We start from the raw sequence: 69,851 nt of genomic DNA on the forward strand, positions 1-69,851 counted from the left end.
TGTTTATGGCGTCAGTAATTTCCCTAGGCTCTAGTCATGAGTTGCCAAGGCTATGGAAGCCTTTTGAATTTGCCATTTTCGATCTTATTCAGACAGGGTCATAGTCAAAGTGTAAGTTCTCTCCTCCCTTCAGAGAAAGGTACCTCCTTATTTGATGGCCCATTCTTTTTCTTTCTACCGGCATCTCACTCGCAGAGATCTTTCATTCAGTTCTTCTTTTTTTTATATATTCATTCAACTGACATTCACTTGGAACCCACCTATACCAATAAATTTTCTGATACTAAAATTTCAGAGATAAACAAACTTTGTAAAATAAAGCAAAATTCAATCTCAAACTTTCGGCTTCCTTATAAGGACGGACGGCTCAAAGCACAACAGGCAGGATTTGTTGAAAATGGTCCAAAGTCCCATCATTGCAGAGATGGCAGCTCTGCTGGGCAGTATATTCATGCTCTCACGACAGCTACCAGTGCCCTCACCAGTCCCACAGACTCTCCTAGAGCTACTCTGCATCTCCAGACAGCCCCAGATGCCTCTAAAATGTCCAAGAGTATCTTTGTGAACAAGTTGAAGTCATCATTCCAGACTTACCTTACTTCTTTTTGTTTTAAAGATTTTGTTTTTCTGAATGACAGTATGAGAGAGAGAGAGAGAGAGAAACAGAAGGAGAGAGTGAGAGAGGTCATCCATCTGCTGGTTCACTCCCCAAGTGGCCACAACAGCACGTGCTGGGCCAATCCAAAGTCAAGAGCCTGGAGCTTCTTTCAGGTTTCCAACGTGTGTGCAGGGGCCCAAGGATTTGGGCCATCTTCCACTCCTTTCCCAGGCCATAGCAGAGAGCTGGATCAGAAATAACTCTTTCAAATAAATAAATAAATCTTAAAAAAAAACTATCCTCCAAATGTGGGCGATGTTTTTTTTGTTGTTGTTGTTGTTGTTGTTTGTATACTCAGGAATTCCAGCTTGTTAGAAATGCTTGAATCTGTCAAAATCTGGGACTCGGATTGGCACCCATATAGGATGCCAGGCAGCAGCTTTACCCACCACACCACAGCCCTGGCCCTAAGTTGTTCCAGCTAACCATATTTTTGATGGTAGCATTTGTATTTTATTTTAGTACTGTTAGGTAAGTATGTGGGTGTTGGTAAATTCATAATGAAGTTGACGCATTGGGAACCAAGATTTTCTGTGTAGGAGAAGGAGAAGACATGCATTATGTAAAATCCCAGTTTTGAACTTGAAATTATACATACAAGGACATGATGGCTTTTATCCCTAATTTTAAGAAAATACCGACAAGGTTTTGTTATGCTTTGGCTTTAGTCTCTTAGAAGACCTTGAAACCAAAATTAACCCAGGGCTCATTTTATGGTTTTCTCATCATATTTTTTCCACTAAAAAGGCCTGGAGATCCTTTTGTAACTGGAAAGAGCTCCACAAGAACCTGGAATAACTTTGCCACATGAGAAAGTAATGAGGCACTCAGAAATGGAGTCAAGCTGAAGCAGTTTAAGGGCAACTGACTTGAAACAATTCCACTGTCACTGTTAGGAAATTTGAGTTTTAATAAAAACAAAGATTTTGACAGATTCAAGCATTTCTAACAAGTTGGAATTCCTGAGTATACAAAAAAAAAATCATCAGCCACATTTGGAGGATATCTTTTTTTAATATTTATTTATTTATTTGAAAGAGTTACAAAGAAGGAGAGGCAGAGACAGAGGGCTGGGGGTGGGGAGAGAGAGAGATTTTCTATCTATTGGTTCACTTCTCAAATGGCTGCAACACCCAAAGCTTAGCCAGGCCAAAGCCAGGAGCCAGGAGCTTCTTCTGGGTCTCCTACTTGGTGCAGGGGTCCAAGATCTTGTGCCATCCTCCACTGCTTTCCCAGGTGCATTAGCAGAGAGCTGGATAGAAAGTGGAGCAGCCGGGAATCGAATGGTTGCCCATATGGGATGCTGTTTCTGCAGCCAGCAGATTTACTCACTGTACCACAGCACTGGCCCCTATGGGCATGTCTTGTAAATCGCTCATCTTCTTTAATTCTAGTAAATAAATAGAAAGAATATATATTCATTTGTTACCTTAGGATGGCGAAAGAGTTAGAAAGACTGCTCTTTTCATAAATAAAGACCACAATTTTTTTTTATGACCTCTAGCCCATTTGCTCACAAGGTGTGTTCAGAGATTCCTCGATGTCCCTAACATCCTATCAGAGGGCTCACAATTCAAAAATATTCTTATGACAACACCAGCATGTTACCTATTTTTTTCATTCTGTTCTGTTCCCCTCATGCTTTTGTGTTGCTCTGTAGAGACTGCAAGGAACATGACATTGCAACAGGTTGAATGCTCAAGCACATATGATAATGTAACTGTCAGCTACTAAGCCAGGTATTAAAGGAAACTGCAAAAATGTGAAAGAACAAACAAAAAGCAAATATATATAAACCATCCATCTCAGTAAATATTTGGAAAACATTGAAAATGAACATGGCATTATTATTTTTTAAGATTTATTTATTTAATTGAAAGAGTTGGAGAGACAGAGAACGAGAGAGAGAGAGAGAGAATCTTCCATCCTCTGATTCATTCCCCAGATGGCGGCGATGGCCAAGGATGAGCCAGGCCGAAGCCAGGAGCCAGGAGATTCCACACCCTTGGGCATCTTTTCTCAGGCCATTAGAAGGGAGCTGATTGAAAGTGTAGAAACCTGAACACAAACTAGTGCTCACCTGGGATGCTGACATCGCAGGTGGCAGGTTAACCTGCTATACCACAACACTACCCAAGATGGCATTTTATTGAAATATACTTGATGTATTATTTATAAAGCTATAAAATTTTAAAAATTCATCAATTTTCTCCTTCTAAGAAATAAATATCTACCTATTTAGACACACATTTTACCTGTATGTACACACACCTGTATAAGCAGTTTTTTGTGTTCTTTATCATTTTTTTTAAATCATGGTAAAATGTATATAACACAAGATTTACCATTTTTCTGTTGTACCATCTTCAATAACTTTTACCTTTGGAAAATGTATAGAAGTGTTGAGACTATTTGATCTAAGTGAAAAATGAGAACATCACATATTGTATGCCTCTTTAGAGATATTTACAAAGTTCATGCTGAATACAATCACATCAAAAACCTGTTGATACATAGTAAATAAACAGCCAAAAGGGCATCACAAATTACATCATGACATTTAATCAGCAAAATCCAGAAGATTCAACCATATTTGATTCTGACATTTCTGTCTACAGTCAAGACAGTGTTTTAAAAGCTTTACACTAGGCCGGTGCCGCAGCTCACTAGGCTAATCCTCTGACTGTGGTGCCGGCACCCCGGGTTCTAGTCCCGGTCGGGGTGCCAGATTCTGTCCCGGTTGCCCCTCTTCCAGGCCAGCTCTCTGCTGTGGCCCAGGAGTGCAGTGGAGGATGGCCCAAGTGCTTGGGCCCTGCAACCGCCTGGGAGATCAGGAGGAAGCACCTGGCTCCTGGCTTCAGATCAGCGCAGAGCGCCGGCTGTAGCGGCCATTTGGGGGGGTGAACCAATAGAAAAGGAAGACTTTTCTGTTTCTCTCTCTCTCACTAACTCTGCCTGTCAAAAAAAAAAAAAAAAAAAAGCAAGCCTTACACTAGTGGAACTCAGTATCAATACACACACACACACACACACACTCCCTATCTCTTGGTATATGTGTTTCTCTCTCTCTCTCATTTTCCCTCTCTTTCTTTCTCTTTCTCCTTCCCTATCCCAAACAATAATCTAATGCTACTTCTCTTCCCATGGCAGAATAATAACTACTTTGAATAAATACAAACAAAAACAAGCTCAAACTTTCCTGTCTGCTTGAAATGCTTTGAGAAGTGGACACTCCCATTCCCCCATGTTTGCTGCCAAAGCAGAAACTTTATCATAAGTCAAAACTGATCTTTGAGTAAATGGCCAGAGACAGTGTAGACTGGCACTTCAAGTTCTATAGAAAACCAAAGTATGGAAAAAATATAAAACCTTATTAAATTGCTGTGATAGTGTAGGATTATTTGTCACTTAGCTCTATCTCTGCTACTTCTTGATGGTCATATAGCAGACTCATGGTGGAGATCAGAGCTAAGTAGAGGGGGATTAATTATCAAAACTCTGGACCCCATGAGAACTGGGGACAACCCCTCTGTCTTTCCTGACATTTGTAGATATATTTGGAAGCTTATTTCTTATAGCATTAATAAGTAAAATAAAATAAATTTTGTTGAAAAACTTAGGGATTTGTATCTGTACCTTAGAGATTTTACCATATTTTTCCAACACCATGTAGAATAAGACTTGTTGGCAATGTAAGACCTAATATGAGAAGAGAATCAATTGATCATTGAGGAAGGTGTACACAAAATATCCTCTTACTTTCCCAAAACATATTTCTCTGAATTCATCCATTTTCCATTGATAAAACACCGAGGCTGGTTAATTTGCAAAAAGAGATTTATTTGGCCACCATTTTGGAGGCTTCACGGCGTGGTATCAGTTTCTGCTCTACTCTGGCAAAGGCCTCACAGTGAGTGGAATCACATGGGAGGAGCACATGTGGGAGCAGGAGAAGAAGATAAGACAGATACAGGAAGCTAGAATGTGAAGGAAAGCCCATGAGAATGCCATCAGTTCGCTCTAAAGACAGGCCCTCAATCACTTAGCAGCCTCCCCTGGGCCCCACCTATTAAAAGACCTCTATTAGTTTGCAGAAGCGCATGTGGGAATATGAGATGTCTATGACAGGAACTTGAAGAGTAGGGGATATGCTATGAGAAAGACACCAGTCTCTTCTGAAGGCAGGCCCTCCATGACCTGACCTCCTCGTGGACTTCACCTAGAAGTCTGGATTAGCTTTGCCTTGCTTTAAGTAAAACATCTGGAAGGAGCTTCTTGGGAAGAAAAAGGATTTTGGCTTACAGTTGGAAGATTCTTTTTTGTTTGTTTGCTTGTTTTATTTTTATTTTTTTGACAGGAAGAGTTAGAGAGAGAGAGAGAGAGACAAAGGCCTTCCTTTCATTGGTTCATCCCCCAAATGGCTGCTACAGCTGGAGCTGCGCTGATCAGAAGCCAGGAGCCAGGTGCTTCTTCCTGGTCTCCCATGCGGGTGCGGGGCCCAAGCACTTGGGCCATCCTCCACTGCACTCCCGGGCCACAGCAGAGAGCTGGACTGGAAGAAGAGCAACTGGAGACAGGATCCTGTGCCCCAACCAGGACTAGAACCCCGGGGTGCTGGCACCACAGGTGGAGGATTAGCCTAGTGAGCCGTGGTGCCGTCCTAGTTGGAAGGTTCTTAATTCAGATCATGCAGTTCCATTCTTCTGGTGTCTGGTAGAGCCTGGCCCCAGTGGAATGGCTTTTTTCTTTTCTTTTCTTGTCTTTTCTTTTTTTTTTTTTGGCAGGTAGAGTTAGACAGTGAGAGAGAAAGACAGAAAGGTCTTCCTTCCATTGGTTCACCCCCCAAGTGGCCGCTATGGCCGGCGCTCTGCGCCAATCTGAAGCCAGGAGTCAGGTGCTTCCTCCTGATCTCCCATGTGGGTGTAGGGGCCCAAGCACTTGGGCCTTCCTCCACTGCCTTCCCGGGCCACAGCAGAGAGCTGGACTGGAAGAGGAGCAACCAGGACTAGAACCCTGCTCCCATATGGGATGAAGATTAACCAAGTGAGCCACAGCGACGGTCCTTGGAATTTTTTTTTTCCCCACTTCCTCACCAGCTCTTGTGATTTTTTTCAATTTTGGATGATGGCCATTCTAACTGTGGTGAGGTGGAACCTCATTGTGGTTTTTGTTTGCATTTCCCTGATATCTAGTGATCCTGAGCATTTTTTCATGTGTCTAATGGTCATTTGTATTCTGCCTTTAAAAAAATGGTTATTCATATTCTTAGCCCATTTCCAAACTGGATTGCTTGTTTTGTTGTTGTTGAGTTTCTTGAGCTCCTTTTATATTCTGGATATTAATTCTTTATCATATGTATAGTTACAATATTTTCTCCCGTTCTGTTGGTTTCCTTTTTTGTTGTTGTTGAGTATTTCCTTTGTTGAGCAGAAGCTTTTTGGCATGATGTAATCTCATTTGTCTACGTTTGCCTTTATTGCCTGTCCTTCTGAGGTCTTATCAAAGAAGTCATTGCCTATTCCAATGTCTTGCAGTGTTTCTCCTATGACTTCCTCTAGTAAAAGAATTCTGGAAGCCCCTAGAACTGGTGCAGATGGTCTGTACAAAATCACTGCTTCATTTATGAAAGCATATTTCCTCTCTCTGGAAATCTTCACCCATTCTGGAGGTTAGGGTTGGAGTCTAAGGCCTGGAACATCCAAATATCTCAGGATTGTGTTTTCTTTATGGTTTTTTGTTGTTTGACTTTTTATTTTTCATTCTTTCTCATTTCCTCCTGTTACTCCTTTTCTTCTCACCATCTTATGCTTTGTCTCTTCACAGCCTTCAGGGGCCAAAGCCTTTTCATATCATCCAAATCTCATCCTTTGCAAAGCAGCACACTGGCACAATCTTGAGACTCAGGATGCTTGGGTGATATACAGATTTCTGACTGGGATAGTGATACAGGAACTGCCATGTTTCGGACACCTTGGTCTAAGGGCTACATCAGTAAGGAAAAGGTACTTGAACTGGAAGAGTCATTCTGGGTCTACTTCTTTGCATTCAGTAGGAAAGTTCAGACCCATGCTCCTAAATTCCACATGGAATGGGAGTCTCTCTCTCTCCTTTGGAGAATTCATGGCCACTTTCCTCTCTTCTGTTCCAGGCTACTACTTTCTATGATCCATCTGCCCTCCTCTACTTTACCTCCTCATGCACTCTCTTCCCCAGAGTGGCTTCTCATTGTGTCTCCTCACCTTTCTAAAGTATTCCAGACCCTGGCTGTCCCTGTGGTCTTCTCTGAGAGACCAAAGTTTCACCTTCTTAAGCAAATCTGGTTATCTTATGTCCAACTTGTTCATCAAAGGTCTATACTACTCCTTTCCTATGTCTAGGGAACCCAACATGTGGATCCGTCCTTCAATCTAGCTCTACAATCTTCTCCCTGAGCACTCATTTGGATTTACTTTGAAATACTTTGCGGCTGGCGCCGCAGCTCAATAGGCTAATCCTCCGCCTGTGGCACCGGCACACTGGGTTCTAGTCCCTGTCAGGGTGCCGGATTCTATCCGGGTTGCTCCTCTTCCAGGCCAGCTCTCTGTTGTGGCCAGGGAGTGCAGTGGACGATGGCCCAAGTCCTTGGGCCCTGCACCCGCATGGGAGACCAGGAGAAGCACCTGGCTCCTGGCTTCGGATCAGCGCCATGCGCCGGCCACAGTGCACTGGCCACAGTGGCCATTGGAGGGTGAACCAACAGTAAAAGGAAGACCTTTCTCTCTGTCTCTCTCTCTCACTGTCCACTCTACCCGTCAAAAAAATTTAAAAAAAAGAAATACTTTGCCACTTGCTCTATCATTATGTTCCACATGCTGTCCCTTTCCTCTCTCTGTTACTCCACATATGTCTTGACCACAGCCCTCTCTCTCATTCATAACACAAGTACCTCTCTCCAATATTCTCTTTTTCTGAAAAATCCCTAAATGTTTTAAGTGATTTCTAACTTACTTCCCATCCAAGACCTTTCCCTTCACAAAAATCTAAAATCACACATCCCTCTCCAACTCATTTCTTTCTTGTTCCTGTTTAATGAGTCCATCTCTTTTTCCTTCCACCTAGACCCTTTGAGATCCAGGCCAAAGCAGCCTGTGAACTGAATTCCACAGATGCCATAATAAGCTCCAAGTTTTATGAGGAGTGGATCTCCTGAGAACCAATCATTATTCATGTGCACCTGCTCCAGAGGATAGTAGTAGAGCACAGAAGTTCTGTACGCTGATAACTCAATACAAAGATATCTGTGATGCTGTAAAGAAATTCCCCTTGGTAATACGCCTTCAATATTTCTTGAGCATACTCAAAGCAGGGAAGGCTGATCTGTAGAGGCAAGGTTAGTTTGCCCTTAGTTTCACTTCCCACTACCGTCTCTAAGCTCAACAATAGGAAAGTATCCCTAGAAATAGAGGGGATTATTCAATAGACTATTTGGTTTGCCAAGGAGTGGGTGAGGTTGCTGTACAACATGTGGGTTTGTAGGTAACCATGCTCTGGAATATGTCATAATGTGGCATTCTACTCAGTCTCTCTTGCCTCAGTGAAACAATCTGGCTGCCCATTAGCCCAAGTCCAGGACCTGGCTATCTGCTGCTGGTGTGTCATATGTCTGGCTTCTACTGGGTAATGCGGGTACAAGGTATGCCAGAGCAGTCAGGTATGCTACAAAGTGACATTCTGCCTAATGCTGATGAAATGTGGTATTTCTGAGTAACCCTGGATGTGGCATCTGCCTAGATGCTAGCCTGTCTTGATGAATGAAGCACAATAGTCTAGGAAAGCAAGACATAATCCTCTTCTGAGATGAAAAAGAACTGGAAGTGTTGGGCACCAAAAAATATGTTGTGCCCAGATCGTTAGATCCCCGCAGAGACCCCCAGAGAGTTGATCACACTGAACTGCAAAAGCAAGGTTTATTCAGGAGTACAAGCCGCAACAGGGACCCCATCCAACCAACTGGCACAGCGGAGGAAGGAGTGAGGCCCCGGTCTTTGTTTGGGAGAGTTTTTAAAGGAAAAAAGGGCTACATCAGCAGGAAAAAGGAGTTACATACAGCATGGAAGCTTCGGGCACAGGAAGTTACAGCGGGGGCTTACAGCAGGGGAGCTTTGGGTATAGAGTTACTTTGTTCAGCAATCTCTACGGTGCTGTGCTTGGTCTACGGAGCTAGCTGTCCCTGGTAAGCTTTGATATCTCTGGAATGCCTGAATGCCTGCTTTTACAAGGACCCGGGTCTGCTATGGGAAACGGAGGCTGCTTTTTTTTTATTGTTTTAAAATGGAGTCACTTTGGTTCTTCAGGAGCAGCCTGGAAATGGCAGCAGATAATCTTCAAATATGGCGTGGCATTGGGGGAAGGGTAGTACTTACCATAAGAGAAAGAGAGAGATCGATCTATTAGATGGCTGAGTGGGTAGAGAGAGAGAGAGAGAGAGAGAGAGAGAGAGACTTGGCGATATTATTTCTCGGATCCTTTTCCAGCAGAAATAAGTCATTGATTTATAGTGCAAAGCCCTAACAATGAAGAACTGATGGAGAGTGAAAGGATACAGGTGCTCAGAAAAATGAGAAATGGAACTGGAGAAGACGATACATTGGCAGCAGGTGAATTGTGGTGATGTCACAATGGGCAAAGGAAGGCCAAAGAATTGACTACATGGCATTTGAAGTGACATCATCGTGTTCCCTCTCCACTGTCAAGGCTCTGCATCTACATTGGTTTGATTTTTGCTGTGCTTTGGTCTGTGGTTTTGAAAGCATTGGTGAGTGATAATTATTTCATTTTTCTTTTCTGTCTGCCTTCCCAGTGGTTCCCACTATTTAACTGTTTAGTCACCCTAGTCTCAATCTTTACGCCAGACTCTTCCCAACTTCCATCTCCTATGTAGAAATATATTTAAAAATGTGGTACATATGTACATAAAATATACCACTTTTACTGTTTTTAAGTATACAGATTAGTTAAGTACATTCACATTGTTGTGCAACCATTACCATCACCCATGCCCAGATTCCCCTTTTTGTTGCAAAACTGAAACTATTCTAATTAGACAACAACTCCCCACCTCCCAACCCTGGCAACATCCATTCTGTTTTCTGTCTGTATAATTTTTTTTTAATTTTTATTTATTTATTTGAGAGGTAGAGTTATAGACAGAGAGATAGAGAAACAGAGAGAAAAGTCTTCCATCCTCTGGTTCACTCCCCAAATGGCCGCAACAGCTAGAGCTGGGCCAATCTGAAGCCAGGATCCTAGAGCTTCTTACAGGTCTCCCACACAGGTTCAGGAGTCCAAGCACCTGGGCCATCCTCCACTGCTTTCCCATTCCATAGCAGAGAGCTAGCTAAGTAGCCAGGCACAAACCGGCACCCATATGGGATTCCAGCGCCACAGACAGAGGCCTTCCCCACTATGACACAGTGCTGGCCCCTGTCTGTGTAAATTTGTTTGCTTACCCTAGGTCCCTCAAATAAGTGAAATGATACAGTATTTATCCTTTTATGATTAGTTTATCCCACTTAGCATAGTATCTTCAAGATACATCATGTTATAGAACATGTTAGAATTTCCTTTCAATATTCCATTGTATGCCTATTTCATGTTGTTTATCCACTTATACATCAATGCACACTAGAATCGCTTCCAATATTTGCTACTATGAATAATGCTGCTATGAATATGGGTGTTCAAATCTCTCTCATATGTATTTGACTATCTTTTGTTATATTCTTGGCAAGTGTATTAGAATATCTTAAGTCCTCATTACAGCTTGTCTCCCATTTGCAATAAATGCCACGAGTCATAGAAGCTCACAATTTCTGCTCAGGAGTCAATCTCACTATATTTCATCAAATAATCATCAGATTTGAGCATAAAAAGCTGTCATAGAATATAAAATAATCTACACACAGAAAAAGAAAAGTAATTAAAAACAATTTATTTTGAGTTAATACTAATATAGGACCCACCATTATTTTGTCGTTTAGTAGTTGCTTATTCTGAACTTTTGGGATGACTAAATGTTTTGTACCTTACATTTTCTTAATGTTGTGAGTCATATCTATTGATTTGCAAATGACAGAACAAGTTATGTGTCTCTAGCTTATCTATCTTGTTTGAATGTATGTCTGTGGGTTCAGCTGAAAATTTGTTTTCCTTATGTTTTTGTATCTGTGTCCATTTAATCATATATACCTATATATACAATTAAGCCTATTGGTAAACAGGTAGCTGCTGTGTTGAAGGGTTCACATAGATGTCCAGTGAATGCCTTTTCTAGAAGCAGACAATTGATCAGAGTGTGTCAATTTCTTAGTAGACGATTTCAGTGCCATGAAGCATTTTCAAATGATGAGACAATGTTCCATAATCACTTATAAATAAGGCATGGAAGCTGGCACTGTCACTATTGCGAGTCCGTTATCTTCTTTTTGACAGTTGCACAGCCTATCTGAAAACCAAAACTAGAGCACAAAAAAACTAGAGCACAAGAGATAACTGTAGGCCAGCACCGCGGCTCAATAGGCTAATCCTCCGCCTTGCGGTGCCGGCACACCGGGTTCTAGTCCCGGTCAGGGCACCGGATTCTGTCCCAGTTGCCTCTCTTCCAGGCCAGCTCTCTGCTGTGGCCAGGGAGTGCAGTGGAGGATGGCCCAGGTGCTTGGGCCCTGCACCCCATGGGAGACCAGGAGAAGCACCTGGCTCCTGGCTCCTGCCATCGGATCATACAGTGCGCCGGCCGCAGTGGCCATTGAAGGGTGAACCAAAGGTAAAGAAAGACCTTTCTCTCTGTCTCTCTCTCTCATTGTCCACTCTGCCTGTCAAAAAAAAAAAAAAAAAAAAACCACAACTGTAAGGGTTGCTGAAGCAACACGTGATGAAAGTCAAGTTTTCTTCAATACAAAAGATCTGGATAAAAATAAGGGGCTCTGTAAAGATCTTTCTCTTTTGGATGCAAGATGTGTAGTAAAAACATATTTCAAGTATTTCCCATTTGATGGATTTTTTTTCCCCATGTTGCTAGTGTTTTGGTTATAATAATTGTTGAACCTTGGCTAACTATGTTTTATCTTTCCCTGGCCCTATGACCTTTCCCTCACTGCATATTATAGTATTTTGTTATCCCTCTGTCCCTCAATTTTATCAAACTTATTCGCAGATAATGACCTTTCCATAGAGAAACTTTGCTGGTTGGTCTAGTTAAGGTGGCATGCTCCAACTCAAATAACTTTTGTTTATTTTGAATACTCAAGTTAATATAAACTACCTTATTAATTTTTATATATGTATTGCCTTTTTTTAGATTTGTTTATTTGAAAGTCAGAGTTACACACAGAGAAAAGGAGAGGCAGAGAGAGAGAGAGTCTTCCATCCACTGGTTCACTCCCCAGCCGGCGGCAACAGCCAGAGCTGTGCTGATCTGAAGCCAGGAGCTTCTTCCAGGTCTTCCTATGCAGGTGCAGCGGCCCAAGGACTTGGGCCATCTTTCACTGCTTTCCCAGGCCATAGCAGAGAGCTGGATCAGAAAAGGAGCAGCTGGGACTCAAACTGGAGCCTATAGGCCATGCTGGCACTGCAGGCAGCAGCTTTACCTGCTACTCCACATCCTCAGCCCCTATGTATTGCCTTTAAGCATAATAACATGAATTAAATTTATTTAATCACATTTGTATTTCAGTGCCTAGATTATATAGTCTATATAGCAGGTGATTAAAAATATGTTTGTTGAATGGACTAATAATGTTTGATTTGCCAGAAGAGATTTCAGTGGCACCCACCTCTATCTAAAAGGCTATATATTTTCAGGTACTGAAATGTTTGTAAGTGCTGATAGCACCAAATGATGTACTTGGATCATTGATACTGTGCAAGAATGGTAGAATGGTCACTCTCAGTTCTGCTTTTCCTACAGGTTATTATTATATTTACAAGTATGATAGGATCCTAAGATACAAATATGACCTCAGGGAGCACTGTGTCAGAGTTCCCTGTGCTGTGAGTGACATGCGTAGTTACTCATAAAATGTTATTTCAGGTTCCTCTTCTGCAGTGTTTTGGTTCTCCTTAGGAACCTCTTAGGGAAGGGTGACTGTGGTATACAGTGATTTTCAAGGAATCCATGACAAGATGCCTTAATTCATTCTAATTCTACTTCTGACAAGGTATTGTAATCAAGAAGTGAGCTTCCTTTTATGTTTGAGTGAGGCACAAGATATGCCTCCAAAAAGATAAATCTGAGCCTTCTGCACAGATATATCTAACCTGTCGATGAAACTGACATAGGTGGGTTCAAAAGAGGCTGAAGATACTAAATCATGTTGGAAAAAATGACCCCATTGTCAATAATCTGGTAATGATTACATATTGAGCAGCTGAATTATCCTAGAAAATAAGAAATATGCCTATTCATGGTAAAGTTGATGGACTCTACTATGAGCCAGGTATTATTCTGTATCCTTTATACCTATCAACTGATATACTCTTTATCACAATCCTGGACAGATGTTATTATTTTCCTTTTAGAGAAGAGGAAACAAAGGCAATATAAACAGCAAATTTTATAGGAGGTTTTGCTTCAAAATCCATGCTTTAAATATCACAGTGTATATTTAATAAGTAACTACTGGAAGCCTACCAGCCTACCACATGACACACATGAAGATGGGTAATGATATATATCAAACACAAGAGTACAATATGTATCTCCACAAAGCTTCATCCGATAGAACACTGGAGAGGCTGCCAGTAACTAAATAAAACAAAAGTATGTGTAAAGTGATAACAAACACTACTAGTAAGGAGTGAATCAGGGAGGAGATGGTAGAGATGGTAGCGGTAGATGGTAGAGGCTTTCTTTCAGAGTTCGTAGACAGAATGGGCCACCCTGAGGAAAGAGTTGTGAAAAGATATCATGGGCCAGCGCTGTGGCATAGCGGGTAAAGCTGCCGCTTGCAGTGCCAGGCTCCCATATGGGCACAGCTCAGGCCCTTGAGGCCATCTGGGGAGTCAAACAGTGGATGGAGACACCCCCCACCGTGCCTCTACCTCCCTGTAACTCTGCCTTTCAAATAAATAAATAAATCTTAAAAAAAAAAAAAGAAAAGATACCAAAATAAGAGTAAGAAATAAGCTATGTGGTATCTAGGGGAGGTGCATAGAAGATAAAGGAACTGCAGATAAATGAATGCCTGAACTGCAGTAAGTGTGGAGGGACAAAGAGAGGGTGAGTGAGTTACAGTCAGGTCATAGATAGGGGTTGTAGATCATTGCACAGGGATTACAACTCATTGCAATTTTGACTAATTGTGCAGCAGGTGTTACTTTCATGTAAATAAGTTCTTAGAAGAAAGTAGAATGGATTTTTGCCAGATGTCAGGTACAGAAGAGAACAAGATGCTGTGTGGGCAGCCACAGGTAGTCGCTCCCTTTGTTTACACTTAAACATATGAATGGAGACAATTAGGCTAGGGAGATTCTGCAGGAAGAACCTAAACCTCTCACAAGAGCTAATATAGATAATCAGTCACACCTGAATCCTGCATTTATCACCTAAGTGTTTTATTGTAACCTTAAAAGCCTTTTTGATATGTAAATCTTTTGTGCTCCTTCTTGTAAACAACTGGTCATGTTTAAATACAACTGGATTTATTCAATAAATGAGCCTTGATCAGGACATGTCTTGGCTCCATTCTTTGCGTCCTTGTCCCCGCATTCCCACTCTCTGTTTCAGGAAACCCAGTTCATTGTGCCGCAGGTCAATGAAGGGTAAAAAGTTTGCTGAGTGGGATAAATAAGCTTTGCTCTACAGCATAGCACCATAGGCTACCAATATTGTACTGTATACTTAAAATGCAATGAGTGGATTTTGAGTTAGGTAATCTTAGAGCATACACAAAAAAATAAACTACTAATAAGAAAGGGGTGGTAACTTTGGAAAGTGGTGGACAGGTGTGATTTTTACCATGGTGACAGTTTCAGAGCTGTCCGTGTCCCCAAACACACAACACTAAAGACATGAAATTTATACATGATTTTACACATTGATATACCTTAAAAAACTGATTTAAAGAAAACAACATGAATTCTTAAGCACAAGTGTCACCCAATCTCACAACCTGTTACTACAAAATGGATCAAATTTTATCTATACCCAAATTACAGTGACCCTGATCTGCTTATTTGCATAAGCAGAACTTATCCTCCTGAAAGTAGGTTTCCTCCATGCTTGTAACACAGCCCTTAGCATCAGTTATCAAGTGGCACCTGCTTTGTTTTTCCTCTCCAGTTCATGTTTCCATTGCCAACTACCTGCTGCCCACAAAGTTGTTTGCAGCGGTCTCACAGCTGCTGGTATAGATGATGTGATGATATCTAACCAGGGTGACTACCACCTGGCGTCTGCCAGATCTTCTGACTGACATCCAGACACCTTCATGAGAACATGCTCTCTGCAGAGGAAAGAGGCATGCTTTTCTCCTCAGTACTTTGCTGCATTGGAACCCAGTTCCAGAGGCTGCTTGGCTTGTGTTGTTTCCTTAGGCTTCTTGTAGATGATCACATAAGCTTCTGAATCTCACCTGTCTTTTGGGATTCAATAAAGAATCTCTTTATTCAGTAAAGAAATTCTTCCTGCTACTTCAGTTGATTGGACAGATAAGCTAAATAAGCCGTGGCTGTAAATGAGATCCTGCAAATTGCAAAGGATTCACATAAATTGACTGAACTTAATATGCTCTTAAAAACCGCAGGGTACAAAAAAAATGTAATGTATATGAGAGGAATTGACATTTTGAGATTTGATTATTGTTAATACCACTTGTCTACACTCTTGAGGAAAAATGTTTTTTCTACTTACTACTTGTTGGATTGTTTATTTAGTAGAAGGTTAAGGTTGTGATTATAAAGAAAAATTGGAAGTATGGCATTGTAAAAGAAAAACAAGAAAGGAAGGAGGGAGAGGGTGGGAGTTAAGGAGTGGTGAGAGGAGGTGTGAGGAGCCAGCACTGCGGTGTAGTGGGTAAAGCTGCCACCTGCAGTGCCAGCATCCCATATGGGTGCCAATTCAAGTCCCAGCTACTCCACTTCCAACCAACTCTCTGCTATGGCCTGGAAAAGCAGTAGAAGTCTTGGGGCCCTGCACCCACGCGGGAGACCCGGATGAAGCTCCTGGCTCCTGGCTTCAGATCCTCACAGCTCCAACCGTTGCAGCCAATTGGAGGAGTGAACCAGCAGATGAAAGACCTCTCTCTCTCTCTTCACCTCTCCTCTCTCTGTGTAACTCCTTCAACAAATAAATATGTCTTTTAAAAAAACTATATATGAAACACATGAAATTTATCCCCTTTATATAAATATTTTTAAAACAGAAAATCTCGATTTCTTTCACTGTTAAAATTATCCTGAAAGCAATACCAGCAGCCTTATTGATTACTAGTAAATATCTATGTCCCAGTAGAGAGATTCTACATTTAAAATGAGAGAAATTCCTTTAAGGGAGTTACGTGGTTCCAATTTTTGCATCAGAAATAAAATCTAAGATATCAACTTCCTTCACATAAGGAGCAGCAGTGATTATTAAAATATGAAATAGTATTTAGTTTCAAATAAAAACATATAGGAAGGTTATAGTGTATCATTGATTTTAATAAATAGAGCTTTTACATAAATACATACACCATTATATTCTGTCAGTAAATAAAACCCATCTCACTCCGACCTCAAATCACCTGATAAAATCTTGCATAATCTTTTAGTATTTATTGCATCCCTTAACACCTTATATTTAATTTCTAATTTACTTTAGCATATTTTCCTTATCAATTCTTTAGAGTTCACATTGACATTTTATTAATTTTGTTCAAAAATACCTTGACACTTATGCCACAGTTTCTATTATATAATTACTTAAATTTTTATTTTGAAAATATACCTTTTAATATTGGTATTCTTTCCTCTCTACTTTTTGACTTATTTTATGGTTCTTTTTCTTGTTTCCTGAGTTAGTTATCTAGAAAATTTATTAATTTATTTTGAAAGTTTGTTCTTTTCTAAAAGAGCACTTGGAGCACTACTTGCTATTTAAATCTAGCATAGCTTCATAACACCATTATAAACAGAAGACATGATATTCAAGTTAATACAGAGTACAAAGATTGTATGGAAGTCATATCATTTGGCATATAGTTATGAAAGTTGCTTCACTTTATCATATCATGTACATGACCATGGAGCCTTCTTTTCTTACATTATGATCATGGTCTTGAGTCATTTTGTGATATTAATATCTGTTTTAAAGGAAAAATGGAATACATGTGTATGTATGCAATATCTATATCTGTAGTGAATGTGGAAAATGAAAAAAATTGCTAAATTTTAAAACTAAAACTAATTATAGTAAAAAAAGAAAATTGAATAACCTAAAAACATAATTCAGTAAAAATTGGAATGACATATGCCAAACATCAATGCTAAAATAACTGTACTAATCAGAAAAATTTGAAATAATTTACAAAATAAAATAAGATAAAAAAGAAAGCAATTATCCCACAAGATGTTGCACTGTTAAATGAGTTATAACAACACCAGTTTTGAATTTGGAAGTTTCAAAGTCTACAAATCTTTACAAGAAACTAAGCAAAGTAAGAATAAATAATCTCTGAAATCAATCAAACAATAAATAACAAAATTTTAATGTAATTCTTTCTAAGTTAAAATGATCCAGAAGATAAATTCAAAAGAAAAAATGTGCAAGAATGTAAGATTTGGAACATTACATGATATGATAATTTCCTCCTTGCTTTACAAAATTTCATAAGGGCGTAACCACATTTTTGGTGAAAAACATTTGCTAATTGTGGTCATCTCTCTTTTAAGAAGAAATTTCCCCTTTTCTGCTTTTCTCTGAAGCTACCCCACAGTCACATTCACAGATCCTCTTTTGTTATCTTGTTTCTGAACTGGAAGCTTCTCTAGAAATATAAGATGCTGATTCACACAACTCAGTTTTTATAAGTAAAAAACTTATTGCAGAGATCTAATCTAAAATAGATTTGAAAAATTATTTTTCACTGAATTGTCTAAATTTAAAGAAATGTCCTATCTACTAAATTTTTATTAAAAATATAAATATTTTATTTCTCTTTGGATTATTTATTTTTTAAACTTTTATTAGTAAATATAAATTTCCAAAATACAGCTTTTATGGATTACAATGGCTTCACCCCCCCCATAACTTCCCTCCCACCCCCCACTATCTCTCCCCTTCCATTCACATCAAGATTCATTTTCAATTCTCTTTATATACAGAAGAACAATTTAATATATATTAAGTAAAGATTTCAACAGTTTGCACCCACACAGAACATAAAGTGTAAAATACTGTTTGAGTACTAGTTATAGCATTAAATCACAATGTACAGCACATTTAAGACAGAGATCCTACATGAGGAGTAAGTGCACAGTGACTCCTGTTGTTGACTTAACAATTTGACACTCTTGTTTATGGCGTCAGTAATCTCCCTATGCTCTTGTCATGAGTTGCCAGGGCTATGGAAGCCTTTTGAATTCGCCGACTTCAATCTTATTCAGACATGGTCATAGTCAAAGTGGAAGTTCTCTCATCCCTTCAGAGAAAGGTACCTCCTTCTTTGATGGCCCATTCTTGTTCTTTCTACTGGGATCTTACTCGCAGAGATCTTTCATTTAGTTGTGTGTTTTTTTTTTTTGTTTTTTTTTTTCCATAGTGTCTTGGCTTTCCATGCCTAAAATACTCTCATGGGCTCTTCAGCCAGATCTGAATGCCTTAAGGGCTGATTCTGAGGCCTGAGTACTGTTTAGGACATCTGCCATTCTATGAGTCTTCTGTGTATAGCGCTTCCCATGTTGGATCGTTCTCTCCCTTTTTTATTCTATCAGTTAGTATTAGCAGACACTAGTCTTGCTTATGTGATCCGTTTACCTATTAGACCTATCAGTGTGATCAATTGTGAACTTAAATTGATCACTTTGACTAGTGAGATGGAATTGGTAATGCCACCTTGATGGGATTGAATTGGAATCCCCTGGCACATTTCTAACTCTACCATTTGGGACAAGTCAGCTTGAGCATGTCCCAAATTATACCTCTCCTCCCTCTCTTATTCCCACTCTTATATTTAACAGGATTCACTTTTCAGTTAAATTTAAACACCTAAGAATAATTGTGTGTTAATTACAGAGTTCAACCAATAGTATTAAGTAGAACAACAAAAAAAAATACTAAAAGGGATAAAGTATTAAGTTGTACATCAACAGTCAGGACAAGGGCCGATCAAGTCACTATTTCTTATAGTGTCCATTTCACTTCAACAGGTTTCCTTTTTGGTGCTTGGTTAGTTGTCACCGATCAGGGAGAACATATGAAATTTGTCCCTCTGGAACTGGCTTATTTCACTCAGCATGATGTGTTCCAGATTCCTCCATTTTGTTGCAAATGACCGGATTTCATTGTTTTTTACTGCTGTATAGTATTCTACAGAGTACATGTTCCATAATTTCTCTTTGGATTATTTAAATGAGAGATCAATGTATCTTAGATATTAATTTTCTTGCTTTGCATATTTACATTAATTTAATATTTAGTCCCATAAGTTGTTAGCTTTATTAAGGTAAAATTGGCAAAAAATTGAGTATAATCAGGAAGTATAGCATGATGTCCTGATATATGTAACACTGTGAAATGATCACAATATTATTTATTGTGAACAATGGTCACCCCCCTCTGCTATAGGACACCATAAACTATCACCTCCATCTCAATAATATTGGTTCTTATTATTTAATCTCCCTCTGTCTGCTCTCTCCCCAACATTTGCAGTCTCTAGTAATCACTATCCAAAAGTCATAAGAAATAAAAAAAGACTTTTTATTCTAGTCTCCACAAATGAAGATCATATAGTATTTGTCTTTCTATGTCTGCTTTATTTCACTTAACATAATGTTCTATGAAAATGGTAATTCCATTTCCTTTGGATATATATCCAAAAGTGGGAAAGCAGGATCACATGGGATGTCTATTTCTTTGTGTGTTTTAGAGGGAACTTCTTTTTTCCCCCCAAAGAAACCTTTTTCTTAAAGAATACAAACTTCATTCATTTCATAAATACAATTTTAATAACATAGTGATTCTTCCTACTGTACCCACCTTCCCACCCACACTTCCAATCCTCTTAATCCTACCTCTTCTATTCCCAGTCTTATTTTTAACTAAGATCTACTTTGAAATAAATTTATACACAGAAAATTAACTATATAAATAGCGCTCAACAAATTTTATGAAAAAAAAAACAACTATTCCTCAACAGTTGAGAAAGCACTGTTTAATGTCATTGCATCTCGAATTAATTTCACTTATTTTCTTAAGCATTGTTTTTTTTGAGAAAATTAACTTTAAAGAAGAAACCAAGAATGATACATCTTTTGTGAGCACTTAGACATAATATAACTTATGAGAAATAAGAAAATCCTTCACTTAACACACTAAAACAAAGTAAATCTTTGAGAACAAGTTTTACTATTAACTCTCATAATACAGCTCTTTGAGGACAGAGGTCTTGCATGGGAAGTTAGTGCACAGTGACTCCTGTTGTTAATTTAACAATTAACATTCATGTATGACATCAGTGATCACCAGAGGCTCTTGAAATGAGCTGCCTAGGCTATAGAAGCCTTTTGAATCCACAAACTCCTTCATTATTTAGATAAGGCCATAAGTAAAGTGGAAGTTCTCTCCTCCCCTCAGAGGAGAACATTCTTCCTTGATGACCACTTCTTTCCACTTAGGTCTCACCCATAGAGGTTCTTCATGTAGGACACTTTTTTGCCACAGTGTCTTTCCATGCCTTAAATGCTCTCATGGGCTTTTCAGCCAGAGGAGTGCTTTAATGGCTGATCCTGAGGTCAGAGTGTTACTTAAAGTGATTATCACTCTATAGTCTGCTGTATGGATTGGTTCCCATGTTGGAGCATTCACTCCTTTTTAATTATATCTATTATTATTACCAAACAATCATACTTATATGATCACTTTGACACTTAATCCTATTCATATGATCACTTTAACACTTAAAATGAGTATATGAGTATAAAATTAATTGAAAATATATCTTAGTAAAAATTATACAGGAATAAGAGGGAGGAAGAAGGGGGATGGGAGTGTGGGTGGGATGAATCACCATGATCCTAAATTTGTAATTATGAAATGTATGAAGTTTGTAACTGTAAAATGGTATAGTTCTTCATGCAATCCTATGGATTTACTTCTAAGGGTATAGTTTAAAAATCTGCCATGAGACCCCAAATCCCCTTAAGCCAGGTGGTAAAAATAGCATTTTAAGTGTTAAAGTACATTTCATGTATTTCTTAATATAGTTTGAAGAAGATAATCATACTTGCTTCTCTCCTCCTCTCCCTCCCTCTATCCATCTGTTTCCTTCTTTCCTTCCTTCCCTCATTCATTCCTTCCTTTTATTTAATTTTTGCAAAGGCCTAATTACAATCTACTCTATAATCACAGGTTTAATTCACCTCTAGCCATATAATTCAACAAGTAAAAAGTATGAAAGTCGCATTCCCACAAGATTATAAACAGAGGCTAAAAATAACAATGGTATAAAAAGATGTCCACTATATTCTATACATTTTTGTATTCTATATTAACTGCAACATATCAGAGAAAACATATGATGTTTGTCTTTATGGGACTGGGTTATTTAACTAAGCACAATGGTTTCCAGTTGCACCAATCTATTTTAAACTCATTTCTTGCTTTGGTCTGTTGCAAATCTCTATGTCTTCATAGTTTAATTTTGATAGGCTGCATGTGCCAGAAAATTTTTCTTTTCTTTTTCAATTTGTTGGAGTATATTTTTCTAATGATCTTTGTGTTTCTGTATTGTCAATTTTAAAGCCATATTTTCATCCATGATTTTATTTATTTAGTTCCTGTGTTTTTACTGGTTTTTCTAGATATGCATTTGCTAACTTTACCTTTTCAAATAACCGACTCTTCGTTTCACTGATCTTTCACAGTTTTTAAATACTGCACATATGTGAAAAACATGCTCTAGATCACTAGCCATCAGGGAAATGTAGATAAAAACCAAGAGTGATAAATTCATAACTGATCATAAAGATAGGATTAAGTGTCAAAGGGATCACATAAATAAGACCAAGTGTCTGCTAATGATAATTGACATAATTAAAAAGAAGAGAGCAATCCAACATGGGAAGCAGGGCACAGGGCAGACTCATAGAATGACAAATGCCCTAAACAGCACTCTGGCCTCAGAATCAGCCCTTAAGAATTTAATCTGGCTAAAAGGCCTGTGAGAGCATTTCAGGCATGGAAAGCCAAGACACTGTGGCAAAAAAAAAAAAAAAAAAAAAAAAAAAAAAAAAAAAAAATGACGTAAATGAAAGATCTCTGTGAGTGAGGTCCCGGTGGAAAGAAGGGGCCATGAAATAAGGAGGTACTTTTCTCTGAAGAGAGGAAAGAACTTCCACTTTGATTATGGCCCAGTCTAAATAAGGTTGTAGTTTGTAGAGTCAAGAGGCTTCCATAGCCTTGGCAGCTCATCACAAGAGCCTCAGGTGGTCATTGACATCATAAATAAGAGTGTCAATTGTTAAATCAACAACAGGAGTCACTGTGCACTTGCTCCCAATTTAGGACATCTGTCCTTAAAACCGCTATAATCCAAAAGTTGTACTTATGAAATTTATATTTATTAAATAAAAGCTTTCTATTAAAAAAACACAATGAGGTATCACTTCACCCCAGTTAGAATTGATCTCGTACAGAAATTTAAAAATAAAGTAAGTGCTAACAAGGTTGTAGGAAAAAAGTACCCTAAACCACTGTTGATGGGAATGTAAACTAGTATAGCCATTGTGGAAGAGAAGACGGCATGGAGATTACTCAGAAATCTGCAAATGGATCTACCATATGAACCAGCCATCCTACTCCTGGAAATTTACCCAAACAAAAAGAAATTAGCATATGAAATAGTTATCTATACCCCTATGTTTATTGCAGCTCAATCCACAATAGCTAAGATATAGAATCAAACCAGATGTCCATCAACAGATAAATGGATAATAAAAATGTATTATATATATGCTATAGAAAATTATTCAGCCATAAAAGAGGATGGAATCCTGTCTTTTGCAACATAATGGATGCAACTGGAAACCATTGCATTTAATGAAAAAAGTTTGTTACAAAAAGACAAATATCATATGTTTTCCTTGGTCTGTAGTAACTAATAGACTACAAAAAATGTAATGCATATGAGAAAAAATTGACATTTTGAGGCTTGATTATTGTTTATAACCCTTGTTTCTACTGTTAAGGAGCGGCATTTTTTTTCTTATTATTATTAGTTAAATTCTTTACTTAGTGGAAGGTTAAGCTTATGATTATAAAATAAACCAAAAGTATGTTATTGTAAAAATTCAAAGAAAGAAAAAGAAAGGAAGAAGGAGGGTGAGAGCATGTGTGGGAGGGAGCATAGGGTGGGAACTATCACTGTGTTCCTAAATTTGTATATATAAAAATTGTTCACCTTATATAAATAAAAAATGAATACAAAAAAGCAACCTATATAAGTGATTGAAATATAGTTTAGAATAAATGCAATTCCTGGGTTGATTAAGATAAAATGGCATTTCTAGTCATCAGTCTTAACTAAGAAACTCAAAATGGAAAAGCAAATGAATCAAAATATTTACTATGGTTGGAGCTGGCATTGTGGCATAGTAGATAAAGCTGCTGCCTGAGGTGCCGGCATCCCGTTTGGGTTCTGGTTCAAGTCCTTGCTGCTCCTCTTCCAATCCAGCTCTCTGACATGGCTTGGGAAAGCAGTGGAAGATGGCCCAAGTGCTTGCGCCCCTGCACCCACACGGAAGACCTGGAAGAAGCTCCTGGCTCCTGGCCCTTGGCTTCAGATCAGTGCAGCTCCGGCCGTTGCAGCCAACTGGAGAGTGAACCAGTGGGTGGAAGACCTCTCTCTCTCTCTCTCTCTCTCTCTCTCTCTGCTTCTCCTTTTCTCTCTGTGTAACTCTGACTTTCAAATTAATTAATTAAATACATATATATATTTATTGTGTTTAAAATTTACTTAATATAAATTTTATATACATAATAATAGTATCACATAGGCAAGTGAAGGATACATAGAATTAAGATAAATGCATTAGCAGGAAGTAGTAACATTATTTATAGCAAAGTTTAATGGTTAGGATCATATAAAATTTTATATAATGACCAATAAATATAATGAGACATTATTAAACTAACAAGGTATAAGTGGTAAAACAATAAAATTAATGTGGTATGAAGAAATTATGAATAATCTGTTGACAATAAACACAGAAATTTGGATAACTTAAAACACTTAAAAAATATGACTTAAAAAGGACTATCTAAATAGACAATCTGAACACAGATTTATTTTTTTGAACTGGCCATGAAATTCTAAACACTCTGTATAGATATTTCCCAACATATAAGGCCTCACTGAATTCTAACTGATCTTTAAGGGGAATACAAACACACACACACAAACCACCCCCACTGTTCATTGGGAATAAAGACAAAGGGAATTTTTTCACCTCATTTAGTGAGGTGAAAACACCCTAAATATCAATATCTGAAAAAGACATGGCAAGAATCAAATGCACACAGATGAAAAACTCTCAACAAATTATTTGCCAACTGAATCTATACACATACACACCATGAACAAGAAAGATAAACTACACAGACATAATTTTATTTTATCATTTTCAAATCAGTATACAACACATCAAGAGAATGCAAGATATAAAATGCTTAGTTATCTCAAAAGTTACATAATAAACAAATATTACATGTGATATATGAATGGATCCTATTATTGGTAATATCTAATAATTCACAATGTTAATTGGTTTCCTACTTGTACATAGATTATAGTACTTATAATCTGTGAAAAGTCTGACTTGATCTAATATATTTGATGACATACTGATTCCTGGGCTGACATCTTGAGCTCCTGAGATTCCCACAATGTATTGCAAATGAGGGAGATAATGTCAAAAAGATTTACAGGATATTCTGATATGACCTGCCAAGAACATAAGAAAATTCGAGTGAGATAAATATGTATGATATTCACATGTCCATATTCACAGAATCATTATCAACAATAGCCAAAGGTGGAAGCAAGTGAAGTGAGCATTAATAAATGAATGGATAAACAAAATGTGGTACATAGAATGGAATATTAATCAGTCTAAAGAAGTATGGAAGTGCTGACAACATGATAAACCTTGAAGATACTATACTAAGTGAATAAGATAGTCACAAAACTTTCTGTATGAATTAACTTATATGGAAGAACCAGAGTAAGAAATAAAATTCATAGTGTTGGAAAGTAGAACGGTCGTAGCCAGGGCCCAGGGTGAGGAGGGCCATGGGGTGTTATTTAATGAAAAGTGAGTTTCAGTTTTGCAAGAGGAAAGCGGATCTGGAGGGGGTAATGCTAAATGTTGCACAATAATGTGAATGTACTTGACTCATCTGCACACTTGAAAATAGGAAAGGTGATAAAATTTTTATAGCTGTACAGAGGAGACGGGGAGTTGGGAAGAAAGGGTCTGGTGAAAAGATTGACATTAACATTATTAAATAAATAAAATGGTTGGAACCCCTGGGGAGGTGGGCAGAAGGAAACACTAAAGAATAGTCACTCACCGGCGCCTCCAAAACCATAAGGCCAAGAACAACAAAAAGATTAAGCCGGACACTATTATTGCCAGAAATATCATTCCAATGGAGATCGAGCTTCCTGGCAAGTGAGAGAGAACACAGTGATGTCACTTCAAATTCCCTACAGCCCGTTGTGACATCACCACAGGTCACCTGCTGCCAATGTGTGGTCATCTCCAGATCCCTCTCATCCAGATACCATTCTCTCTCTCTCTCTCTCTCTCTCTCTCTCTCTCTCCTCTCTCCTCTCTCTTCTCTCCTCTCTCCTCCCTCCTCTCTCCTCTCTCCTCTCTCACTCTCTCTCATCATCATCATCTCTAAACCGTCCCCAGTTCCTCCCTCCATACATAAAAGCTACCGACTGCACTTCCACACCCAGGCCCTGATTCTCTCTCACCCCAGTAGAGGATGATGTCTTCATTTCCTAGACTGCTGTGCTTCACCCGACAGGACAGGCCAGACGCCTCCCCAGCTGCCACGTCCAGGGTTACTCGGAGATACCACGTCCCGTCAGCATAGGGGAGGGTGTCATTTCTCTGAGCCAACTTCTCCTGCTCCCCCTGCATCCACCTCGCCCACACAGGCTTTGGGTAGAAGCCAGACACATGGCACACCAGCAGCAGACGGCCAGGTCCGGGATTGGGGCCACTGGACAGCCAGGCCCTGGGTTTCACTGAGGCAGGAAAGAAAAAAGGAAGTGTACACCTTGTGACCGCATTACAGAGCCTAGGGACCAAGAAACCCACAAGTTGGACAGCATCCCCTTCGACTCCTTTGGACTCCTAATAAAAGCCCCTCTTCTTCCTGGATACTCTCCTTCTGAAGCTTAGAAGTGAGACGGATGGGACTTACCTTGCCTCCGCAGCTCTGCCTTCCCAGCTTCAAGGACACCCAGGAGGTACCGGGGGCAGGTTTCAAAGATGAGTTTCCCCACGATTTCAGTGATACCTCTGTACTGAGCGATGAGTGTGCATACTTTCTTTGCACTGATGCCACCTTCTGGGGCAGGCCAGCATGAATGATTCCTGAGGGACAGAAAATCCTGCCCTCCTAAACCTCCCCTCAAGAAGCTTTTGATGACACCTCCAGAATGCAGCTCACAGCCTGCTATGCCTTGCAGCTCAAACGGGTCTGGAAGGGGGGAAAACAGACACCAAGTCATTGAACAGTAAGCAAGAAACAAAGGCATGGCGAGAAGAGAGGAGTGTGTGTTTTTGTGGAAAAGATATTCAAGAATGCAAAACGAGTCAGAAACCATCTACAGCATTCAGATATTTTCAAAAAACATAGCACTGGAGAGAGGTACTTGTGTTAAGAGTGGGGAGAGGGCTGCGGTCAAGTTATACAGGGAATAACAGAGGGAGGAGAGGGAGAGTGTGTGGAACCTCATAGTGGAGTGACAGGCACAGTATTTCAGAATGAGTTCCGAGGAGGGGTTAAGGGAGGAGAAGGCTGAAGAGCTGGAGTGGAGGAGGGAGCCACATCACGGGTCACTCAGACACAGGGAAAGAGAAATAGGGGCCTTGATCACTGAATTTCACAGAGGCGAGTCTGGATTGGAGAGAGAGGGGAAAGCTTGCTCTCCCAGAGAAAGGATCTGGACTGTTTTGGGGAGGTGTGGACACACCATGAGAAACTACAATAGAGAGGAGTGTGTGTGAGGTTGGGTATAGGAGAAAGGAGGGAAAACAGACCATAGGGAGCCAAGAAAGCAGAAACAGTCAAGCAGCATCCCCAAGGGAGAAGGCTGGACTCACACTTCATCTGGAATTCAGTGACGTGGTCTCGCAGTTCTCGAACGAGTCCAAAGAAGTAGACCCGGAACAGCTCCACCAGCTCAGTAATTTCCTCATCGCTTAAGTTTCCCTTAGACCAGGGCTTCAGGAAGATGGCAGTGCCCGTTTCACTATCCCACCTGTGAATCTGCAAATCTTCCAGCCAGCCTGAGCCTCGATTTTCTGTCCAGGTGCTGTTTGTAAAGGAAGAGATCTGCATGACATGGTAAGACGTCGGCCCCTGGAGGGCTGCAAAGAGAGGAAGGTTAGCATGGTGAAGGGAAAAGGACAAGCAGGAGGAAATGAGAAAGAATGAAATTTGAATAGACTCAGACAAGGCCCATAGTCTAAAGAGCACACAAGACATTTGGATGTCCCAGGGCTGTTGGCTTCCAGCATAGTGAGAAAGGACGAGCGTGAGCTAGAGCAGGGAGGACCTGGACGCTCAGTGCCCAAGCACACCTGCAAAAGTGCAGCAATGCTTGCATCCAGACTCCGCACCAGCACTAGCGGCTGCCCGAGTTACTCTTACCATCCTCATTGTCACCACCGGGGAAGCGACCTGCCAGTAATAGAAGTGGCAGAAGCAGCATTTCACCAGGAGTTAAAACTTCTTACTCTCAGAGCTGGTGTTTGATCTCTGGTTTTATCAAACCTTTTTCTCAGTCCTCTGTAGTGACTTCCTCTCTGTTCTGAATGGCAAGTATCTTCCTCATCCACATTACGTATACAAAAAAAAAGTGCTCCCCCACCCTGTGCCTCCTACCTCTCATTTCCCCTCCATCTCTAACTTCTAAATCTCTTACTATCATGGCTTCATTTGGTTCCTCAGCTTCCTCACACCACTTTGGAAAACCACCCATGTAATTCTGAAAGATCAGTAACATTGGTTCACCTCCTCGATCTTTTATTTTTAGATCTTTAAAATAAGCGGTGAAATTATATAATCTCTCAATTTCCAGACTCCTTCAATCTAGAAGGATTCTGTGATTTATTCAAACAACTCGCTCTCCAGTGTGCTTCCTTCTGTGGCATTTTGCTATCACCACATCCTGATGTCCTCAATATCTCCTCATTCTTAACCAGCTCTCCTTGTCTTATCTCCCTAACCTCACATTAATCATTTGTGTGTAATATTCACTTACATAACAATGAAGCATTTAAAACACCAACTGGATTACAGAACCCCAGACCCAAATCTCACCATCAGGTATGATATATGCTGCAGTTTATAATCCAAACAAAAAAAAAGTTTATCTTACAGAGATTTGGGGGAGTAAAAATGCATTTGCTACTGGTATATGATTTTCTTTTCAGGAGCTCTTACCTTTGGAGCCTGGAATAACAATGTGTGTGAGAGAGCAGTTGCCTGGGAGCTATGCCATGTGTTCTTCCAACTGAATTCAGTAACTGTGGATAGTGTTCAACAAGGAGTAGACCCTTGGGGTGAATCTTGCGGCACAGCAGGTGAAGTCACCTCTTATGACACCCATAACCCATAAAGGAATGTGTTTTGAATCCCAGCTTCTTGTATATGACCTCATAAGCTTCTTACTCTTACCTGTATTTGGGGATTCAGTAAAGAATATCCTAGCAACTCTCCCTGGAGTTCCAACCTCCTGGCTTCAGCTTGACTCAGCCCTGGCTGTTGCAGTCATTTTGGGACTGAACCCATGAATGGAAGATCTATTATTTTGCATCTCAAATGTTTTTCAAAGGGCTTAAATTAAAAATGTCAATCTCACTCCTATACATTACATTCTGGAACTCTTAGTTACCTCATTGTTCAGATTTCCCTTAGACCAGGGCTTCAGGGAAAACATATAGTATTTGTCTTTTTGGAACTAGCAAATAAGCCAATTCCAAAAATACAATACTATATGCTGATCGGGACACAAAATCGAGGCTCCAGCTGGTTGGAAAATTTGCAGATTCATAGGTGGGATAGTGATGCAGGCACTGGCATATTCCTAAGTATAATGGCTTCCAGTTGCATTCATTTTGTTGCAAAAGACAAGATTTAATTCTTTTTATTAATATGGTTGAGTAGTATTCCATAGTGTATAATACCATAATTTCCATCTGGGTTGATATTCAATGATTTTTTACAATCCTTGTCTCTACTACTGAGGAATAGTATATTGTTTTCCTTAAAGATTCAGCCAAAATATAAAAGTTTGTTGTAGTCCTATACATTAATAATAAATCTAATTATAATGAAATCAAGAACACAATCCAGTTTCAGATAATTGGTATGATGGTTCAGATGCTGCCTGTGAAGCCCAAATTATGTAATAGAGTGCCTGGGTTCTGCCCAGCTCCACTCCTGATTCCCTGATCTTGGCAATGCACACCTTGAGATGCCTCAGGTGATGGCTCAAGCAGCTGTGTCTGTAGCTTCTGGCTTCAGCTTGGCCTTGGCCCAGACCTGACTGTTACAGGCATTTGAGGAGTTAATCAGCATATGAAAGGTCTCTTTCTCCCTCACTTTTCTCTCTCTCACTCTACTCTCTCTCTCTCTCTCTCTCTCACCTCTCCCTCTTTCAATGAATGAACTAAAGTAATTACAGCAGCAACCCTATTTACAATAGCATCAAAAGAAGAAAAATCATTAGGAATAAAGTTAACCAAAGCAGCGAAAGACTTGTACAATGAGAACTAAAATGCATTGATGAAAGTAAGTAAAGGAAGCACAAATTATTTGAAGGATATTTTGTGTTCCCAGATTGAAAGATATTAATACTATAACAATCTACAGACTAAATGTTATCCTAATCAAATCCCAGTAATAGATTTTAAATAAAATAGAAACAGAAAAAAACTAAGGTTTATGAAACAGAAGACTCAGAACATAAGCAACCTTTAGAAAGAAGTATATAACTGTAGATATCTCATTTTCTAATTTCAAAATATATTATAAAGCTACAGAAATTAAAGATGATGGATAACTGTTGGTGGGAATGGAAAGTGGTACAGCCACTGTGGGAGACAGTATGGAGATACCTCAGCAATCTGAATATAGACCTACCATATGACCCAGCCATCCCATTCCTAGGAATTTACCAAAGGAAATGAAATCAGCATATGACAGAGTTATCTGTACCCCCATGTTTATTGCAGCTCAATTAACAATAACTAAGATATGGAATCAACCCAGATGTCTGTCAACTAAAGACTGGATACAGAAATTATGGGATATATACACCATGGAATACTACACAGCAGAAAAAATGAAATCCTGTCATTTGCAACAAAACGTATGAAACTGGAAAACATCATACTTACTGAAAAAGCCAGTCCCAAAGTGACAAATATCATTCATTCTCCCTGAGATAACTAACAGAGTACATAAAAGGTAATTTATAGAAGTGACATTGACACTTTGAGGTGCCATGATTTTGAGCAGCCCTTGTCTCAACTGTTAATAGGTTTTTTTCCATACTACTTGTTGAACTGTTTACTTAGAGTAGGTTTAATCCTAGGTGTATAAAGTTAATTGAATATAGATATATGCAAAAAGTAAGAGTCGGAATAGGAGATGGAGGAGGAAGAAGGGTGGGAGTGCAGGCATGAAGGAGGGTAGGGTGGGAAGAATCACTATGTTCCTAAATTTGTATATATATATGAAATGCATGAAGTTTGCATATCTTAAAGATTTCTAGGTTTAAAAAAGATGGATACATTAACTCACCTGATATAATCATTCCACAATACATAAATGTATTATGGCATTATACACACAAATGTGCAATTATTATTTGACAAATTAAAATATAATTATTTTAGTCTGACATTATAGGATTGGCATCAAGATAGATGTATGAAGGGTTTCCAAAAAGTTCTGAAAATGTATATTATGAAAAAATTATGTATGGATATCAAAAACTTTTGGCAACAAAATAAGCATATCTGGGTGCAAGTGTATTAGCAGCCATCAACTGATAGTTTGCTCCACTTTAATTTTCAGTCATAATTGTGTAATCTGAATCAATTGAGATTTCTATGATGTTGGCTATTGTTTTTTACTTTTTCCCTTTAAAAGTTGATGTTAATGATCTACTGCTGTGGTTTGCATTTTCAGCATCACCTTGTCCCTTCTTAAAGTGAGTAATCCAAGGGTGGGTGTCGTGGTGTAGAGGATAAAACAGCTGCCTGTGATGCTGGTTTCTCCTATGGGCACCCGTTCCTGTTGCAGCTACTCCACATATGATGCAGCTCCCTGCTAATGGCCTGGGAAAATCAGCAGAACATAGCCTAAGTTCTTGGGCCCCTGCCACCCACTTGGAATACTCAGATGAAACTCCTGGCTCCTGACTTCAGCCTGGTCCAGCCCAAGCTATTATGACCATTTTGGGAGTGAACCACAGGATGGAAGATCTCTCACTCCCTCTCTTTCTCTTCCTCTCTCACTGTAATGCTGGCTTTCAAATAAATGAATAATTATTTTAAAATGCTAGTTAATCATAAACTATTGAATTTTGTAGGGGATTTTCCCTATAAATTTTTCATACAGCACTGATGATTTCGCCATTCTTCCATGCAAAGCTCACCATTATAAATGCATCTTCTTGCTTCATTTTAGCAGAATTCATATTCTTTTGATATAGGCTCTTTTCAAAATGATGTTCTATCCTTTTTTTTCATTTTCAATTATCTTTATATACAGAAGATCAACTTAGTTTATATTAAGCAAGGATTTCAACAGTTTGCACCCATACAGATACACAAAGTATAAAGTACTGTTTGAGTAGTAGTTTTGCCATTAATTCGCATAGTGCAACACATTAAGGACAGAGATCCTACAAGGGGAGTAGGTGCACAGTGACTCCTGTGTTGATTAACAATTGACACTCTTATTTATGATGTCAGTAATCACCCAAGGCTCTTGTCATAAGCTGCCAAGGCTATGGAAACCTCTTGCGTTCACAAACTCCGATCTTATTTAGACAAGGCCATAGTCAAAGTGGAAGTTCTCTCCTCCTTTCAGAGAAAGGTAACCTCCTTCTTTGATGACCCATTCTTTCCACTGGGATCTCACTCGCAGAGATTTTTTTTTTTTTCCACAGTGTCTTGGCTTTCCATGCCTGAGAAACTCTCACGGGCTTTTTAGCCAGATCCGAATCCCTTAAGGGCTAATTCTGAGGCCAGAGTGCTGTTTAGGACATCTGCCATTCTATGAGTCTGCTGTGTATCCCACTTCCTTTATCGGATCATTCTCTCCTTTTTAATTCTATCAGTTATTATTAGCAGATACTAGTCTTGTTTATGTGATCCCTTTGACATTTAATCCTATCATTATGATCAATTATGAACTGAAACTTAGAGCCTATTCAGACATGTTATAACATATTAATTTGAGTTTGGTTTAGTTAAAAATATTTCCATCCATGCTAGTTTTTTCAATAATATTTATTTACATTAAGTTTTAGACAATAATACTATCATTTTTATGGGTGAATATGCAAGACATTAAGGTAGCTAAAACAAGCCAGACATGGAAAAAAATGCATATCACTTCTATGTACAATCAAACAGAGACTAAAACAGTGGCTCCTAAGGGTGGAGAATAGGGAGAAGAAATGCAAAGATGCAGAAAGCAGATGTATAAAATGAAGAACTCTAGAAATCTAACACCAACATGAGGACTATAGTAAATAATACTATATTGTGCTGTGGGGTGTTACTGAAGTACGCATTTTGGTGCTCTTTCCCCTACAATGAATGAATCACTACAGGAGATGATGAAAATATCAGTATGTTTGACTCTGATACCCATTTCACCATTGATATGTATATCAAGGTATCCTGCTGTGGATCTTAAATATATACAATTGGATTGTTTAAAATTAAAAACCCATCCTAATTCTGCATAAAATTTGTATTCTCTCTGAAACATAAAACCTTGGTCTAAGTCTCTAATTACCAAGTCTTAAGCCAATTTGAAACAATACAGTAAGGAATGATTTTTTTAACTTGACAATGAATAATTTTATACTGGCAAAGATAGAGGAAGAAGGGTAGAGAAATGCCATTTCTCCACTACACAATTTTGAAAAACTTATCAACCCATGATTAAAATAAATTTCAGTTTTAGTTTTATCATCAATATGTTTCAACATGTTTTTGTAAGGTATGGAAATTATTTTCTTACATAAAATTGCATTTTAATTAGAAAAATTAAAAATATTTAATATCTTTTTAAATCTAGTAAGTATTCAAATTTTCCCAACTATTTCATTGTTTTAATTGTATATTTTATCAAATTAGAATAAATATATTTATTTATACATATATTTACTTATGTATTCATAAATGAGAATAAGTATATTTTATTGATATTGTTTAATATTTCAAGCCATAAAAGATGCCTCTCATTAACAGCTTACAATGCATTTTTTAAAAAGTTGCATCATTCTTATAAACTTGTACAAAATCTGCATTTTACCGATTATACAGCCATTATACATTTAAGATGTCCTTTTTAACTGCTTATTTGCTATATACTGAAGAATTTGTGGTGTGATCAAATTTTAGTTTAATTGTAATTTGTACCTCGCTCAAGAGTTATATATATATATTTTTTAATTTTTTGACAGGCAGAGTGGACAGTGAGAGAGAGAGACAGAGAGAAAGGTCTTCCTTTTGCCGTTGGTTCACCCTCCAATGGCCGCCACGGCAGGCGCACCGCGCTGATCCAATCGCAGGAGCCAGGTACTTCTCCTGGTCTCCCATGGGGTGCAGGACCCAAGCACTTGGGCCATCCTCCACTGCACTCCTGGGCCACAGCAGAGAGCTGGCCTGGAAGAGGGGCAACCGGACAGAATCCAGTGCCCCGACTGGGACTAGAACCCCGTGTGCCGGCGCCGCAAGGCAGAGGATTAGCCTAGTGAGCCGTGGCGCCGGCAAGAGTTATATATTATGTAGTGTTTTCTGTTCATTAACTTGGTCACCATGTCTCTCAACTATTTTACAGTTTAAAAAATTTTTGAGGCTATCAAAACAATAGAAATGTACAATATACCAAAATATTTGCATTAAAAATGGTAAATTTTATGTCAAGTTCATTTTACAATAAAAAGGATTGAGAATCCCCAAAATTTTGCCCATATAGATGTGTTTATGTAAAATGTATTACTCTGCCTTCAAAATTAAAATAAATTTTAAAAATAAAATGTATGACTACATAGTTAGAAACTTGTCTTGGAAGTAAATTATAAAATTTTTTATAAAAAAATAAAAAGTAAATTATAGACATAAAATAATACATTAATTACACATCAACAAAATATCTTCTTTTTCTCATTTTATGCAAAAAGCAGAGAGACAGAGAGAGGGGGGGGGGAGGGAGGGATCTTCTATCCACTGTTTCACTCTTCAAATGCTCACAACAGACATAGAAGACCAGGTGGAATCCAGGAGCTGGCCAATCAATCGAGGTCTCCTACATGAGTACCTGAGCCATCATTTATTGACTCCAAAGGTTGTACATTCGCAAGAAGTTGAATTCAAGTAGAGGAGCCAGAACTCAAATCAGTGTCTCTGATACAAGATATGAGCATCCCAAGTGAAGTCAACCACTTCACCACAGAACAACCATGATTATCATGTTCAAGTTTTCCAAATGTTTATTGAGGAGGATGGCTTTATACTTCTCTTTATTTTTACATTTTTTCAGTTCTCTTTAAAGCTGGCTTAAAAGAAAAGTTATTTTCATATCTGCTTGGACATGCAATCTGATCAAGCATAATATTCTATGCAGTGACTGGAGAACAGAATGCAAAATCTAAATAGCACATTAGTATTGCAATAATAATCTTGAGTGCATTCCCTCTGAAGGGATGTCAGGGACATTGAGGTATTTCTGACCACACCTTAGTACTGTTCATCTTCATTTATTTGTTAAAATAGTTATGAAAAGAGATATTTGCTGAAGTAACTATCTCACTATGTTGAAGTAAACAAATATTTTACTTAATCCTTTGCATTTATTTATCAGTTTTCAAGAGAATGAATGATTTGTATGGAATATCACATAGGTAAGAAAATTTGAGAAAAGACATCTGTGGCTACAACTTAGAGAGCAGTCAGAATATACAAAATTAGCCACTTTGCTGAAAATGTTAAGTTTTTATTATGGAAGAATAATGTTCTATTGTATACATGTACCAAATGCAATTTATCATTCAACCATCAATGGACACCTAAGTTGATTACATATCTTGATGTTATGGGTTGAAGAGAAATTGGTTCCCCAAACTCATACAAATATTTAAATTCTGCTGTCTTAATATTAGGTTTGGTGGTTTAAGAGTGAAGACGGGACATAACTGTTGCTTCTGAGAGGTGGGTCTTGGGGGAGGTCTTTGGGGCATTAGGGACATGATCTTGAGGAACAGTTCTCATGGGAGAGTTGATTCTTTTGAGCCAAGTTTGGCTAGCTCCTCTACCTGCTCTCTTGACCAATATGTGATAGTTTTTCTGCACTCATTCTACCATTGTCATCCTCCAACAAATGCCAGACTAGGGGGGCAGCCTGTTCCTGAACTGTGACCTTCAAGCTGAGAACCAAAATAAACCTTTTCCATTCCAAGAAGCCTCTCTTGGGTATTTTAGTCAGATGAGAAGATGACTCATACCCTGAGCTACTGCGAATACACATGGGAGTCTCTTCATTGTGGTGATTTCATATTTTCTATGAAATCACACGAAACATTATATTTTGGATATATACCCAAAAGTGGGATAATGCGGTTATATTGTTGATCTGTTTTTCCTTGCTTTTTTTCTTTTTTGTCAGAATCATCATATGTTGTCCATAATAGCTATATTAACTTGCATTCCCACCAACAGTATTTAAGGGTTTCATGTCCTCACATTCACCAGCATTTGTTGTTTTTGTGATTTGATAGTAGGCTTTCTAACTGGAGTCAGGTGATAATTCATTGTGTTTGGATCTGCCTTTCCATCATGGTTAGTGACATGGAGATTTTCAGCAAAATGGGTGGGACTGGATGTCATAACTTTAAGTGAAATAGACCTAGACTCAGAAAAAGAATACTTCATGTTCTCTCTCCCACATGAAATTTTCAAAAATAGAAATGAAAGAATAATTACATGTATATGATAAATTTGAATTGAAAGTCATTATTATTAGGATCTAGGAAAGGAGCAGTGCAGGGAAAGAAGGCAAGGGGACTGGGTACAGGATAACAAAACACAATTATGCAAAAAATGCATTAGGTGCTTGCAGCACAGGGGGTGACCATGGCTTATGATGCTGCATCTATTTATTTATTTATTTGAGATGTATTTATTTATTTGAAAGGTAGATTTACAGAGAGACACAGAACGAGAGGGAGAGAGAAAGAGCTACCATCCACTGGTTCACACCCCAAATGGTTGCAATCCAGCAACCTGGAGCTTTATCTGTCTCCCACATGGGTGGCAGTAGCCCAAGAACTTGGGGTATTTTCCATGGCTTTCCTAGGCACACTGGCAGGGAACTGGATAGGAAGCGGAGCAGCCAGGACTTGAACTGGCAACCCATACAGGATTCTGGTGTCCCAGGTGGCAGCTTAACCCACTATTGCTTAACGCTGGTCCCAATGATGCATTATATTCTGTACAAAGAATTGGAATAGAGGAAATGTTAGGCTCCAAACTCAAAGATAAGGAAATAGAAAGGTTAGCTGCCAGGGCCAGCACTGTGGAATAGCTGGTAAAGCCGCTGCCTGCAGTGCTGGCATCCCATATGGGCACCAGTTTGAATCCCGGATGCTCCATTTCAGATCCAGCTCTCTGCTATGGCCTGGGAAAGAAGTAGAAGATGGCACAAGTTCTTGGACCCCTGCACCCATGTGGGAGACCCGGAAGAAGCTCCTGGCTCCTGGCTTCAGATCAGCACAGCTCCAGCTGTTGCAGCCATCTAGGTAGTGACCCAGCGGATTGAAGACCTCTCTCTCTCTCTGTCTCTGTCTCTCTCTGTCTCTGTCTCTGTCTCTCTCTCTCTCTGCCTCTCCTTCTCTTTTTGTGTAACTCTGACTTTCAAGTAAATAAATAAATCTTTAAAAACATAAAGAAAGAAATGTGTGCTGTCTGCATGGTTAGGTTAAGCTATTATTTTTGTCAAACTGTTGAACTGTAACCCTTAAAATATACTAGTTACATTAATCCAAAATAAAAATAATAAAATAAAAAGAATCAGCAAAATTATTTTAAGCAGGAAGCTAAACAAAAATAAATACAAACAATAAAAATAAACACAAACAATAAAATACTATGTGAAGGGTCTCAATCAAGAACACCAAGTGTCCACCTAAGAGTGCATAAATCTTTAAAAACCTTATGGAGTATTCACACCAGAATTCTATTCAGTAATGAAAAAGAAGTAGCTATTGAAATACTCAGTGACATATATCTTACTTGCAGTTGTATGCTTAATGGAGGGGGAAAGCCAAACGTAAAGAATAGCAACAGTTTATTTCATCCTAACAAAACCATAGAAAATATAAGTAACTGGCAAAAAGCAGATCAATAGTCAAAAGATGCCAGTTAATGCTGCGTTCGACTACAGATATATATGATGGGCTATGGATTTCTGTACCTTTTTTTTTATTAAGATTTTATTTATTTACTTGAGAGGTAGAGTTATAGATAGTGAGAGGGAGAGACAGGGAGGTCTTCCTTCCGTTGGTTCACTCCCCAAAAGGCCACAATGGCCAGACGCGCAATCAGAAGCCAGGAGCCAGGAGCTTCTTTCTGGTCTTCCCACATGGGTGCAGGGTCCCAAGGACTTGGGCCATCTTCTACTGCTTTCCCAGGCCATAGCAGAGAGCTGGATTGGAAGAGGAGCAGCCAGGACTAGAACTGGTGCCCATATGGGATGCCAACGCCGCAGGCGGAGGATTAACTTACTGCACCACGGCCCCGGCCCCATCTGTATCTTTATTATAGCGTTATGTATGTGGGTGTATATATTTGTCAAAATAAGTGGAACAATACACTTAAATAGATTTTACTGGAAATTATACATTAACAAAGTTGATTCAAAACATGTTGACAAATTTGCAAGAATTTATGGGCCCGGCTCTGTGGTGGAGCTAGTAAAGTCACCGCCTGCAGTGCCAGCATCCCATATGGGCACCAGTTCAAGTCCCAGGTGCTCCACTTCCGATCCAGCTCTCTGCTATGGCCTGGGAAAGCAGTAGAAGATGGCCCAAGTCCTTGGTCCCCGGCACTCACATAAGAGACCCAGAAGAAGCTCCTGGCTCCTGGCTTCAGTTCAGCACAGCTCTAGCCATTGCGGTCATTTGAGGAGTGAACCAACCAAATAGGACCTCTCTTTTTCTGTCTCTGCCTCTGCTTCTCTGTAATTCTGACATTCAAATAAAAAAATAAATCTTTTTAAAAAACTTGCAAGAATTTGGCCTGGTGATTAAGATGCCACTTGGGACACCCACATCCAATATTGGAGTGGTTTTGAACTGATTTGAACTCCTGGCTTTGTCCCTTTCAAATTTCTTACTGATACACACTCTGGGAGACAGCAGGTAACAGCTTAAGTGCTACCCACATGACAGGTCCAGAATAGGTTCCTGGCTCCTACTTTCTGCCTGGCCTACCTCTGGTTGATGTAGGCATTCAGGGAATGAACCAGCAGAGGAAATCTGTCAGTTTCTTGGTCTCTCTCAAATACATCCATACATAAGTAAGTTTAAATTCCTAAAATAAACAAGAACTAGAAACAGTGAAAAGAAGATGGACAAATTAGACATAAACACTACAACTTTATGAGGGTAAATGCAATCTCTGTTGTTTTCCGCCACATATAATTTAGAAGCTGTATGTGCCTGCCTTGTATACAGAGCTTGACAATTATTAGGTGAATTGGTGAATAAACCTAGAGGGAATAAATACTTCCTAAGGCTATCTCAGATAAAACATGCTTTTAAGGATTGATTATGTTTTACATTTGAGTGCACCTGTAGCTTGGTCCCTGATAACCAACTCCATTGCTTTTTTTGCCTTAACTGTTAGGTGATATGTGTGTCCCACTAACTTTCACGTGTAACTTGTACACACACTATCTCTATATTTGTATTTGGAATGAGCCAGAAGAAGTTGGTTCCCCTCTCTGTATTTAAAAAATAAGTGTCTAGAAGCAAAGCTTAAGTTCCTCATAAAGGTTTAGGAAGAACTCTAAAGGAAGCTGAAATTTCTTAACTAAGGAAAAAGGATTTAAACAAGAAGGGAGGCACCAATGTTTCAAAAGCTACAACAATGACAGAAAGAATGTAATAACAAAAACTTCCAAAGTGACATTTATCCAACTTGTTTTTGCTTTCTGTCCTAATAATTACAGATTGTTATGCAAAGCAACTTTTATTGTGATCCTTGCTGGATCACAATGATGGATGAAAAAGGAAAGACAGACACGGATGTGAAGAAATTGTACATGGCACAGTGCAATTGAAGTGTTCTCTGGACTCAGAGGAGAAAGATTGCTTCCCACATAAGGTTCAGAAACATTTCTGTTGGAAGTGACCTCAGAAATAGGATTTGACAGTTACATACTATTAAAAAATGGAGATTTCAAGAAAACCATTCCATTTACAGTTACAAAATTAAATTGGTTTATACTAACAAATGATTATTAGCCATAAAGAGAAACAATTTAAATGAAGAGTAGAAAGGGCGGCATCCCTCTGCTGTGCTAATCTCCTGGTTGCTGGATTTCCATTACAGTGGGGGTAGGCACAGTAAGGTGTGTCTGTCTCATAGACTATTCCAAAATGCACTGTGAAAGAACATAAGATTAGAAACTCCAGATATGTTGAAAGTTATGATTGGAAACAAGGTGGCCTGACCGTGACAGCTGCAAAATGGAGGACAGAAGAAGGCAGAAGGAAACTGAGAAGTAATGAAGAACTCATCGACACTTCCTAAGCCTTAACACAGACGATCAGAAGTGTCAGAGTCATTGTCACTGCCAACAGGAGCAAATTCACTGAAAGGTGGTGGGGGTGGGCATGGATATTGGAGAAATGCATGGATGCTATTTTACCCAGTGTTGATTGTGTTCTGTCTACTGATGTCCTTAGCATTTGCTTTGAATATGAGTCCCATTATTCATTGTATACAATCACCCTATTCCCGTTGCACTCAAGGAAATGTTGCCCATGTCCCCTAAATCTATACCTATGTGTCTCTCATATCTTACTTCTATATCCATTGAATTTCTTGTATTAATTCCTTTCTAAAATCGCACCTAAATCTGGAATCATCAAATTTTCATGTACCCTACCCTCTAGGCCCAAGGGCCCCCATCACATTTCCAGCATCCAATCTTGGTTGAGTGGAGGATTGTCTTGGCCTCCTGAGTGCCAAACCTCACTCAGCAAGATAGGTCAGCCTCCTCCTCAGAGGCTACATTCAAAATCACCTGAAGCTTCCATGTCCCATTAGTTTAAGGAAGAATGTCATCTTCTTTGTTGTCCAGTTGCTTCTGCTCACCCCACATCAATGGCATCACTCAGCTAGGCTTTAGATATAATCTAGAGACATAATAAAAGAGCACTAGCCTGACAGAAGTATGGGATGACTGGACAGCCAAGCATCTGGCCTTACCTCAGCACAATAGGTTCTGATACGTGGATAATAACATACAGCTGTGAGGAGGTATGCCAGCACTCATATTAACGATTACCCTTTTTAATCTCCTCCAGGAAGCTATCCTTAGCAACTTCTCATCCTCTTGTCCTAAGTTTGAAAAGAAAGTTGAAGAATCTTGTGGGAAGTATATGAAGGGCAATTGTCCGGCATGATGTTGAATCTCCCAAATTAATCCAACGAAATAGATGTAGAATAGAAGTCACAGCTGTAATAACTAATCATTGCTGTAGTAGACCTTGGACCAAGTGTGCAGAAAAATTCTGCCTGATACAATCTCCCAGCCATAAGTCTACAAGTTGTCCAACAAACCCAAAGTTGTAAGGGTTATTAAACTGGATATGTATCTACCTTGCATTCAAGAGACTCAAGAGAAATTGAAGGCAAGTATTTCTGAAAAGGGTAAAGGCCATTTCCATGATTACATCACAATCACTGATTAGATTTGTATCGCATTCTGGGTTCTATTCCCACTCTCTGGAGATAGAACCCAGGATGTGTTTTGAAGACTCAAGAAATCTGATCCTCCAAAATCTACCTGGAAGAAAACTTTTGGGCTGTCTCTGTAACCCAGCCCACAGTCAACTTTATCTTACATTTCAAAAAGATTCAGGGTGAGGGAGGGATGGGGAAAGGACTTCAAGTGAAAAAAAAAAGTGAGTAAAGTATAGGAACCTAGGGTCTTACTGAGAAGTGGTGCAAGAAGTTTTTATATGGGTCTGAGAATGAGTCAATAGAGTTTTCTATCAGGAACAAAGAAGAGAAAAATCGATAGAGGTGGTGAAGGAGTTAGCGAAAGATGAGTGAATTAATAGGAGATCCATCTGAGGAAGATTGGGGAATTTGATACATCAACCACAAAATATGGGCAACAAGATGAGGGGCAACTTGTGTGTGGGAGTAGGTGTATGGAGTTCTGTGATGGTCATAATGATTGTTGGAATATGAATGTAGATATTTAAGAAAATGAGGAGAAGAGGGAAGAGAATGCATTTTAAGGAAATGAAGTATAGAAAGGTACTACTGTATGCATTTAGATTTTAGTCCACAAAGAGAGAACACAGGTAGAAGATAACAACACACACACACACACACACAAAACTATTCCAGATGTAGCAAGAGTCTATATAATTTTGAGTCAATGTCTTAAATGTTCCCTAGCAAATTTAACTATAAAGCCTTTTATGATAGAATAGGATAGTGGGAACTGATACAGAATATTTCCCAGAAATAACTTGCTGAAGACTTACCTAAGTTGAGTTGAATCAATTTACATTTGAACAGCAATTGTCTGGCATGACCTTGAATCTCCCAAATTAATCCAATGAAATAGAGTTAGGGTAGAAGTTATAGCTGTAATAACTCCTCATTGCTGTAGTAGACCTTAGACCAACTATGCAGAAAAATTGTGCCTGATACAATCTCCCAGCCATATGTTTACAAGCTGTCCAACAAACTTAAACTCTGAATTTGTGCCCAGAATTGGTTGGCAAAGGATGGTATCTACTTGAAAGAAACTGAGGTGTGCTCCTGGATGAGCATGGGTGATAGAAGCAAAAGTTGTATAGGAAAAAGTGAGAGACAAACAAAGTGGCAAAGTAAACTTATTACCAGAAAGTACATAATATTTAGATTAGTTATGGAATTTTGCTTACACAGGCCCCATGCTCTAATTCCATCCTCCAAAGAATAACCTGGAGGCAGTGGCGCTCACAGTTTAAGCATTCAAGGATTCTTAAAGGTCCATCTTGCAAAATCCAACCACAGTCTACCCAGATCCTCCCACCTTGGCAGTAAACTGATGTTCTTACCCTCTACATTTTCACTAACTTGGAAGAGAACAGCTAGCACCAGAAGTTGCAAAAACAGCATGTTGGCTGCAGATGTTTCTTTTCTTCTCTCAGCAAAGCTGGTCTACGATCTCTGTTTTCAGGAAATTATCCCCTTTGTATCCCTATTCAGTTCCGCCTGCCACCAACAAATGTTCCTCCACACAGACACTGAAGACAACTAAGAACATCTGTATTTTGCCCTCAACCTCAGACCTCCTACTCAATCTCTCATTTCCCTTCCAACTCAGAGCTAAACCTGTTCTTTCCTCTCTGAATGCCAGTTGCTCTCTTTTGCTGAGCTCCATTCTATCTATTTCTCATCTGCAACTGCCTTGGACAAATTGAGGAGGGACAAGATCACTTCAGCCTTTTGGATCTTGCATCTCATCTGTAAAATACAAAGGAGAAGTTGCGTGGATTTCCCAGGTCCAGCTCATTGTAACAGATCGCAATTCTTCCACATTCCCCACTTAATTATATCTTTACACTCCATCCCCTCTCTTCTGTTCATTCCATTCTACTTTCCCCATTGTGAAGGTCCTTGAAGTCATCCCTTTACCACCTAACATCTTATTTGCTCACCTGTATCATTTTTTTATTCTCGCCGATTCTTGCATAAATTGGAGAATTTACATTCTAATGTCTCTTATGATTCCTCTCGTGCAACTCCATGCATAAACGGTGTTCACTGTTCACTGTCCTTTAGATGAATTGTAGCCATTCAAGTGCATAGGGCCATAAAAACATAAATAAGTCCTTCTACTGAACATAACACATGCATGCACTCACCAACCAAAAGAAAAAAAAAAAGAAAGATTACTCTGTAAATGGTTGATACCAGGTATCTGACTAGGAATATGAACCTACAGAGATGACGACGTAATATCTCCTATCAAAGAGATTTAAATTATAGAAGAAAAAGTGTATTTAAATCAAGAACTGCAATGCATTATAATGATAATTCCAATATATAGAATTCAGGCCTAAATCAATGTAGAACAATATTCTATAGAGGTACATTTTAGATAACTAACCTCTGGGGTGTCCATAATTTAAAATCCTAGAAAAGCAGTATGCATTTCAACCTGATGGCTATCTTCTACACAGTGTACAAGTGGGTAGAAAAATGTTAGGAGATGCAGGAGATGTTAGGAGATTATATGCATGGGAAAACCATTGGTAAAAAGGAGGCAATATTTCTCTCTCTGTCTCTCTCTCTCTCTCTCTCTCGCTCTCTCTCTCTCTCTCTCTCTTTTAAATTTAAGAAGCTCAAGAAATAAATCTGGTCAGTAATTTGTTAGGAACCCTGACTACGTAATGTGCATGAAACATGGACTCAAAACCTTTTTTAGACCCAGGCAATATATTTATCAATATAGTATCCCTTAACTAACATTACATATTCACTGAATACAGGGGAATAGTCACATTAAATCTCATCTGGAACATTGTTTCTTTTCATTATTTTAGGGATAGACAGACAGATGGTTTACTTTCAAACAATGTAAAGTCTGGACCAGGTTGAAACTAGTAGCTGGGAGCATAATCAAGATCTCCTATAAGGGTGGAAGAAGCCTGTTATTTGATTCATCACCACTGCTATCAGGTTCTGCATTAGCAGGAACATGGGGTCAGGAGCCAGAGCCAGGAATTGAACACAGGCACTTCTGTGTGATGTGGGCATCCTAACCACTATCCTAAATGTTCACTCTTCCTTTTGTAAATATATTTTATTTCACATATTTATTGTATAAAACATGATGCTTTGGTGCACATTACATCTCAGATTTATCAATGATAATAATGAGGAAGTCACTCTCTGAGCTTTTCCTGTTATGTTCACAGATATTTGGCAATTTATATGAGTCATAAATACCTTTAAAAGCAACACATAGATTAATCTCTCTTTAAAAAGCACCAAATCTTATCATAATAAATATCTTAATCAATGGAACACTCTTAAGTTTGTGGTTTTAAAAAGCTATGGTAGATTAAAAAATTACCAATTCCCCAGGTTTTTGCTTTCATTTGTTTGTTTGTTTGTTTTCCCTCCACAGACCTATCAGAAACCACACCCCTACCACTCCTTTACATTTGTAGTGGCCCATTGGATTGAGTTATGGGCAGTGGAGGTGGTGGTGGTGCTGGAAATCTAAGCCCTCCCAAGCCTGGCCTTTTAAAGCATATCATCCATCCATCTTTCTCTGTAGTGCCGAGGTTTGGGGCCAACTTTCCAGATAGGTGGACTATGAGATGGAGAGGGAATGTTTAATGTATGTGGTGCTTGCCAGTCTGAGAAATAAACTTGGTTGGGTCAAGCCTCTAAGGTGCTAATGTTTATGTATATCTGGTATAGCTGTACCATGCTGGTAGTATTAGAGAACCTGGTAAAGTAGCATGCTTTCCCCATCGTCAAGTCAGAACCAAATGAGATGGACACAATAGATAGACAAATTGCTACCTTACTTCTAATAAAAGTGCTAGATAATTTGCCCTAACTCTGGAACTCAGGCAGTTCTGATAGTATTGAACCCCAAATAGAGTGACTTTACTCATAGTTACAGCCTGAATGTTTGTGTTTCCCCTCAAAGTCAAAAGTTGAAGTCCTATTCCATAGTGTGCTTGTATTGGGACCTCTATGGAAGTAATTAAGCTTAAATGGGATCCTAAGGGTGAGCCCCTGTTCTGAGACAATTTGTGTCCTTATAAGAGAAAACATCAAAGAGTGACCTCTCTCTCACACTCCATATCTGTCTCTTCATTGCTAGGTTCACAGGAAAGCCCTGAGAATGCACAGAGAGAAGGCAGCTATGTGGTCGAGAAACTAAATCTGCCAAAAACTTAATCTTGAACCTCTAACTTCCAGAGTGTTAAGCAAATGAATTCTAGTTTTCCCAGCCGTGCAGCCTATTGTATTTTATTGGGGATCCCAGTACAATTCATCTACTGAGTTCAGTCACTGCTGGAGAAACCTAAGCCTCCCAACATGCAGAACTGTTCCTGTGACAGGGTGGGGCAGTGAGAGAATTCACCCCTGGCTCTAGGGGTAAAGTGCAGAGAGAAGGTTCTGAAAGCGACACACCCAGTTTCTCTGCTAGATTCATCGGGGGATAATTCACTCCATTCCCATAGGAAAGAAGAAGGGAAGTGACAAAAGAAACAAACTTTATTTAGGGAAAACTCCCTCAGGGGAACTAGAAAAGTGAGGCATGACCTCACTGCCTGTCGACGGGAATAATCATCTGATCACCTAAACAGAGACCCAGAAACCTGCATTCTTAAGAAACTCACCTCTCCTTTGCTCCCCAGAGTCACCAGGTCCTATTTCTCCATAATCCTGAAGTCTGACATTTTCTGTCTAACCTCACAGAAATTTAGTTCTGCTTTCATCATAGGTGACCTAGATTACTGCCATGATCTTGAACCACACTTCACAATCCTCGTGATCTCCTTGTATCAATTCTCTGCTTCAGAATTGCTACATGAAATGCAAACCTGACCATGTCAATCTCATGCTTAAACTATTGCAACTGCTTTCACCACAAATAATCCAAATCCTAAACCTGCCAATGTGTCATGCCAAGGTTTATGTGTAGCAAACTGCAGAAAGCGAGGGAGGATGTGGCATAAGAATAGAAATTGGCAGAATCTCTTTGCACTGGTGTACTCTTGTAAAAAAGGATTCAAGAATCTGATGTTTGTAATGAAATGCAGTGGTGAGAGAATAAAGTGGTAATTGACCCTCTGGACAGAGTACCCTAAGCTGAGGTGAGTGGGACACCTTATGATTAGAGCAAGGGCCTGAGCGGAGGCACTCAGCTCTCCAGGGAGGGCTCTGCCTTCTTTCTCTGTTAACAGCTTCCCCAAGCTCCCTCTTCTTCGTCTGTTGCTTCCAGAACACAGGCACCCACAAGTGCACCTTTGCCTGGGTTCTCATAATGCACTCCCCTCAGCCCAGCCTAGTGGCTGACTTTTGCCTTCTGAGATGGAAGGAGCTCTCTCGAAAACTGTACATCAGGCTCTCACCCCATCTAGTCTCACACTGTGCCCTGTCAGGCACTTGTGCACCAGCAGAAACATCTCCAGGTGTCTACTGCCCTAGAAGATGGATCACACAACCCCCACACCCACATGCCTCTTACACAGTCTTTCATTTCTCTCTCAGCCCTGCCCTGAGTTATTCCCTCCTCCCACTGCCTTTCAGAAGTACTTCTCTCTAGCCTCTGTCCTCTTCCCTCTCATATTTGCAGCAACGGACAGACCTCAGCAGGATGACCTCTGGATGAGCTGATAACGAAAAGCATTAACCCCCCTCCAAAAAGGATGCCATTAGAAGACCTTGACATTTTCTAACACCATTTCAACTTGATCATTCTTTTTCTTTTAAAGATTTATTTAGTAAAGATTTATTTATTTATTTATTTGAAAGGCAGAGTTACACACAGAGAGAAGGAAAGGCAGAGAGGGAGAGAGAGAGAGAGGTCTTCCATCTGCTGGTTCACTCCCCAATTGGCCACAACAGCTGGAGTTATGCCTATCCAAATCCAGAAGCCAGGAGTTTCTTCTGGGTCTCCCATGTGGGTGCAGAGCTTGGGCCATTTTCTACTGCTTTCCCAGACCAGAGCAGAGAACTGGATCAGAAAAGGAGCAGCTGGGACTCAAACAGGCTCCCATATAGATGCCAGTACTGCAGGCAGTGGCTTTACCCACTACATCACAGCACCGATCCCTATTTATTTATTTGAAAATCAGAGTTACAGAGAGAGAAGAGTTAGAGGGAGAGAGATCTTCCATCCTCTGGTTCACTCTCTAGATGGCAACAATGACCACAGTGAAGCCAGTTTGAACAGGAGCCAGGAGCTTCTTCTGAGTCTCCCAAATTGGTGCAGGAGCCAATACTTAGGCCGTATTCTGAGGCTTTGGCCAGGCCATTAGCAGTGAGCTGGATCAGAAGAGAAGCAGCTGAACACAAACTGTGCACATATGGGACGCCACCATCGCAGGTGGTAGCTTTCCCACCACACCACAACCCTGGCCTCTGGAGCATTGTTTAGTTTGGTCTGTGTTCCATTCAATTCTATTTGTCTTCTCCTTTATTCTCTGCTTCCCTGCCCCCATTTCTCCTCTGTGTCCTCAGGTTGTTCTTCACTTACTCTTTGTCTAAATTCCTTGGGTCTCCTTTCCATCTCACCTCCAACTGCACCCAAATTCCATCTGCATTATTCTAAGCACTGCTCACCATTATGGCTAAATTTTGAAATCTACCATTTTGTTTTATTGCTTGATCCTCACATTTCTATGGGCAAATATATGAACCACAAGCAAGATATTTTAGCTGCAAGAGAAAAGACAAGGCAAACAGGAAAAGAGAAACTACAGCCCACATAGATAAACTGGGTAGGGTACAATTTTAAAAATTATTTATCATGCACAGGTTGAATTCACAAAGTGAAGAAACCTGCAAAAAAAGGAAACAATTAAGGAACTGTAAACTCGAGGAGGAAGTTAACATTTAATCCTTTCAGAACATTGTTGACAGAAAATTCCCAAAAGCTTTGATCATAGGAGCTGCATAGTTCCTGAGGTAACCTGGAGACCACCTAATACGTGCATGAGTTGAAGGAGAAATCTGCTCTATACTCAATGAAATCGGTCTAGGAAAGAACTCATCCACCTGGTCAGGAAGACAGCAAGGGGTCTGTGTCCACCTTAGTCTCTGGATATAAATCTTTCTCGAAGTTGTTCTTGGAGAAAATTTTAATCACAGATTTTCCTTTATAAAAACTTGGATTTAAAACAACTACTTGTCTTAAAATGCCCAATCCAAGAAGTTAACAATAAATAAACAGGGTTCCAAGCTGGTAATACCACTGTGTTGCTCAGCAGAAACAAACACAAAATAGTTTTCTCAGATTGACAGGCCATGCAATCTTGTATCTTGGCAGTCTTTGTTTCAATATAGAAACATTTCAGATATCATGGTTCAGTTAAATAACAGCTCCTTTCCCCAAGTAACATGGGTCAAACTACAGTTGTCACAGTACACATGGTACTTGCCTGACACACAAATTTTACTACTAGCTCTTCAGTCCAGCAGTCACTATGAAAATGGTAAATGTACATCATGACAGGTGCCTAATTATATCATTTATCTCAAACTTTGTCAGCGACTGTTTTTCTAGCCTTCTCAAAGACACCAAAGAGTACAGCTGTGTTGTCTACTTGTATCCTAATAATAAACCTCTGTGACATCATACGTGAAGAAAACAGAACAGGGCAATGGAGCAACCAAGAGGAAAGTAGAAAATAGAAAATATAAATGCTAGAAGTGAGATGTAAGTGAAGAAATTATAGGGTGGGTCTAGCAGTGAAAACAACTGTGTCCCGTATTGCAATGCCTTGATTTGACTCCTTGCTCAGGCTCACAATTCCTGCCTCCTGCCAAAACAGACGCTGGGAGGCAGTGATGGATCAGTTAATCACGTCCTTCCACATGGCCCCCCTGAACTAAATTCCTGGCTCTTCAGCCCCACACAACTCCTACCATTGCTGATATTTGGAAAGTTGTAGAATAATTCACTCACCATTTTCCTAGAAGTTCACTCTGATTTCTAGACATTTATTTCATATAAATTTTGTAATGATTGCTTACATTTTTCTCACATGCCTTAGAATACATAAAGGTTAACATATAAATGGATAACATGGTGGGATTGCAAAAATCTTATTTTTATTTAGCAAAACTTAAATAACCCATGTAGGGTCAATACTGTGAGAAGAATAAAGAGCTGCAGATTAACATTTCGTTACCCATAGCTATCAGCATGCAACTGATATTCAGCTGACATTCTGGAGTATTTTGAATTAAATGCGGCTAAAACTAACAGTATCTTCTAAACAATGCAGTCATAGTTCTCTCTTTTAAAGATTTATGTATTTATTTGAGAGGCAAAGTTATAGACTCGGAGAGGGAGAGATAGAGGAAGAGAGATCTTCCACCCACTGGTTCATTCTCCAAAAGGCCACAATGGCGGGAGCTGAGCCTATCCAAAAGCAGAAGCCAGGGGCTTCTGGGTCTCCCATATTGGTGCAGGGCCCCAGGGACTTGAGCCATTCTCTGCTGCTTTCCCAGGCCATTAACAGGGAGCTGTATTGGAAGTGGAGCCGTTTGGACTCCAAACAGCACCCTTATTGGATGTCTGTTCCACAGACGGAGGCTTAACCTGTGAGGCCACAGCACTGGACTCAGTTCTCACTTTTGCGAGAACACTGGAAGGAGACTAGGCAGGGTTGCTATGACATTCCACAGTATTGGGAACAACATCCCAGGTTTGAAGCAGTTTTTATTTTGAGTTTGCTTTGTTTTGCTTCAGTCTTTGACACACTTGGTCCTCATTCCAAAGGTCATCTTGCAGAAGTTAGGCACTCTGTGGGGAACAAACAGCTATAAGGGTGGCTAAGAAAAGAAGACTTAGGAGCCAGTGTTTTGGCATAGCAAGTTGGGCTGCCATCTGCAATGCCAGCATCCCATATAAGGGATAGTTTGAGTCCTGTTTCTCCACTTCCAATCCAGCTCTCTGCTAATGTGCCTGGGAAGACTGTGGAAGACAGCCCAAGTGCTTGGGCTCCTGTACCCACATAGGAGACTCAGAAGAACCTCCTGGCTCCTAGCTTCCTCCTGCTACAGCTCCAGCCGTTGCAGACATTTGAGGAGTGAACCAGTGGATGGAACATTTCTCCCTCTCTGTCTTTCCTTTCTGTGTAACTCTGTGTTTCAAGTCAAAGTAAATCTTCCCAAAAAGAAAAGATATATATTGCTCAGATAATAATTAGGGTGTTGATTTATTCTAGGGGAAGTGGACAATAGATTCTGGATTGGTTTTACACTGGAATTGAGGGCATTATAAGTAGGCCAGCTAGTGTCTCTGTTTTATAACAAAACCAAGTCTATACCTCAAGAAGAATTTTGGTGTTCCCTGTGGGTGCTGTCAGCTTCCTGGGGACAAATGGGAGAGCCAAGCAATAGACCTTGCCATGAGAAATTTCCTGTTACCAATTTCAAATGCTTTATGAATTTGTTACATATTATTGAACTATTTAAATTATTAAAGCTACTGGTCTGCATTTCACAGACAACAAGTCGTTTACATCATGTATATATTAGAATAGATGATAAAATTGCTCCTGCTCAAAAATAATTTAAATGAGTTCAATGTAAACCATATGCATGGGAGACTTGGAGACTATTCATTCCTAGAGATAACACAAAAGCTCCTTTCAGGTTTCCGGAACATCAGGGAGCTCTATCCCTAGAGCCAGTCCTATTGTGTTGTTTAGAGTTGCTTTCTCCTGTTTTTAATCTAGGTTGGTATAATCACCTTGCTTTTAGATACTTAGTAAGATTTAGACCCATGAGTCTTATAAAATTTATTGAAAAGAAGTTTCCTGAGAACATCGTCTCTTCATTGAATCATTTCCATAAGAACTGATGGAAGAAGTTTCCTGTGGCCATGGGGCCGGATATAGACATAAGACTGAAGGGCTTATCACTGTACCTTCTACACATTGTGGATATGCAGCCCAGCTTGACAAAAACATGTTATGATCCTCTAAATAACTTGCAAACCATCTTAAGCTAATACATAGGGTTTCATGGCATTTTAAAATTTAATTTTATTCTTGGTTTTATCCGACTTTATCGGGCGTACATTCCTATATCATTGCTGATATAGATTTTTTTGATGAGTCAATAGTTTTATCGTTATATCTCTCCTGAGCCTGTTCTAATTAATAGCATGAAAAGTAAATTTGCAGAAGCATGGTAAACTTTCTTTGTCTCAATTACAATCTTTATTCTTGGGAAATATGTTTATAACAGTAAGTGGATTTTCAAAATATGAATCATGAAAAAACTGATATGAATGCAGGGAACCATGAATATTGAATGAATGAAAGAGTATCCAAGGAATAAGTGACAGTGTTTAAAGAATAGATACAGCTGGACCAATTTAATCTATATTTATTTGACAACTTACTGAAAATTTTAAAATTTAGATGGCTTTAATAATTATAAAAATGAATACATGAAGCATATGGAAAATTTTGAAACTCAGAAAAGAGCAAAGAAAAAAATACCCAAAGCCTGCCACCCACCCAACAATAACTATGAATATTTTCTTCTAGTCATTATTAAGGTTAGACATTTTATGAGAGGATGGTCATCCTGTCGAATATACCTTACAGCATGCTTTTACCACACAGCCACATATCAGTAACATTTTCATATCAACAAATATCATCCCATTTCAGGATATGATGGCCACATGATGTTACCACACATGGATGTATTAGCGTTTGTTAAACAATTTCCTTGCACTGAATTTAGTTGTTTTTAGTCCTTCACAATTATTAATATTTTATTGATTGAGAAATAACAATTGTATACATTTATGGGATGCAATGTAGTTCTTTGAATCACATATAAGATGACTAAATCATACTTATTTGCATAATAGCCATCTATACCTATTATAATAATAGCCACAATACCCTATTACTGATCATGGTCGCCCTGTCCTGCAATATGGTCTTCAAAAAGTGTATGAAAATTGCTTATTATGAAAACTATGCGTGGATTTCAAAATGTTCTTGCACCAAAGTAAACTTATCTTTTAACTGCACTTTCTATGGACTTTTTGAGGTTCCTTTCTACAAAGAAAATATAGCTTTTCCCATGATCATTTATTTTTTGCTATTTTACTTAAGAGCAAGATCTCTATCTTACCTTATTTTACAGAATTTAGTTATATTTCCTACTTCAACATCTACCTAATGCTAATCAGACATGCTAATAAGTGCTTCTAAACAGGTGGGAGCAGAATGGCAAACCAAGTGATCTAGGTCACCTGAGACAGTTTGCTTCTTCACTAGTCCCCACTGCTTTGGGAGAAATGTGTTATCTTTCTGCCATGGTTTCCTCATCTGTAGAATATGGTGCAGAGGGTGAGATGGCCTTAAGGAGCTTCATCAGTAGTTTAATTATCATGTATGGCATTTATTCTAGAACAATATGGAGCTAAGGAAAATAGATGTCTGTACAGAACAAGTTGATATAGTTTTAATATGTGCAGGCTTTTGTGAGAAATTTTAAAATATTTTTAGAGTCCAACTTTTTTAATATTTCATTTTTTAAAAAAATTTCTGTTAATATAAACATAACAGATCTCATGTATTTCAAAAGTAGAATTCCAAGTAGACAACAACACCTCCCTCCCTCCCCTTTCCCTGTCTCAACCCCCTTCCCTTCATCCTTCCATTTTTTCTTTATTTTTTGCAAAAACATAATTTCAATCCATTATGTAAACACAGGCCTAGTACACTACTAACCATGATAATCAACAAGTAAGAAGTATGAAGACCACAGTTCCCTTGTGTACACAAGCGCTAAAGTTATTGTGAATTTAACCATGGGTTTGTGAGCTCCTTGACTATTTGGGGGCCTTTGGCAACCCCCTCCCTGCAGAGACACCAATGAGAACAGTTTATACACACATAAGTCTTCATAGGAGTTACAGAAGTCAGGTAAGAGAGCACTGTACTTTTTAAAATCATTTAAGAGGTCACATTCATGAAAACAAAAAGCAGAAGATTACTTCTGTCCCCTTTCCTCCAACTTCAAGGAGTTCCATATGGAGAGAAGCTTCCTTCTTGGTACAGAAAGGGCAAAATGAATTCCAGTGACAGGCACCCTGTGAAACCTAAAACTCTGACCCAGCACTATAGGCTCTGTCCCCAGACACATAGGGTTCGAATGAGTATTTGAGGAACCCACAGCCAGGGATTTCCTGACCTTCTTCTCTCACCTACCAGCAGAAAGTGAAATTCCAGCCCAGCAGAGATGTAGAAAGAGAGCGTAGGACCACATCTCAGAGCTCACAGCTTAGCCTACTCTACTGAGACCCAGCACTTGAAAAAACTCAGACTCTTGCACATGGCTGATTCTCACATACCAAGATTCTAGACTCACCGAGCACGAGGTGGAGAGATATCTGTACCCTGGAGTGTCATATTCATTTTGGCCTCTATCACTGCCAGCCTCTGAAACACTTAGAAGGCCTCTCCTGGACACTGTAGTGACCTGTGACTGTGGGCCCCGGGTGTGATCAACCTGAGGCCAGTCTGTGTGATGAGAAAGTGGTCTTTATTACTGTCCTCAAACCGTGGGAAGTGTCTGTGGAACAGTCTCAGGAATCAGACTGGGCTGATAATTCCAGTATTATGCATATCTTAACATTCTCTATTTCTAAGCATTCACCTGTGGACAGACTATCCGGACTTGTTCCATCATCTGGTTGAGACCTGTGCCCTGGTGAGACAAGATGTACCCCCATAAGTCACTTGAAGCCTGATGTGCACCACCAAGATTGCAGAGGCACTGGTGACTGTGATACCCAAGGGTAACCCACCTAGAGCCTACATGACTAGAGGAAGGACTGCTTTTATTACACTTCCTACAACCCTATCAACACCAAGAAATCACAGGCTGGGAATCCAGTGACAGGCAAACGAAATCTAGCACTGAGCAACTCCTAATGTCCCCACTCAAGTACCTGCAGACAGAGCATCTGGACCTGCTTCAGTGCCTGGTGGAGTACAGTTTTCCTAAAAGCATACTTTTAGGCGTATATAATGCCTAAAGATAGAGTGAATATGGCAAAATGCTGAAAACTGTTAAATTTTAAAACAAAATAAACTTTTAAAAAAGAAAGTACATGGGGTTCTTGGTGTGCAGAGCCAGTTCCAGCCTTCTGCCATGATGGGGTAATTTGTGACTGACATTTCGTGCTCTTCAATTTGCCTAATAACTACAAATTTAACAGAAGCCTGAAATGACTTAAGTCTAAATCTTTCAGTCTTACACTATAATGGTTTACTAATCAATCAGATATCATGATTACTATATGTAGGAGAAGTTCTCTATGTTGTTTGTTATCTAAGTGATAAATCCAATAGCTAACTTCTTCCTTTACAGAATATTTGTGTAGCATAATATAGAAATGTGGAAGCAATGCCATTGCAGAAATAAAATATTTAAGCTATGTTTTCATTAAAGCCCATTTCAATCCTAGAATTTAATGTGGAAAATCTAAAATAAGATGAAATATTTACTTGAAAGTCACTAAAAAGAATGAAAATTAATAAAATAAATAAAACATATCAATGATTTTGCCAAAATGTTGAGACTTTGAGAAATTCACTTTGCTTTATAAAGTTGCCTATTTTATAACATTAAGCATTTGAATAAGTAGATATTCAAACAGGACAAAAATAAACTCCTAAAAATATTTGGAATGCAATATCATCTCAGATAAGTTGCTGAAGATTAATGTCACTACAAATAATTATAAAATAAATTACTGCATCAGATTTTTTAAAAAGATTTATTTATTTATTTGAAAGGCAGAGTTAAAGAGGAAAAAAAAAGGAGGGACAGAGAGAGATCTTCTATCCACTAGTTCACTCCCCAGATAGCTGCAACACTGAGGCTGGGCCAGGCTGAAGCCAGGAGCCTGAAACTTCTTCCAGGTCCCACGTACGTGCAAGGGCCCAAGCACTTGGGCCATCTTCCACTGCTTTCCCGGGCACATTAGCAGAGAGCTGGATCCAAAATGCAGCAGGCAGGTCTTGAGCCAGTGCCCATATGGGATGCTGGCACTGCAAATGGTGGCTTAAACTGCAATGCCACAGCACCAACCCAAGGAGATTTTTTTTAAATCAAATTATGAAGAAAAGGAACCACAGATGTAGTGTTCTTTATTAGTATCTTATTGATTTTTTCATCTGTCTCCTTCCCTATGTTTATAGTCTATGTTATCATTTCAAGATAGTTTATTATAGCAAAAAGGAGTCGTTTTGGAAGCCTCAAGGTATCCATAAATCAAGAAATTATAACAAACATCAAAAATAATAAACAAGGAATCAAAGGACACCACCAGAAAAAAATTACTACAAATGAAGATTGTAAGGGAGAAAGATAGAAAGAAACTAAAATAAAAATAGTAAAACAAGTATCAAAATAGAGGTAGTAAGGCTTTATTTATCAATAATTACTTTAAGTGCAGATAGACTAAATTTTTTAATTAAATGACATAGAATAACGAATTGGATTAAAAAAACAAGTCCCAACTATATGCTTGTTACCAGATTATCACTTCAACTCCAAGAATACACAACAGCTCAAAGTGAAAGGATGGAAAAAGATATTCCATGCTAATAGAATGGGAAGAGAACAGAGGTAGCAATAATTCTATCAGATAAAATAGATTTTTAATTAAGAGCAGTAAAATAAGACAAGGTAGGTTACTATATAATATAAAGAATTCAGTTCAGCAAGGGGAAATAATATTTACAAATACATTTGCAGCCAGTGTTAGAGAACCTAAATACATAAAACAAATATTAATAGACCTAACAGCACTGGCAGACTTCAAACAATAATAGGGACCTTTAATAACTGATAACTTCAAACAGTAATAAAGGGGCCTTTAATGATCACCTTTCAGAAATGGACAGATTGTCTGAACAAAAAATCCACAAAGAAACAGTAAAGTCACATTGCACCGTAGATGAACAGTATAAAACAAGCATCTACAGAAACTTCCATCCCACAGTAACAGAATATACATTTTTCTCGACATCATGTGAAACGCTTGCCATGACAGATCATATGGTACACCACAAAACAAGTCTCAATATCATTAAAAGAATAATAATATTGAGAATCTTATCACAATATGGTATGACAAGAAATGTATCACAAAGAGACATTAAAACTTTCTTGAAAGTAATGCAAATGGAAACACAATATATAAAAACCTGTAGCTTCCTCAAAAAACTAAAAATAGAATTACTATATGGACTAGCAATCCTAGTCCAGGATATGTGTCAAAGGAAAATGATTTCTACCTGGCGAAGAGACATCTGGCATCCAATGTTTATTACAGCACCAGTCAGAATAGCCAAGAAATTGAAACAAATGATATGCCCACCTACAGATGAATGGATAAAGAAAATATGCCTCTTATATACAATGTAATACTACTTAGTCATAAAAAGGATGAAATGCCATGTTTGCAACACCATGGAAGTACCCTGAGGTCATTATGCTAAGTGAAATAAACCAGATTAACAAATATCAGATTAACTCAGTCATATGCAGAGTCTAAAAAAATAAGTGATCTCACTGGAATTAAAAATATAATGGTGGTTACCAGAGGTTGGGGACTGATGGTTAAGAAAATGCTGATTTATGGATAATAGATTATAGCTAGATAGGAGTCAGAGGTTCTGGGGTTCTACTGCACAGTGAAGCATCTATATATAATGCCACATATATTTTTTTATATATATATATATTTAAAAACTTAGAAGATAGGAAAGAATATATTCATCCTGATTGGACATTACACAATGTATTCATAATGTATAAATATAATCAAACATCACATATCTGATAGGCAAATTTCATATTTATGTTATAATTTTTAAAAATAATAATATATAATTTAAAAACCTTTAATAACGAGAATGTGGAAATCATATTAATCTCCTGCCACCTAGTGGTGAGATGTAGAACCTTCTCCCAATCTGTAATCTTTAATAACCATCAGATAAAATCTGGGTTTTGATGTTATAGACATTTTGATTCTCTGTTTATAGTTATTTTATGTAATATTATACCTTTTTATTATTTTCTCTGAAATAGTACTCATGGTGCAAGTCATTACTCCAATTCAGTCTCTATTATACAGAGTTAACTATTTTCCAATTCGTGTTCCAGATGCCTTTGGAATCAGTGTAGATTGAAAAGTGAATCACCCTGCTCTATGCATGGCTCATCGATCTCATTTGATCTGATAAGGTTTGTTTTCATTTTACTTATCTCCCTTTCCTCCATTTCTCTCCTTTGCCCACACTCTAATGTTGGTCATCTGTTTCCATGTGTTCTTACGAAATATGGTGTTGTTTGATATATACAATCTTTTTTTTTTTTTTTTGACAGGCAGAGTGGACAGTGAGAGAGAGAGAGAGACAGAGACAGAGAGAAAGGTCTTCCTTTTGTCGTTGGTTCACCCTCCAATGGCTGCCGCGGCCGGCGCACCGTGCTGATCCGATGGCAGGAGCCAGGTACTTATCCTGGTCTCCCAGGCGGTTGCAGGGCCCAAGTACTTGGGTCATCCTCCACTGCAGTCCCGGGCCACAGCAGAGAGCTGGCCTGGAAGAGGGGCAACCAGGACAGAATCCGGCGCCCCGACCGGGACTAGAACTCAGTGTGCCGGCGCCGCAAGGCGGAGTATTAGCCTAGTGAGCTGCGGCGCTGGCTGATATATACAATCTTAAATGGCACAAAAGGTGGGCCACCACCTACTTCATGTATTAATTTATTTCATTCAGCACTCTTTTAAAAGAATGTCCCCTGTGGGGCCAGCACTGTGGCATAGAAGGCTAAGCTTCCGTCTGCAGCACTGGCATCCCATATGGGCACTGGTTCATGTCCCTGATACACCTCTTCTAATCCAGCTCTCTGCTATGGCCTGGGAAAGCAGTGGAAGATGGCTTAAGTGCTTAGGCCCCTGCACCTGAGTGGGAGACCTAGAAGAAGCTCCTGGCTCCTGGCTTCAGATCAGCCCAGCTCTGGCTATTGTGGCCATCTAGGGAGTAAGCTAGAGGATGAAAGACCTTTCTGTCTCTCCCTCTCCCTGTGACTCTACCTCTCAAGTAAATAAATAAAAATCTTAAAAAAGAAAAGAAAGTTCCTTGTTACTATATGTCTAGTCTGCTGTTTCCACCTACTGCATAGAATCACATTTACTATTGGGATCCCATTGGGGTGAATAAACATTTTTGCATACGTTTCCTCACGGAATGGTGTGAATGTTTTTATCACATATATTTAGCAGTGGTGTTACATATCAGTAGTTAAATAATTAAACTAGATCCTAGCACAATCTCTCTAGCATCATCTCCCACTCTCAGTACATAAAGCGTCCCCTGTGTCACACCTCCCTATAAACACCAGGCTTATCCAGTTTTACAGAATTGATAGGGCACAATGTCTTAATTTCATTTGCTGTTCTCTAATTACTAGGTTTGGTGTGATTCATATACTTAGTAGCTTTGTGAGTTTTCTGTGAATGGCTTGTTTATATACTTTGTTCACTTGTACTATTTTAGTCTTTTCCCTTTGCCTTGTGAATTTGGAGATGCTTGTTCATTATGTAAATAAAGACCATTTATTCACATAAACACACATACAAATGCATACACATATGGCATCTACGCATACATATGCTCATTTCAATTTTAGAATTCAAATACTTTTAAATGTTCAATTATTAATTTTGCTGAAAGTATATGTTGTTGATACAAAGATGTATTAAATCTTCTCTCACATATGAAGGTAATTACTATAGTCATCAAGTCACACATTCATATTTCTTTTAAAGAGATTTATTACATGTCATTAAGTAGTCTACAATAAATTTAAAGTCTACACCATCAATATATTAGAAAAATACATCAAATACTATCCCACTTATACATTTTGTATTCAAAACAAGTTTATATTTTAAAAGTTTCATCATTTATCTTGATCAAGTTATTTTTAGATCAAGAAACATGAAGGTGATGCATGTGGAACTGGCATGATACCCATGCCAATACATGCTTTCTCAAATGGAGCTGTTTGATAGTCACTCACTCACTGCTTCCCTGCTCTGCCCAGTAATTCTGACAATATAGCCAACCCCTTTCAATTCTGAAATACCAAGGAGTTGACATACCAATTTCTACTTTCTATCAAATCCAATTGCGAACCTGCAGCACAGTTCATAGCTGAGATCTCAATCCTTTCTAAAGAGAAGAGGTTTCTATTCAGAAGAAACTTCTGTGCCTTAAGTATGAACCACAGTGGCTGACATTTAGTCTTTTCTTAAGAAATCAAAGGCGTAAACAATAGGAGACAAGAAGGCATGCTATTTATACTGCCTTATGATTGATAAGATCCAGAAATAGAGAAAGATAGATATTGTTTTCAAAGATTTTCTATGTAATTTCTTGGTAAACAGAAAACCTGGACATCATAGGCAACAGATAGGAGAAGCAGGATGCCTGCCGAGTGAGTGGCTTCAGTAACGGCTCCTACAGAAGCCCCAGTGTGAACAGCTGCACCCACACCAGGACACCTTCACAAGAGCTGCAGAAGCCAGGTGTGAGAACACAGTGTTTCAGATTTTTGTATAATAATAAGAAAACTATAATGAAGAAGGCAGAAAAGCTATGGTGGCCTGTATCACACCTTCCCAAGAAGTAGCTCAGCATGAGAGAGATTCTCCCACTTGGGGGAGGGGGAGGGAACTGAATCCCAGCGCTGGTCCCAATGTGATAAAATTCAGACTTGAACAGAGCCTCATGGTCTCTGCCATGAACATAACAGCAGATGGAATCTCTGGACTCTATAGGACCAGGCTCCCCTAACACCTCTCCTCTAAAACCCTCAGGAAGTAGAGGAAGGCTCCAGCACCTACACACAAGGGCTTGAAAGGAAACTTGAGACTTCCCTTACCTTGGAGCTCAGAGCCCAGTCTGCTACTGTGAGATTCAGCCCTGATAATGACCAAATGCCTCTAATCTTGGGCCAGTGTTCACAGACAATACCAGCAAACTTGCTTAGCACTGGGCAAAGGGCAGTGCTCCCATAGGAGGACTCATTCAAATCCATGCCACTACTGTCCTCAATTGGACCTGGCATGAATCCTTGGAACATCAAGGAGCCCAGTGACTGTGAGATCCAGGCGTGACCCACAACGGTGCCAGGTTAGGTGCCAGGGGGCTACCTTAATTACTCTTCCTTCAGGCTCATAAAGACAGCAGTGGGCCACAGCTCTATGTTTTGGGCACCAATGCTAGGTTGGTAAAGCTTCACACTTGGCAGATCCTAACTTTCCCTGACCCAAGGCAAGTGCTTATGGAAGTATCTAGACTTACACCAGTATCAGGTGAAGATCTAGACCCTGATGAAAAGGATTGCATTGACTTGTGCCATTGACAGCCACACATGGACCTGATGTTTATTCCCAAAATTGTACAGGGACTAATGACTGTATAATCCAAATGCAACCTCTCTATTGCCTGCTCCAGCCACTGAAGGGCTACCTTCATCTATTCTCCTAAACTTTGGATAGGCAGAAAGAAACCACAGTATTGTTTTGGGACTTGGTACAGCAAAATAAATCCAACATTGCACTGATCCTAAAGGGCCTGATCTTTAACTTCCCGTACACAGCATCTGGATATGCTGCAGTATATATGCTGGCCACAGTTCACAAGTTTAATAGCCCAGCCAGCATGACCAGAGGATGAATGATAAGTGTGGCACTGAGCAGTGAGTCCAACTCAGCAGTGACCAACATTAACAGAGTGGGCTTCAGTTCTATCCCTAGGCTGCACTGGTCATGCTGGGCTGTATGCTTCAGGTATAAGCTATCATCATGGCATTGGCAGAAACAAGACTAGGAGTAGGCGCCTACCTCTCTCCTAGCAATAGGCTTATAGGGATGGACTATCTCTTTTCAGTTGCTTCTCCCATTTATTCTGAACAACACACCAAACATGGATTTAAGACAAAGATGAGCTCGGTGAGAGTACTGTAGGACTGAAACAATGAAAAAATACCAATAGCAGACATGGAACAAATATCAGTTTAGGATGTTATCTGGTGCTAAAATAGCAGAACTCTCCACAGGCTCAGAAAATAAACAAACTGCTTAGAGCTTCTAGAAGGACAGTCACAAGAAACTAGATTTTTTTAACTAATTGTTCAATGAATTACAATAAGTGTCAAGAACCACATATCTATGAATTGAAATATTTAAATGTTTGGATGAAGTTTCTGAAGTATCTGTTTTAAGGAAACTCAACAAAAGTCAAGAGAACACAGAGAAATGATTTAATACTCTGAGAGACCTGAAAGAGAGACATATGTAGTTAAAAAATCAGAAAGGAATCCTTCAACTGAAAAGTACACTAAATTAACTGACATATATGATAGAGAGCAGAATCCAACATGGCTGCTGAGTAAGACAATCTGTTGACAGCTTCTCCACAAAGACAACAATTTGAACAACTGTTTATTCACCAATTCACCTTTCAAGAAATACAGAAAAAAGGTGAGATCACAATGCCTCATGTTTGTAGAATAATAAGAAAAATCACATTGAGAAAAACAGGAAGGAAGGAGATGGTAGCAGCAACCCTGTCCAAGTACCAAAGCCTGTGCTACAGAGAGGAAAGGCCTCCATCTGGTGATTGGAGGGGAACCTGAGTCGCAGTGCCAGACCCACCAAGAAGAAAAAAAAGGAGTCAGGTAAGTCCCATGGCCTATGCCCCCGGCCTGAACCTGAGTAACAAGTATCTGAGCTTCAGAGAAGTTGTAGGACATGAAGTGAATGTACAAAACGGAGTAGTGCTGTTATGAAACATGAGTGAATTATCTAAAAAAGAAATCCCATTTGTAATGGCAGGCAAAATTATAATAAAATACCTAGGAATAAATTTAACCAAGAGGTGAAAGTGTTCTAAAGTGAAAACTGAATTATTACAAAAGAAATTGAAGAGGACACAATGCAATGGATTGCACAAATAAATATCTTTAAATTGTGCATACTACTCAAAGCAGTTTCCAGTTTCAGTGAAATACTTGTCAAAATACCAAACATTTTTTAAACTAGAAAAAACACTACTAAATATCTATAGAACCACAAACTAACCCAAATAACCAAAGCAATTTTGAACAAGGTAGATGAAAGAGTCCATATAATAGCTGACCTTTAAAATGTTTTCCTAAACTATAATTAAAATAGCAAAGTGTTGACATAAAAAGAGATACATAAATCAACGCAAGAGACTAGAGACCCTAGAAGTAAACACACATGTCTGCAGCCATCTTATCCTTCAAATGATGTATTTGGAAAAAGACAATTTTTTCAAAAAACAGTACTGGGAAATTGAGCGTGTATGTGCAGTAAAATTACACTAGACCCCTATTTCTCATCATTAATGAAAAATCTACTCAAAAAGAATTAACAACAAATCTAAGAACTGAAACTTTGGAATTTTTGCAAGAAAACATAGGGGAAATATTTTAGGACTTTGGAATGGACAAGTATTTTCTGTATCAGATCCGAAAAGCAAAAGAAAGAAAAGCAAAAATAGACAAATGGGATTTCATCAAACTTCTGCATAGCAAAGAAAACAATCAACACAGTAAAGAGACAACCTGCTCAATGGAAGAAAATATTTGCAAGTTATAAATCTATATTCCAAAATATAGAAGGAAGTCAAGTCACTCATCATCATCATTAATCACAACCCAGTTAAAATGGGCAGTTATTTAAATGGACAGTTCTCACGTGAAGACATATAAATGGTCAACAGGCACATAAAAAATTGTTCAATGTTCATTGATCATGGAGGAAATACAGTTCAAAAAACAATGAGATATTTTTTCACACCAATAAGATTTGCCTTTATAAAAAATATAAAAGATAAAAATTATAGATGAGAATGAGGGGAAAAGGTGACACTAGCACACTGTTGGTGAGAAACTAATTTAGTAAAGTCCATGTAGAAAATAATATGGATGTGTCTTAAAAAGTAAAAATAAAACAATTGTACCATCCAGCAAACCAGTACTCAGTATATATCCAAGGACGAAGAACTCTGCCCACACAAAAGATCTGCATTCCCAAGTTTATTACAGTACTAGTCACAATAACCAAAAAAAATGGAAACAATTTAAGCGCCCACTGTTGAATGTATAAAGATAATGTGATAAGGAGGGAAAGATGAGGAAAGATTGATTAAAAGGGGCTAAGTTACAGCTAAATAGGAATAAGAAATTCTGGGATTTTCTTTCATAGTAGGTGACTACAGGTAATAATAGCAAATTGTATATTGCTATACAAAAAATAAAACTAGCAGATAGAATTTTGAATGTTTCTACCATAAATAAATATTGAATATATGAGGAGATATGTATATTTACCCTGATTGGAAATCTTATAATGTTTACAAAACATCACGCAGTACCTCATAAATGTATCTAATTTTTATATATCTGCTAAAATTTAAAAATATATAAGAAAATAAAATTTGACTTTGTGTGTTTAAATATAAAGACAAAGGGGGAGTCAGCTTGGGGAGTCTTCTTGCCCATGTGATTAATTCCTCAAGCTTACTTCTCTAGTGCTCAGAAAATGGTTTGAGCTGTTGCAAGCCTCATATTAGATCACCCAAGAGAGTATCTCATCCTCCTACCATCAAACCCAGTAATCAGATTTTATGTAATCTAAGCCAACATCAAGTACATAATCCTCATAAGTGGTATCTATATGATGATTGTATAAATTATAGATTATGTGTCCATCATTAAATACATTATGTTGTCAACAATGAGTTCCCCTGATTACCTTTGGTTGATCACTATAGCTGTAAGTGCAGTTAAGTAACCAAAATCATCTTTTTTTTTATTTTTAAAACACAGAGAGTTCTCATTTGCTGATGCATTCCCTGAGTCCCACAACAAGACAGGGCCTCAATCCAAGCCTTCTACATAAAAGGCAGGAAACCAATTACTTGAGCCATCATTGCTGCTGCCTCCTATCATGTTAAATCTTACATGGTGCTGTTTATAACTGGATCCATGACTGGTATGCATAAAAGGGAAGGTTGATGAGAACCTGGAGGGTTGGAACCAAAACATCTAATTCAAGTAGAAAAACTTCAGAGATTCTACTGTTTGTTCTCCCCCAACCCACATTTTTCACCTTTTCTCCTTGTCCCATCACAACTTCATTTCTCCAGTTTTCATTATGAGTAGTTGCTACCACCTTGCTGGTATCTCTGGATATTGCTCTTCTATTGCCCCTCTCTTTTGAATCTTCTCCCAAAGAACAGCATCAAGTCATTTTCCCCAATTTTTACAAAGATTTATGTTATTTATTTGAAAGGCAGAGTTACAGAGAGAGAAGGAGAAGTTGACAGAGATTGATTGATGTTAATGGTTAATTGATGCCAGCGCCACGGCTCACTAGGCTAATCCTCCACCTTGCAGCGCCAGGACACAGGGTTCTAGTCCCGGTAGGGGTGCCGGATTCTGTCCCGGTTGCCTCTCTTCCAGGCCAGCTCTCTGCTGTAGCCCGGGAAGGCAGTGGAGGATGGCCCAAGTGCTTGGGCCCTGCACCCCATGGGAGACCAGGAGAAGCACCTGGCTCCTGCCTTTGGATCAGCGCGGTGCACCGGCCACAGCGTGCCAGCCGCGGCAACCATTAGAGGGTGAACCAACGGCAAAAAGGAAGACCTTTCTCTCTGTCTCTCTCTCACTGTCCACTCTGCCTGTCAAAAAAAAAAATGGTTAATTGATGACAAATGGAAACTTAGTCCATTTATGGTGTTTGTGAAGTGATTAGATTGGAATTCTTTGTTGGTATGAAGATCCCAGGATCAAATCATGGAAGCTTTAAAGAGACCAGATGGACATAAGGTAGTATGTTCCATGTCTATATATAGTTTTTTTTTTTATTTGACAGGTAGAGATATAGATAGTGAGAGAGAGAGAGATACAGAGAGAAAGGTTTTGCTTCCATTGGTTCATTGGTTCACCCCCAAATGGCCGCAATGGCCGGCGCTGCACTGATCTGAATCCAGGAGCCAGGTGCTTCTTCCTGGTCTTCCATGCGGGTGCAGGAGCCCAAGCACTTGGGCCATCCTCCACTGCCCTCCTGGGCCACAGCAGAGAGCTGGACTGGAAGAGGAGCAACGGGGACTAGAACCCGGTGCGCATATGGGATGCCGGCGACACAAGCAGAGAATTAACCAAGTGAGCCATGGCGCCAACCCCCCATGTCTATATATAGTAGCATAGATCCTGTCTGGCCATGCAATGACTTTTCAGCACAAACTCTGTTACTGCCACCTTCCAGCTTCACTACCTGGCTACACTCAATTAATCACTCAATCTCGGACTGCAAATCTCCGAAACCATAAGCCATGATAAACCTCCTTCCTTCGTATGAAACATATTTCAGGTATTTAGTTATACTGATAGAAACCTGACTAGTGCAGAGATTATTATATATTAATAATTCATAAATTCTGTATTTACTGATTCATCTACCTACAATATTTATTTTTAAACTGACAGTCAATATAGTGATTCACAGACATTGATAGAAAATATGCAGAGTCATGTATAATTTCAGTCACCTCAAGGATACATTCCCAATGAATGGCAGCAAAAGGGCCATTCTGGCTTCTTTGAATTCACAAACCGTAAACAAGTTTCTGTTTTACAGCTTACTTAGCATTGCAATTTTTACATATATGTGCTTTTTTCTTAGTGATATGATGCTTAAAATGGTTCCAAAAGCTATTGAAAATATACTGTAGTGACCCTTAGAGAAAAAAAATGTGTATTAGATAAGCTTGGCTCAGATATCAGTTATAGGAAGGGGGTTCACGAGGAACATGATAAAATTAAATTTTGAACCACCTTATAATGTAATTGGTTGTTAGCTCAGTTTTATATCAACAACAAAGTATATCCAATACAGGAACAGAAAATTCACCTGTCTGTAGGTGAGGCTGCCTTGGAAAGTGACATCTATGATGCTATGATGAAGGTATAAAGGTAACTAAATGTCTGGATTCCTAACATGATATTCCATTTTTAAAGATTATGTATTTATTTACTTATTTACTCATTTATTTATTTGAAAATCACAGTGACGAAAGGAGAGGGAGGGAGATAATAGACAAATAGATAATCTTCCATCCACTGACTCAGTTCCCCAGATGCCTGCAACAGACTCCATACAGGTCTCCCATGTGCCAAGAGAACACAGAGAATTGTGGGAGAAGTCACTGGGAAGAAGATGGAATTGAGAAAGAAATGTGGGGGTTTTGGGGGACTCAGAAACTGAAGAAAAGGAGAATCATAGTTACCTTAGTAGATAATTTCTTGCCACAAGTTCCCCTGCTTTAAAAACAACTTTCAGAGTCAGGAATTTTCAGAACGGGGAAATCATCACCTCTAACACACACACACACACACACACACACAGGCACATACACACCAGCCCAATGCCCTTGCATCCAGCTGGGCAGTTGCTAGAGTTCTTGCCAGCTTCATTGTCACCACCATGGAGTAGGGCAGCTACGAATGGAAGTAACAGACATTTTATTTGCAGGGGGCAGGAGAGCAGGACTTGGAAAGAACAGGCAGGTCCCTTCTGGGCTCATTCCTGAAGGGAAATTCCACAGCCCTGAGCAGAGGAAGGCGGGGCTGGGATGACTTCACGTTTGCTTTCGGGACTTTCAGGATGGGATAGAACCTGTCTTCATCCCAGACCCAATGACCTCGGTCTGAGTGGGCGACTTCCTCCCTCCTAGTTGACGGTAGATGGAACACAAACTCGCCGTGATCTGGGTGTTGAGTCGAGAGAGGGTGTGTGAGCAGCTGCTCCATCCCACCCCACCCTGTGCTTCCTGACACCTCCCAGGTGTTGTCCCCTGTCTGGACCCAAGATGCCCACCCTGCCACGGGGACTGTGGTCTGGAGTTTCTCACCTTGCCTTGGACATCAGAATCACCTGGGGAGCTACAACCAACACTGGCATCTGGCCTCCACTTGCAACCAATGAAACCAAAACCAGTACCCACAACACACAGGTGTTTTCTGAAGCTCCCAGCTGATCTGCGACTGTGGATGAGAGCGTTACATGCGTCAGTATGAAAACCTCACCTTTGCTTGCCATGTATCTCATTCCAGGTCTGCAGTCAGTCATTCCTTTGCTCTTCACGGGATGTGTTCTAAAGAAAGCTACACCACAATTCCTCCCTTCTGACTTCCTTCTCCAACACATAGTCCTCTTTTGTCCACAATAAGGAACAGCTGCTGCTTCAGACTCCCACGCAGGTTTTCATTTCCCCTCTGATTTGACTCTGCTCTACTGCTTCCAACTTTTCTCCCTGTCACCAGCCTCCATACTGTTCAGAAAAACTGATTTTGCCTGAAATGGATCAAGTCTTCTTTTTAAAGATGCACTTATTTATTTGAAAGGCAAAGTTACAGAGAGAAAGAGAGAATTTTCCAACCTTTGGATCACACCCTAAATGGCTGCAACAGCCAGGGCTGGTTCACACAAGCCAAGAGCCTGAAATTCCACCTATGTCTCCTACTTGGGGGGTCCAAGAATTCAGCCATCTTCCACTGTTTCACCTGGTGCGTTATCAGGGAGCTGGATCGGGAGTGGAACATCCATGACTAGAACCACCACTCACGTGGGACATTGGCATCTCAGGTGGAGACTTAGCTGACTTAATTACAATGCTGGCCCCCTGGATCAAGTCTTATGTGACATTGAAACATCACTTTACCACTAGGGACATATATTTTCTCACTCATAAAATAAAATTGTAAAACTAAACAGCTTTGCAGCACACTGCCTAATTTTCTCATATCCCTGCTTTTTTCTGTCTTCTTTTTCTATCCTTTCAATCATCCCCCATGTGTTCTTTCTATGTCTCATATTCCACCTCACCACATTCATATTTCTGACCTTTCCAAATTCCTTTATTGTTTTGTGATATTCCCTGTGAGTGCCTGGTGCTATAGTATAAACTACCTCCAGTTTCCACTATTAAACAAGAGCCAGTACTGATCACAAAACCACAGGAAAATTGAAACATATGAAGAAAAAAACTTCTTAATTTTACTTGCATTGGTGCATATTCATTCACCAAGCAATCACACAGCAGCTGCTGGAACCCAAGTGTCTTTCTATGATTGTAAAGATACAGTGTTTGGGGGCTGGGGCTGTGGCATAGTACGCTAAGCCTCTGTCTGTGGCACCAGCATCCCATGTGGGCACCAGTTGGTGTCCTGGCTGCTCTTTTTCTGACCTATCTCTCTGTTTGTGGTCTGGGAAAGCAGCAAAAGATGGTCCCAGTGCTTGGGCCCCTGCACCCACGTGAGGGACCAGGATGAAGTTCCTGGTTCCTGGCTTCGGCTCAGCCCAGCTCTGGCCATTGTGGCCATTTGGGGAGTGAGCCAGAGGATGGAAGACTTTTCTCTCAATCTCTCCCTCTCTGTCTGTAACTCTACCTCTCAAATAAATAAATAATGGGCCAAGGACCTCAATAGACATTTTTCAAAAGAGGAAATCCAAATGGCCAACAGACACATGAAAAAATGTTCAAGATCACTAGCAATCAAGGAAATGCAAATCAAAACCACAATGAGGTTTCACCTCACCCCGGTTAGAATGGTTCACATTCAGAAATCTACCAACTAGATGCTGAGAGGATGTGGGGAAAAAGGGACACTAACCCACTGTTGGTGGGAATGCAAACTGGTTAAGCCACTATGGAAGTCAGTCTGGAGATTCCTCAGAAACCTGAATATAACCCTACCATACAACCCAGCCATCCCACTCCTTGGAATTTACCCAAAGGAAATTAAATTGGCAAACAAAAAAGCTGTCTGCACATTAACGTTTATTGCAGCTCAATTCACAATAGCTAAGACCTGGATCCAACCCAAATTCCCATCAACAGTAGACTGGATAAAGAAATTATGGGACATGTACTCTATAGAATACTATACAGCAGTCAAAAACAATGAAATCCAGTCATTTGCAACAAGATGGAGGAATCTGGAAAACATTATGCTGAGTGAAGTAAGCCAGTCCCAAAGGGACAAATATCATATGTTCTCCCTGATTGGTGACAACTAACCGAGCACCAAAGGGGAAACCTGTTGAAGTGAAATGGACACTATGAGAAACAGTGACTTGATCAGCTCTTGTCCTGACTGTTGATGTACAACGTAATACTTTATCCATTTTAGTATTTTTTTTGTTTTGTTCTAGTACTATTGGTTGAACTCTGTAATTAACACACAATTATTCTTAGGTGTTTAAATTTTAACTGAAAAGTGATCCCTGTTAAATATAAGAGTGGGAATAAGAGAGGGAGGAGAT

At 39.3% G+C, this 69,851-nt stretch overlaps 1 protein-coding gene and 1 long non-coding RNA gene across 6 annotated transcripts; one reads left to right on the forward strand and one right to left on the reverse strand.

The window, feature by feature from the left end:
- Window positions 1-24,480: 24,480 nt before the first annotated feature.
- On the reverse strand, window positions 24,481-42,913 carry CD1B (CD1b molecule). Of its 5 annotated transcripts, none has more exons than XM_051856050.2 (6): window positions 42,733-42,913; window positions 27,236-27,502; window positions 26,331-26,609; window positions 25,876-26,151; window positions 25,464-25,557; window positions 24,481-24,834 (listed from the first exon to the last, which is right to left on the reverse strand). In XM_051856050.2, exons 1-6 carry the CDS (start codon window positions 42,791-42,793, stop codon window positions 24,813-24,815), a joined length of 999 nt encoding a protein of 332 aa, XP_051712010.1. In that variant the 5' UTR covers window positions 42,794-42,913; the 3' UTR covers window positions 24,481-24,812. The 5 variants fall into 5 exon arrangements, with proteins under 5 accessions (XP_051712010.1, XP_051712011.1, XP_008262224.1 ...); XM_051856051.2 differs by lacking the exon at window positions 42,733-42,913 and adding an exon at window positions 41,273-41,307; XM_008264002.4 differs by lacking the exon at window positions 42,733-42,913 and adding an exon at window positions 28,581-30,027.
- On the forward strand, window positions 28,550-32,619 carry LOC127493736 (uncharacterized). The gene is made up of 2 exons (XR_007924207.2): window positions 28,550-28,720; window positions 31,335-32,619. It is a non-coding gene; the product is annotated as an uncharacterized lncRNA (long non-coding RNA).
- Window positions 42,914-69,851: the final 26,938 nt, after the last annotated feature.

This window comes from Oryctolagus cuniculus, chromosome 7 (genome assembly GCF_964237555.1).
Source record: "Oryctolagus cuniculus chromosome 7, mOryCun1.1, whole genome shotgun sequence".
Taxonomy (NCBI): domain Eukaryota; kingdom Metazoa; phylum Chordata; class Mammalia; order Lagomorpha; family Leporidae; genus Oryctolagus; species Oryctolagus cuniculus.

Bases quoted from the DNA above. Each gene is read 5' to 3' on its own strand.
- CD1B (XM_008264000.4), bottom strand. From the start codon at position 27,620: ATGTCTTGTGTGCTCTTTAGACTATGGGCCTTGTCTGAGTCTATTCAA. The intron at 26,152-26,330 runs GTAAGTCCCATC...TTCCTGCCTCAG, and splicing joins GGCAGAGCTGCGGAGGCAAG to TGAAACCCAGGGCCTGGCTG. The intron at 24,835-25,463 runs GTGAGTGACTAT...TGTTCTTGGCAG, and splicing joins TTATGGTTTTGGAGGCGCCG to GTCATATCAGAATATCCTGT.